We start from the raw sequence: 61,781 nt of genomic DNA on the forward strand, positions 1-61,781 counted from the left end.
TGATTGAGATTTATTTGGGTTACCTTCATTCTTGCTGGCCCACCATCGTCTTCTTGAACTCAGGGCACCTGAAACTTCCCGTCACATGGCCGTTTCCGTCCTCCTTTTTGCAGAGCATGCACCTCGGTTGCTTTGTACAGTCTTTTGCAACGTGCCCCTTCTCTCCGCATTTCCTGCACAGATCAGATCTGTCAGGGCCTTTGCAGTGTCTCGCCTGGTGACCGAAGCCCATGCATTTGTAGCATCTCTCCATTTTCTTAGATACCCGAGGAATAGCTTTCAACGGGCACACTGACCACCCAACCTTGATTCGGCCAGTCTTCAGCAGCTCGTTAGCTGCGTCCGAAGAAAGTCGTATCGATGCCGTCTGCGTGCCACCATACGCCTTTCTCAACCGAATTGCCATCGGTACGTCTCCCAGGTTGCATTGCACCTTCAGCGCACTTTTCAACTCGTCTTCTGTTGTGATCTCGTCCAGATCCCTGCACTCGACCACTGACTCCTGGGATAAGGCTCTTACGTTCGCCGTCTTGCCAAGAGATTTTTCGACGAGCTCTTTAAAAGCTGAGCTCTTAACCGTAGGGTCCCTTTTCAGCTCGAATAGCATCTCGCCTTTCTGGGTTCGCCTGGTTTTCACCACATTCTCGCCTAGTTGTTTCAACTCCGGATCCTCTCTCACTTTCCGGAGGAGTGCTGCGTAGGACGTTTTGTCCTTCGCCTCAACAACCAGAGCGTCACCCTTGCTTCTCTCCCTACGAGGCCTAGGCTTCTCCTTATTCTTCCTGTCTTCCTTCTTCTTCTCTTCCTTCTTCCTCGCTTCATCTTCCTTCTTCCTCGCTTCCTCTTCCTTCTTCCTCACTTCATCTTCCTTCTGTTTTTTCTTCCTCTCCTTCTGGTTCTCGACTTTACACCACGCACCATTTTCTCCCATCTCCTTGATGCCTTCCTCGTCGTCCCTGCGTTTTTTGGGCTCCTCCTCATCTCCTGGCGTGTCCCTATCTCTCTTTTCAGGACGTGGATTTGTGGGTCCCTTCGGAGTCTCATGTGCTTGAGCCAGTCTTATGTTCTCCTTGGCCTCCAGCAGAGCCTTTTCGGCATTTTCGGCCCTTTTTCTCCACTCTTGACATTCCCGATCTGCCACTGTTATGCCGGATTTGATACCGGTCACAAGTTGCTTGATCTCTTTGTGTACGTTGTTTTTATCCTTCACGAACACATAGAGATCATCGATCTTCCTCCTGACCTCCGTCATTTTGGTTCTCCCGAGCTGCAGTTCTTGAGATTTGCTACTGCTGGATATCGGTGTGAATATCTGGCTTAGCTCAACGCCTGGCTGCTCTTCTTGAAGCTTACTGCTGCTGCTGGAACTCGCAGTGACCCCCAGGTTCGACACTGGTGATCTCTGCAATATCCCACTCCTTGTGAACACGTTCGCTCCTCCGTTTTCACTGTCTAGCGTATTGCCGTCGTTCTTCATATTTTTTTTGGTTTTTTCTTTTTCTTCATTTTTATTTTTTTCTCCAATTTTATCCATTCTGATGGGTCCCCCCTTCGGGCCGCTATCTCCACTCGTTGTATGTAGTCTCCTATCGTGATCCCATGGTTATCTATGCAAGCAGGGAGGCCATGCTAGGGTTGACACGGTCCTTCATGGGGGCCGTGTTCAGAGCCAGATCGGCGTAAGTCAGGAATGTTACATCTGAGCCTACTACTCACCAATCACCAATTGGTGACGAGTTTTGAACGTATCCGGAGGCCTGCCAAGGTTTTACCGGGACGGGGGCAGCCGCACTATTAGCCCACTCGCCATTTCAAGAAGGTGTCACCCTTCTTTACTTAGGGAGCAGAATAGCACGACTGTCAGCCCTGTAGCGTGGTATCCAATCCATTGTACCGTGTCGTGTCCATAGTTCCATGCCGTATCCAGTATGCCGTAATAAGGATCTTACTGGCGTCGATCCTAATGTGCCGGTTGGCACTCCTGCGGGTTGACGAAGCATTTCCTCTATCGCCGTGTTATGGTTACCGCGCCAGTGTTCGCGTCGCACCCCCTCACTTTGCTATTGTCAGAAGGACAACATTGCCCAGGCTACACCACGGGGAGGCGTGAGGTAGGAACTTGTGAGAACCATAGCTAGGTTGTCAACTCACCATTTGTAGCCCTGACTGACTGACTGACTGACTGACTGACTGACTGACTGACTGACTGACTGACTGACTGACTGACTGACTGACTGACTGACTGACTGACTGACTGACTGACTGACTGACTGACTGACTGACTGACTGACTGACTGACTGACTGACTGACTGACTGACTGACTGACTGACTGACTGACTGACTGACTGACTGACTGACTGACTGACTGACTGACTGACTGACTGACTGACTGACTGACTGACTGACTGACTGACTGACTGACTGACTGACTGACTGACTGACTGACTGACTGACTGACTGACTGACTGACTGACTGACTGACTGACTGACTGACTGACTGACTGACTGACTGACTGACTGACTGACTGACTGACTGACTGACTGACTGACTGACTGACTGACTGACTGACTGACTGACTGACTGACTGACTGACTGACTGACTGACTGACTGACTGACTGACTGACTGACTGACTGACTGACTGACTGACTGACTGACTGACTGACTGACTGACTGACTGACTGACTGACTGACTGACTGACTGACTGACTGACTGACTGACTGACTGACTGACTGACTGACTGACTGACTGACTGACTGACTGACTGACTGACTGACTGACTGACTGACTGACTGACTGACTGACTGACTGACTGACTGACTGACTGACTGACTGACTGACTGACTGACTGACTGACTGACTGACTGACTGACTGACTGACTGACTGACTGACTGACTGACTGACTGACTGACTGACTGACTGACTGACTGACTGACTGACTGACTGACTGACTGACTGACTGACTGACTGACTGACTGACTGACTGACTGACTGACTGACTGACTGACTGACTGACTGACTGACTGACTGACTGACTGACTGACTGACTGACTGACTGACTGACTGACTGACTGACTGACTGACTGACTGACTGACTGACTGACTGACTGACTGACTGACTGACTGACTGACTGACTGACTGACTGACTGACTGACTGACTGACTGACTGACTGACTGACTGACTGACTGACTGACTGACTGACTGACTGACTGACTGACTGACTGACTGACTGACTGACTGACTGACTGACTGACTGACTGACTGACTGACTGACTGACTGACTGACTGACTGACTGACTGACTGACTGACTGACTGACTGACTGACTGACTGACTGACTGACTGACTGACTGACTGACTGACTGACTGACTGACTGACTGACTGACTGACTGACTGACTGACTGACTGACTGACTGACTGACTGACTGACTGACTGACTGACTGACTGACTGACTGACTGACTGACTGACTGACTGACTGACTGACTGACTGACTGACTGACTGACTGACTGACTGACTGACTGACTGACTGACTGACTGACTGACTGACTGACTGACTGACTGACTGACTGACTGACTGACTGACTGACTGACTGACTGACTGACTGACTGACTGACTGACTGACTGACTGACTGACTGACTGACTGACTGACTGACTGACTGACTGACTGACTGACTGACTGACTGACTGACTGACTGACTGACTGACTGACTGACTGACTGACTGACTGACTGACTGACTGACTGACTGACTGACTGACTGACTGACTGACTGACTGACTGACTGACTGACTGACTGACTGACTGACTGACTGACTGACTGACTGACTGACTGACTGACTGACTGACTGACTGACTGACTGACTGACTGACTGACTGACTGACTGACTGACTGACTGACTGACTGACTGACTGACTGACTGACTGACTGACTGACTGACTGACTGACTGACTGACTGACTGACTGACTGACTGACTGACTGACTGACTGACTGACTGACTGACTGACTGACTGACTGACTGACTGACTGACTGACTGACTGACTGACTGACTGACTGACTGACTGACTGACTGACTGACTGACTGACTGACTGACTGACTGACTGACTGACTGACTGACTGACTGACTGACTGACTGACTGACTGACTGACTGACTGACTGACTGACTGACTGACTGACTGACTGACTGACTGACTGACTGACTGACTGACTGACTGACTGACTGACTGACTGACTGACTGACTGACTGACTGACTGACTGACTGACTGACTGACTGACTGACTGACTGACTGACTGACTGACTGACTGACTGACTGACTGACTGACTGACTGACTGACTGACTGACTGACTGACTGACTGACTGACTGACTGACTGACTGACTGACTGACTGACTGACTGACTGACTGACTGACTGACTGACTGACTGACTGACTGACTGACTGACTGACTGACTGACTGACTGACTGACTGACTGACTGACTGACTGACTGACTGACTGACTGACTGACTGACTGACTGACTGACTGACTGACTGACTGACTGACTGACTGACTGACTGACTGACTGACTGACTGACTGACTGACTGACTGACTGACTGACTGACTGACTGACTGACTGACTGACTGACTGACTGACTGACTGACTGACTGACTGACTGACTGACTGACTGACTGACTGACTGACTGACTGACTGACTGACTGACTGACTGACTGACTGACTGACTGACTGACTGACTGACTGACTGACTGACTGACTGACTGACTGACTGACTGACTGACTGACTGACTGACTGACTGACTGACTGACTGACTGACTGACTGACTGACTGACTGACTGACTGACTGACTGACTGACTGACTGACTGACTGACTGACTGACTTGCATACACCATTTAATTGTTGATTTTTTATCTATTTATTGATTTATTGATTTATTGATATTGATTTATTGATTTATTGATTTATTGATTTATTGATGTATTGATTTATTTATTTATTGATTTATTGATTTATTGATTCATTGATTTATTGCATAGTAAAGCGATATAGTGGTTCTCGAAATTTCGTAAAAAAAATATAGGACGGACAGGAGCAAAGTAGCACCAACGAAAAGGAAATTCGAATTGTAAAGGAGCTGAAAAGTAAAGCAGTATACTATGTGAAAGCAGACAAGGGCAACGCGGTCGTTATCATGAGCAAGGACGATTACGACAATCAGATGACAACGAAGATCAACAACGGACCGTATAGACAGCTTCGAGTAGACCCCTTACGGAACGTAGTGAAACGCGTGGAGAAAGCACTGAAGAAGTGCATATCAATATTAGGAGATGAAATATGTAGTTTACGGAAATCCAATCCCATTCTACCCAGGATCAAAGTTCTCCCCAAAGTCCACAAACCGGGGAATGAAATGCGAGAGATCGTGTCTCTGCAGTTGTTTCTACCACCCACAAACTAGCGAAGTGGCTATAGCCACAGAGTTCCAGAGTATGCTGAATCAGTTTCAGAGTAAAGCAATTAGTAACATCCAGCTTTCCCCCGAAGAACACGTTACCCACTGAGTTGCACCGACCGCTTTGTCTCGCTTTGTTTCTATAACAATACTTCCCACACAACAGAATCACTTTGTCTACTATCGAAGACAACAAATCAAGAAGACTGGCAGCTCTACCATTTTCTCATACGAACGCTATGAGACAGGTACAATCGCGTCATCTGCCGCTCAAAGGTAAATGCTTCGAACGAATTTGTTAGCAAAGATTACATCCTCAGACGAAGGGTTTGAATATTTGCTCATTTAACTATGCGTTGCTTCCACCTTCACTCAAAGTTGCCAGTCTTCTTGATTTGCTGTCTTCGCTTATACCTTATCCTACCTTACCTCTTGATATATTGCCTAGCAAAACGATATAGTGGTTCTCGAAATTTCGTAAAAATTGATAGTTTTGTTCCTTGACTTTTTTCTAAAATTAATAACTTTTGATTTCAAAAATCAAAATATTAAATGAAAGGTAATTTTTAGTAAAAATATATTAATATTAAAAATAATTTAGATTTTGTTTTGAAAAACATTGATTGATTATATTTGTTTTTTTTTATAGTTTCGATAGTCTGTAGATAGAGGCCGCAATATGCACTCCCGATCATAAGTTTAAGGACACCCAAAAAAAATGACAAATTTGTTATATATCTCTGTCATGTTACGTTCAATTTTTGTTCTCTTTAGATCATTCGAAGGGTATTGAATTGAACTTTCCAAATTGTTCAATATAATTTTCAAATTTTGTGTGCTAAATGTTCACCCAAGTTACAATATTTTTCAAAATTTACTCTGAAGAATCGTGACTGATTTTCTCAGAATTGGGTTGACCAACTTTTGAAATAAAAGTAGCAGTAGAACACTTATGCTATACCATTCATACCATTCAAATAACCTTTGGAGATCGAAAATTGAACGTAAAACGAGAGATCATTGAACAAAACATATTTGCATGGTTTTTTGGGGGTGTCCTTAAACTTATGATCGGTAGTGTATTTTAATATTGAAAATTTAGGCTTTTTTCCACATAATATCACAAAATCAGTGATGTGTGCTTGAAGGAACTTTCGTTGCTTCTTATTTCTGCCTCCAACAAACGCTGCTGCCTTGTCTTCGCTCGAATCTTCCATCCTATCAGACCGCTTGGATTCTTCAGCCAGTAATCGCTGTTTCACAGTCTCTAATGTGAGGTCGTTCTCGTTGATATTCTCTAGAGCCGTTACAACCGAGTCGTAGCTATCAGGAAGGGTGAGAAATAATTGCGATACCATGTCGTTCTCTTCGAGCTTCGCGCCTGCCGATTTGAGTTGGCGTATGATATCGTCGAACTGTTGAAAATGATGCCGCATCGAAGTTCCTTCCTTCATACGGAGCCTGGTCAACTGCATACCTGCTATCAGTAGATCATCGACATGCAGGACGATGGAAATAACGTCTTGCCCGAGGTCTTGCCCCCTCTTATCGATACGGGTCAATAGTCGTGCTTGGAACGTGTGAAACCTAGCTTCAGCAGCGCTTGATTGAATTTTTCATTCCAACAACGAGGAGACTGCTTCAGACCATGCAGCGATTTCTGTAGCTGGCACACCAGCCCAGGGTCTGCCTTGATGCCATCCGGAACAGCCATGAAGATTCTCTCTTGTAGCTCACCATGAAGGAACGCCGTCTTGACGTCCATCTGATGGAACTGGAATCCCCTTTGTACGCCTACGGCCAGCACAATTCGAATCGTCGTCAACTTCGCAACGAGCGCATATGTTTCATTGTAGGCCAGCCTTCTGCAAGAGACCTTTGACTACCAGTCTTGCCTTGCATCACATCACACATGGTTTCCTTCTTCATCCTCTTTCACGCAAAAGACCCACTTCGACTGCAAGGGCTTGACACCGGCAGGGCATTCCACCGTCGTCCACACCTTATTCTCCTCAAGAGATTTTAACTCGTCTCTAACTGCGGTCATCCAAAGCTGTCGATCTTCTCGATCTTCGATTTTGGAGTACGATATGCAGCTGACTACCATAATGAAGCTGAAACGCGAACTGTCGGCGATGTTTGAAATGACCGATTGTGGAGAGTTGACTCACTTTCTTGGGATGAAGATACGGTACGACCAACAAAATGGTAGAATGATGCTGTTTCAAGAAACCAGCCTGGAAAAGATCTTGTAGAAGTTCGGCATGACGGAGTGCAATGCAACAAGGACGCCAATGGAGAAAGGATTGAAATTTGATCGTCAAGTGGCCGAAGGTGTTCAAGAACCGTACCGTGAATTATTGTGAAGCCTGATGTACGTGATGATGTCCACAAGGCTGGACATTTGCTTTCCTATCGGATATCTGGGGAGATTCCAACTTCAACCTGGACAACAACATTGGACAGCTCTGAAACGGGTTGTACGATACTTAAAATGATCGATGGAGTGTTGTTTGACGTTTACTCGAGACAATCAAGCGGCGCCACTCATCGGGTTTGCTGATTCAGACTGGGCCACTGACGAATCACTAAGCGGTTTGGTTTTCCGTGTTTTCGGATGTACTGTTGCGTGGTCAAGCAAGAAGCAAACAACAGTTGCAACTTCTTCAAGCGAAGCTGAATATGTAGCTTTGAGTGCTGCAGCATCGGAAGTAATATGGCTAGTCGGTGTTAGGCGATCTCGGTGAGCTGAACATTGTACCAGTCAACATATACGAGGACAACCGTGGATGCATTGGTATGACCAAGAACTTGGAGAGTAAGAGAGCCGACATTAAACACCATTTTCTTCTTGATCATGTCACTGCTGGTAAGCTATTGGTGGAGCCGATTGCCAGCAACAACCAGTTGGTTGACTTCTTCACTAAATCGTTGGACGTCGGACGATTTGAGGTACTTCGGACGATGCTGGGACTATCCATGCGAGAGGGGATGAAATCAAAGTAGTCATTGGATTACCTGACCTGGTCACTCCTGTTATTTTTCGCTGTCATTCCAATTCAAGAGCCAGAGCTGAGCCAAAAAGTTGAGCACGTTTCTTCGGGACCTACTAGTCTTACAGTTACCTCTATGGTAATATCATAGAGGTAACTCTAAGACTAGTAGATTCCGAAGAAACGTGCTCAACTTTTTGGCTCAGCTCTGGTACGCTCTTCGGTCCCAAGCTAATCGATTCACGCCTCTAAACATAGGAAAATCCACTAACCCCTCATTTTATCTGTCAAACACGTTACGGGACAAGCCAGGCAGTATACTGCCAATAAAAGCATAATTGTCCCATCTTTGCTTGATTTCCTATTCATATGGGACAGTTATGCTTTTATGGGCAGTATTTAGGTACACCACTATTACTGGAACATCTACCCTATAAACCACAAATAAAAAGACTTGCAGATTTGTTTCGCCTTGTGCCGTTTTCTATATTTTATTTACATATAATTTCATCGCTATTTTCCTAACAACAAGTGCCAGCAGGCTAACAAAGGGAAAGCATACACAACAAGAAAAGGGAAAAAACGCTCTTATGTCGCTTAGATCACACGATTCCTCTTAGCTAAAAATATTATACATACGTGCCAGACTCTGACGCTTTTCTAAGAAGGACGAAATACATTCATCATTCTGCGCCTGCAAGAGTCCTTCTTCCTATGCTCTTTTTCTCCATCCAACCCACACCACCATATGCAGGTGCGTCATCATTACCTACTGCTGTGGCTGGGTGTCGTGCTGATTCGTATTTGCTTTGCGCCTCTCTGCCTCCTCGGTGCGATTCTTCAGAATGCTCGTAATGAAAAATTCACCTGCCTTGTACGAACTTCGCACCAGCGGGCCACTGGCGGTGTATAGGAAACCCATCTCGCCACCGCGGATCTCCCAGTGTTTAAATTTTTCGGGTGTAACGTATTCGATTACCTTCAGGTGCCGCTTGGTAGGCTGCATGTACTGACCCAGGGTGAGACAGTCGACACCGACTGAACGGAGGTCTGAACACACACCCACACACACAAAACAAGAAAATAAGATAAACGGAAATTAATATTTAATGAGTTGCCCACAAATTGCGTCTGCTTGACGCATGAACAAGGCATTGGATAGACGCTAATGAAATGGTAATTATATTTCCCTAGTTATGGCGGTTCCTACCTTTCATAGTCTGTTCAACTTGCTCGTCCGACTCCCCAAGGCCTAACATTATGGACGTCTTCGTTACCATATTGGGATTCATCTCCTTGATGCTTTGTAAAACTTTCAAACTCTGTCGATAATGTGCTCGGCGGTCCCTCACAAATGGCGTCAAAGCTTCCACCGTTTCAATGTTGTGGGCATAGACATCCAGTCCCGACAGGGCAACCGTTTTGACGCATTCTAAATCTCCGCGAAAATCGGGGGCCAAACATTCCACAAAAATGCGAGGATTCTGTCTCTTGATCTCCCGGATCGTAGCGGCAATGTGATGCGATCCTCCATCAGGCAAATCATCACGATCCACTGACGTCAGTACGATATAGTCCAGGCCCCAGGAAGCGATTGCCGATGCTGTGTTTCTTGGCTCCGCAGGATCCAGAGGCGGTGGTGCACGCGCCGTTTTTACACTGCAAAAACGACAACCTCGAGTACAAGTGTCGCCCATCAACTGCAAAACAGATTCGCAATTTTACTATGATAAGTCCTTGACCCTGAATTCATTCTTCGTTCAACAAACTAAACCATCACTGATAACCCTCGAGTGAAAATAAAAGCGCTTTCCCTTATCAACAAACACAAACAACCAAACTCACCATAATCGTCGCAGTTTGCGTTCCATGCTCTCCTCCGCCCCAGCATTCGCCGATGTTGGGACACTTGGCCTCCTCGCAGACGGTGGCCAACTTAAGCTCCCGCAGCTGGTCCTTGATACGGCTAAAATTCTTCCCCATCGGAATCTTCGTCTTCAGCCAGGGTGGCAACCGGAGCCGTTCATTTTCACCCTTCTCCCGTCTGAGTTTGCCCTCGTAAGTGGTCCATTCATCCCGATTGTACGACGGGTTCTGCACGAAGTCCTGGAAACTGGGTCCACTTTCCAGACGTTCACGGATCGTCTCCAACGGATTGGCTGCCGTGTGTTTGCACTGGATGGGATTCTAGATGGCGGAAGTGGGGTGATAAGAGACGGGAAAGTATTTCATAATCAATGCTAATGCGATTTCATGGGCGAAAAATTACTTGAAAACCGAATGTTAACGAAAAATGAAACCCGATCCAAAACTAATCATCAATTGCACTTACCTTCAAGCAGCTATATTTGCCATTTTGAAGAGTATTTCTTAGGAAATTTGATGATATTTGCGACATTATTGCGTATCACTGCGCGAACCCAACCAAAATAAAATAAATTCTGCTGCTTTAATTATTTTTGTTGACAACTTGACAGTTCACTTTTCCAATATTTTAGTACAGATGTACACTGCCGGTCGAAAGTTTTTGAACGGTACATATGATTTAGTACGTATACAGGAAAAAATGTAAAAGTTGATCAACGACGACCCTAATAAAATTTGTATGGTTATTTTGCTTAACGACGTGTTTGGGGTATCATCCAAACCATTTGTGGAAAAGTTCGACAATTTGGGTTATCGTTCGTTTATGGCATTTTTTATTAGGGGAGCTCGAGGTCAGAGAACACGCGATACGCGAAGCACAGAGTGCAACAGCTCGACTGACGAGAGTTCCATTTTGCATTTACTACTCAGAAACGAACAGCAGCTTGTGCGAGCCGCACTGATTTCGTTCGCATTCGCATTGCTTCTATTTTCTTCGATGAACGCAGAATTGAGAAAAATAGACAGCTAACCCTAATAAAAAATAACCATAAACGAACGATAACCCAAATCATTGAACTATTCCACAAATGGTTTGGATGATACCCAGAACACGTCGTTAAGCAAATTAACCATACAATTTTTATTAGGGTGAGCAGATCACTCTCGCTGCAAGGTAAACGATTCGTAGTATCCGAGGTGAGGCTCAAGGGGCGTGAACATGAACGTTATGTGTCCAATAAAATCTATATGATTTCTGATAAAGAATTTCTTATGCTATATGTGATATTCAGATAAAAATCATTATTTCTTGAGTAACATTTGAAATGGGCCTATGTCCAAAACATAAACAAATCGGGTTTTGATACCATTCTTTAGCACCGCTTGATAGCTACTAATCGTGTAGGAACGTTCTGCATAATCGAGAAAAATCATTAAAAATAACTCGATTTTCGAAACGTTTTTTTTTTTTTAATTCTTTATTAAAGAGATTTTTAGCCTTAGGCTAGTTCATCTCTAGATTTTCGAAACGGCCGATCAACGAAATTTTTCGATTCATTAATAGGCCCGCACGCTAAAACGGCTAACCATTCATTTATTTCATTTCATTGATAAGCCTGATGTAGAAGGGCCAATGATTGAAAAATTTCAAACCAAAGCTAGGCCCTACTGCTTGAGGCAGGGCCGATGATTTGTTTTGAATTTATTTGACGTTGCGAAAAGGCTTAGCAACGGGCGTACCATTTCTGATGACAAGCACAACGGCTTAACAAAAAGCGCCTATCCATTGAAAGATTCACAAAAAGGCTAATTAATGTATGAAATTAAATTGTTATCGATTTTCATATATTTTTGAAAGCTTTTCGCATATTTTTGATGTTGTATACTGAGATACAGTTATTATTGTTATAGTGAACAATATTAATGCCTAAAATACTTCAATTTTCTTAAATATGAATTGAATAGTGGCGGAAAAATATAAAATTCATGTTCTGGTTTGTTTCGTTTAGGACATAGGCCCATTTCAAATGTTACTCTAGATTTTTGTTATTGGAAAAATATTATGTGCGTGCCCTAATAAACAAATACCATAAACGAGCTGTATCCCGGATGGGTAAACTATCCCACAAATGGTTTGGATGATACCCAGAACACGTCGTTAAGCTCTCTTTTATGGTTATTTTTATTAGGGTTCCTAATAGGAACTAAGTGAAAAGTTTTTTTTTTCAGTATGAGGGATTATCTGATTGAATAGATGATCAGTAGAAGATATTCTGAATTCTTGTGAAAATATCCAAGGGGCTTTGAAATTCTCCAAAGTTCAGTGATCGTCTCTGAATTTGCATTAACTTCAAAAAAAATGGGAGCACTTTGAAGAAGTACCATGAAAATATCGAGAGCTTCGGAGAAGAGTAATGAATATCAGGAAAACTGCGGGAGCTTAAGGAAAGTTCCATTAATTTTGATGAAGTCCAGAGAACTCTAGTTTATTGAGAAGTTAAAAGAACTTCTGGGGAGTAAAGATATCTTTAGGGAAGTCCTGACTATCGGGAAAGTTTATCGATAGCCAAGAGGATATTCAGACAACTTCGTACAATGCAGGAAAATGTTGAAAATTTCATCGAAGATCTACACAGCAAAAAAAAATGTAATATTCATCAATGTAGTTCAAGCTGATGTATGAAATAATGATGTAATAGCAAAAAGCAGATACAATATTACATCAATGGATGTAATTTTATTCGCAAAATCGATGTACATCGTACAACGTTATATTACACAACCGATGGATTGACCTGGTTGCAGCAGTTTGGATGTAATATTCAACCACTTTTTTTTCTGTGTAGAGTAGTTTTTAGGAGAACTTCAGAGTAGTTCTTTGGAGAGCTTCAGAGTAGTTCTGAGGAGAACTTCAGAGTAGTTCTGAAGAGATTTTCAGGGAAGTTCTGAGAAACCCAAAGAAGTTTCATTGGACTGAGTACTGTGTACTTAATATGGGCACCAATGTTCTTATTTTTGAATTCTGTTGTAGTTTGATGTGTCACATTAGAATGACATTTTTCCAATAGAGATTATCACGTCCGGTTGTATTGGTGCAATAAAGCAGAGCGTTTTAATGAAAACCTGGAGAAAATGCATAAGAAATCTCTGTCAATCTCATTTTGACAGATCTAATATCATTCATTTTTTTTAGATTAGTCAGAAGAAAATAATAAGCAACTTTACACGGCAACAAGCATGGGAAAATTCATTCACTCGCGCGAGCACCACAGAATCAAAATAGCCATCCTCACCTACAAACAGATTGCCGAACGAGTGTAAAATCTTCCAACCAAGTGACTCTGCAGCTTGACTCAGTACTGACAGCAGTAGAAGGAAAGAAAGATAAACTGAAAGGCAGCCGAACAATTTTCTCTAGTGAGGGAGAACCAGATTGAATGCGTAAAATCCGAATGCTAACGATTTAAATAGCCGAGTCAGATAGTTTTTGGCTCACTGATTTAAATCAGTTGAATTGGCCACAGCAGTTTTATGTTATTTGCGTTACGTTTATGTTTATGTGTTACAGTATAACAGTTTTCTCGACATTAATAGCGATTTAAATGTGTCAATGTATGTTTAAAGCTAGACAATAAAAAGTGATTCTTTCTGCACAATTCGCATTCAGCTCACTCAGCAGAATTCAATCGTAAAAGGCTCAGCATGGAAAAAATAATAAGAGATTAAGCATCCACACTACTATACGCTCAGAATCATTCATGTTACGCTTAGCTGTCTATTTTTCTCAATTCTGCGTTCATCGAAGAAAATAGAAGCAATGCGAATACGAACGAAATCAGTGCGGCTCGCACAAGTTGCTGTTCGTTTCTGAGTAGTAAATGCAAAATGGAACTCCCGCTAGTGTGCATGTGTTAAATGTCACTAATCTCTATAACAAAATTATTAATTCATATCTTAAATTCACATAACATTGTAACATTGATATAATCTCATGAGTTCTATGTGATAATTCATATAAACTTCATTGTACACATAGGTTTCATCTCGATCTAGGTATTGTTCGATCAAAGTTGACTGAACCATTCTCATTATGGTTTTACAGGAAGATAAATCATTTTCAATGTGGTAATCGTATGGTTGTGATTTATGCGGGTATTTTCCATTGAAAATGTGATTTCTTTTATGAGTGTAGAATTAACAGGAATTAACATAAAATAAGTTGTGTACTAAAAAGGCCACCCTAAGCTTCACGCACACACTGCCACAAAGCGTCACGTTGAAATATTTTGGATTTCATTTCTGCTCTGATGATGAACGATCACACAGCAAACTCACAGCACACACACAGCACAGACGGTTTCAGAAAAGTGAGTGATGGCGAGTGCATTTCGTTTGTTTACGGTGAAAATTTCCTAATTTCCATTGTTTTATCAATGCATTTCTGAGAACATTTTCCATTAGATCACCATTTGTGTTCGGTTCTATACGGGGCAACAGAAATCCGCCGGATTCAGGTGCATTTCAGTGTGAATTTTTGAACATAAAAAAACGGTCTTGTCTGGAGTTTCATTGTTCCTTTTCCGCTGAGCGAGTAGCACGAAAGTTTCGCAGTGACTGGAGACTGAAAGGCATTTAAAGAGCCACTGAAGTGCGACGGAACCGAATCTAATTTCGATAAACAACGAACACACGAAATGGGTATGTATTATTTCCGATTTGTTATCAATTTCGTAAAACGAAAGAATGAGGGGAACCAGTGAATCGATAAGATAAGAAATTCGTCGAGGGACAGTTTCCATTCCAGCCTGGGCAGTCTCACTTCGAAGGGCAATCAAAATAGGTGGGGTCTCGTCTCACCCACTACCTCTGTGTATGGAGAATTAAATACATTAATAACCCGGGGGTAGGAGGAGGAAAGTTTCGTTCATACACGTTATTACTACGGCGCAAACCACGACTTGGTGGTTTTTGAGAAGGCTTGAATTAAAATACGAGAAGCAAAACATTGGAATTTGAAGCGGTGGTAGTGGTAGTGAACGTTGGTAGTAGACAAAGTTTAGTGTAAGCAACATCCCACTGATCATCGTGCAGAGCAGTCTGCAGTGCTGCATCTCATTTCTCACCAACAAACGGTTACGTAGCGCATAGTATGTAGGGTAGATATAAGGCGTAGACGACGAGAAGGGCTGGAATCCGGTTAATTAAATATTTAGAAAATATGTCTCCAGTGTTAATTGTGTCGTGGCAGAATGAATGAACGAACATGGAGTGCAAGCTGATGGTAAAATTGCATTTTGTTTTGTTACGGATGGGAGACGGAAGTAGGTATCGGAAACAGGCGCGGCAAAATGTACCAAAGTAGCAAACGATAGAAGGCTATAATTACTTTGCTAATGAACCTTCGTGAGGTTTTACTTTTCGCCAGAAATGTGGAGTAAAATGAGATTACAATAATGCATTTATGGCGCAGACATTGTTGTTAAAAGCACGTCATCATTTCATGGTCGAATTGGAACGAAAACTTAACTAATAAAGTATTACTGTTGTATTTACGGAAAAGTTTGCGAACTACTGCTATAAACTTTGGCCAAATTAACTTCTGTTCCAAAAATAAATTAAAATACGAATCAGTTTTGCAGAAATGTTACAGTGAAAATATTTGCGTTTTAAAAGTGATATATTCATCAATTTGTTAAATTTAACCATAATGTGCGTGGAGCAGGCATGGAAAATCATTTACATTGATTTCATGCATTCTACATTCATTTGCCTCTAACTTTTGTCAACAACAGAATTCCATTAAACTTTTGTCAACAATTCAAATCTGTATATCTTATCCATAACGAACTAGAGTGGGCAGAAATTGTTATTGTTTTCAGTGAATATTGAATTTCTCGAACGGATCCTGAGCAAATTTCCAATCTCTGAATTACCTATGTAGATAATTTCTACATTTCTAGAAATCATTTGATATCTTTGTAATTTTGTTTGAGAATTTCCTTAGAATCATCCCAAGTTGTCTTCAAAAATGCTTTCCCCTTGATTCCACTGAATAATTTTATTATTCTCTTTAGCATTCCATTGAAATGTTTATACCTAAGAGCTATCGAAATTCTCTTTATACCACTTTTAGAAACCCCTCTAGGAAATTATTAGAATTCAATGTACAATAAATTGTCTTAGTATTATTAATAATTCTCCCGAGGTTTCCCTTAAATTTATCTAAATAATTCCCTTTGAAAGTTACCGTTTGGAAATTAATCCTTTGAATATTGCTTAGAATTTCCTTGGAGTTCACCTCAGATATATTCAAGTAGTTTAAAAATACGTTTCCTCACTTCGCTCGCCATTTTGTTTTCGAACGGATCGTGTTTTTCTTGCGGCACCGTAAAAAAGCGAATAATTTGGCAGTTAAATGTGTTTTTCAAACAATTAAGATAGTGAAATAACATAAATTAAACATAGAGACCAAGTGAAGATGATTCTGTACGAACCAAAACAAGAAATTAGAAGAAAAGTGATCAAATTAAGTTGCGGGCTGAGAAGGAGAAGACGAATAGTATTAAGAAGAAGAAGAAGAGAAAAACAGTAATAGGTTAAGCGAAAAAAAACAGTGTTAGGTTAAGTGAAGAATACAAAACAAGTCATTACAATTAGAAATTAGAGAGCAATAAAAGAAGATACAAAATGAAATCAAACATCGTGACCAGAAAGCAGTATAAAATCGGAGAAACGCAGCAAGCAGTGAAACCAGGAGGACAAAATGTGGAGAAAACGAAAAAATCAACATCGAACAGAACCAGCACTCAACAGGACAATCAAACTGCAGAAACCTCAACCAGGACAAACACGAATGGTGTGATGGACGTGGTATTTATGGAACCAGCTGACTTCGAGAAACAAACGGCAAGATTCCCGATTGAAGTGGCACGAGTACTAAATTCAAGAAAGATCAACTATCTGGACATTGTCAGGGTAGGAAGACTAAGATTCAAAGTCACGTTTGAGTCAGAAGCTGCTGCCAACGTTCTGAGAGGCGAGAAGCTGGAGCAGCAAAATCTTAAATGTTTCGTACCGTTCGTGCTGAGACAGACGATTGGATTGGTCAAGGGAATCCCAAGAGAATACAACGAAAACGAGTTGATGGAGAACATGGAATCGGACACAGAAGTATTGAAAGCGGAAAGAATGAAGAAAAGGAACAAAGAAGGGAAGCTGTTAGATACGAACAATGTAAAGATTACATTTAAAGGAAGCAAGCACCCAGACAACATCATGATCTTTGGATGCAAATTCAAAGTCGAACTGTACATATTTCCGGTAAAGCAATGTGCGAACTGCTGGGGATATGGACACAAGAAGGAGCAATGCAAAAGAGCTGAAAAATGTAAAAACTGCGGACAGGAGCATAATCAGGAGGACTGTGTAACGGTGAAGTATATAAATTGCGGAGGTAACCACAAAGCAACGGAGAGATTCTGTCCAATGCGACAGGAACAACGACAGATTTCGGAGATCATGCAAAGGGATAAGATAACGTTCAATGAAGCGAAGAAGAAATGCACACAAGAAAACACATTCGACATCCTACCGGACGATGAAGTGGAGTTTCCTAATCTGACACAACAGCGAAATTCAAATCCGGGATCGCAGTACAAGACTGTACTGGTTCAAAGGAATGGAACAAGATCCCAACAACGACGTCCAAACTATGCACAGGTGGTTATGAATGAAAATGTACCTCATCAATTCAACGAGAACCCATACAACGTGGACCAATGGGAAAGAACAATAACGGAAATGAAGCGATTTTGGAGGAATCTGGACGTAATCAGGAAATTAATGAGGCTGCACTTGGGAATCAATGCAGAAATCATTACCAAGGAGGCATCGGCAATTGCTTATGAGGAACTCATCATCAGAATCAGTACCACAATCCAAGAAATCATCGAAGACATCACTAATGAACTAGCATCTATAACAGAAGACAAAGAAGTTACACACGAGAATATGGAGAAAAATGGATAAGAACATAAAAATAATGCAGAATAACATACAATCTTTAAGGCCTGTAGAAACAAGAGAAGAGTTATCAATGTTTTTGAAAAAGGAGGAAATTATAATAGCTAGTTTACAAGAAACTTGGTTGAAACCAAATGAAAATTTCAGGATAAAAGGTTACAGATTGGTACAGAGGTGTAGAGATGAAGGATTCGGAGGAGTAGGAATTTTGATCAGGGAAGACATCAGTTACGAAGAGATAAAACTAGGCACCTACGAACCAGTAGAAGTAGTAGCAATACGAACAAAGAGCCTGTCGCTAAACTTTACAATATTCTCGATATACGTGCCACCGGATAGTAGGCTAGCCAAAAAGGAAATTGAGAGATTTGGAGAGATTTTCAGTCTAATCGAAAGAATGGACGGAGAAATAATGTTAACGGGAGATTTCAACGCAAGGCACCCCATGTGGGACGACGGGGTTAAACCATGCGCGAAAGGCACTGCTATGGCGAACGAACTGGCAAACTCAAAGCTGGTAATGTTGAACGACGGACAGAGTACTACGATTCCTAGGATCAACTCATCTCCCACGGCCATCGATCTGTCATTCGCGACAAGCCACCTAGCATCACTGACGAATTGGAATGTGCTACAAGAAGAGTTCGGTAGTATGCATCTCTGCATCAGCATGACAATACAATCTGAAGCACCGATATCGTGGGGCACACGAAAGAAAGTAAATGTACAACGAGCAATAGAAGGACTAAACTCACTAAGACCGCAATACCTATACTCCCCGGAAGAAATGCAACAAGTATTCGAGGAACAAATAGAGGCAGCTAGTTATGTAGTGAAGAATAAAAAGGCAGATTTTCTGAAAGCGTGGTGGAACAAAGATTTACAAAAAGCATACAATGAAAAGAGGAAAAGGCTAAGAAACTTCAACAAAGAAAAATCATTAAACAATCAAAAGGAGATGCAGAAAGCTAGAGCGGTGTTCAAGAAGCTAGTCAGGAAGGAAAAACGGAAATATGTACACGAACTACAGGAAAAAATAGAGGAATCAACCCCACCGAAGCAAATTTGGAACATAATTCGAGGATTGGACACGGCACTTACAGGATCAAAAAAAGGAGCGGACCATTCACCGTCCCTAAACACAGCGATGGAATTTATGAGAAGGAATTATGTCAAAAAAAAAACAAAATCTAACATGGAAACACGGAATACAACAAGAAAAAGCGTACATGGGAGAATCACTAAATTTCGAGGAAATTTTCAAGGTAATAAAAAGCAAGAAAGATCACTCTGCTGCAGGTGTAGACCATATATCATACAAGATGATAAAGGGATTAAATATCGGAATGATAAGCGAAATAAGTGTACAACTAAATGCAGTATGGCTAGCAATCGAAATTCCAGAACGATGGCGGATTAGCAAGATGGTATTAATACAAAAACCCAATAGAGACCCAAATGATATCACGGCTAAGAGAGGAATTGCGTTGATGAACGTGTTTCTAAAAACAATTAACACTGTAGTCAAAGACCGACTTGCGAAGTATACAGATGAGATGGAATTACTACCACCACTGTCGTTCGGATTCAGAAAGGGGTATTCGGCAATAAGCAGCGTAAACTATATAGTCAATTCCATCAAGGAACTAAAAGCACAGAAGAAAAACTGCGTAGTATTCTTCCTGGACGTGGACAAAGCGTTTGATTCAGTAAACTGCCAAATATTGCTGGACAAAATGGAAAAATTGCAAATTCCGTGGGAAATTAGAAGATGGATATATGAATATTTGAACGAGAGAATAATGAAAATAACAGCCCAAGAACGAGAGGTAACAGTAACAGTCAACAGAGGACTAGCCCAGGGTTGCCCATTATCACCAGTGTTATTCAATCTATACACGATTGATCTTCACGAAGAAATAGAAGAAGGAGTGTTCCTGACGCAGTTTGCAGACGACTTTGCGCTGATGATAGAAGGAGATAGCGAGGAAATAGTAGAAAAAGCGAATCGATGTATCGAGGTAGTCAGAACGAGACATCAGGGATTGGAATTGAAAATGAATCCAGCTAAGTGTGCAGTTGTGAACTACAGCAAAATACCAGATCACAAGCTTAATATTAAGGTGCAGTGAGAAAGGATCGAAGTTAATAATACCCATAAGTACTTAGGATATACGCTAGATAAAGGCCTCATACACAAAAAGCACATAGAAGAGGTAACAACCAAAGCCAAGAAAAGCCTAAACCTTCTGAAAATGATTTCCTACAAAAAAAAGCCCTGCTAATCCGGAAACTGTGTTAAAAATAGGAAATGCTATTGTTAGGTCCAAGTTAGAATATGGAGCAATCGTATACGGCAATGCTGCAAAAACGAATCTACAAAAAATAGAAACGGTCCAAAACGCATACATACGAGTTGCAATGAGATACCTTAACAGCACACCTATTAATGTAATGCTAGCAGATAGTGGGTTATTGTCGATGAATAAAAGAATAGAATGGTTAAGTTTGAAAGAAACCATAAAAATCAAACACGGAAGTAATCCAAACAAAAAATTCATATACAAAGCACTTGACAATGAGTCCACAAATGGCACGTATATGACGGAGTTAGCAGAAAAACACATAGATATCATGTATGTACTAACTGAGAGACCAGAAAACTGCATTCAGGAGTTAAACAACTGCGATGAAATAACTGAACGGATACAGGACGGTATACCAAACAATAAGGAGAAAAAGGAAAACTTAAATCAGGAGCAATGGAGAGCAATAGTTGCAGAAATGATGAACACCAAATACAGTATGTTTTGGAAAATTTTTACGGATGCGTCAAAAAACCATAACGGAACAGCAATAGCAGCAGTAGACCTAGTAAGTGGACATAGAATAGCAGAGAAGATCAATCCGAAAACTAATATAATGAATGCAGAGTTGATGGCAATCCGAGAAGCGATAAACATGGCAATAGAGGAACAGTTACAATGGGTCGTAATTGTCACAGACTCAAAAAGCTCTTGTTCAACACTTAAAACTACGAACAATGGAATAAACAACCAATTCGTTCTAGAAATTATCCAGTTATTGCACAAAGCACGTAATAACAAGTGGGAATATAGAATTCAATGGGTTCCTAGTCATGTCGGCGTGTCAGGGAACGAAGTCGCGGATAAAATAGCGGTTGAAACTACGAAGAGAGAGCAGTCAAACTTTGGAAAACTAACACTACAGGATACCATCAACGTAGCAAAAGAGGATATATGGAACAGCTGGATAGAAGAGTATCAAAAATTGTCCCAGGAAAAAGGAGTAAAGCACTACGAATTTGCAGAGGTACCAGGGTCGAAGGTTTGGTTCAAGGACATGGCACTGGCCACGAAAGAAAAAATAATGCTTACCAGGATAAGATCAAATCACTGCTTAACGAAGGACAGGAAACATAAATGGCGTTGGGAGGCAAATAGCAACTGTGAAATATGTCAAGAAGAAGAAAATATTGAACATCTACTATTCCACTGCACCAAGTGGAACATGATAAGATCGAATTACAAATTACTGCAAGATAGAAAACCGCTGACACAAATACTTAAAGAGGGGGACGAAAAGGAATTAAAAGCAGTAGTAAAGTTTCTCGAGGAGGCGAAAATAACGGTATAAAGCCGAACATCAAGGACCATCATACACAACACCACCATGGAAAGCAACAACTATACGAACAAATAAAGAGACTACCTAATTGGCGAGTCACACGGTCTAAGCCAGGGAAAAGAGGAGCAGCAAAAAAAAAATACGTTTCCTACCAGTCGAACTTGGCCATGGGATAATATTTTGAATTTTCTTCTTATAGTACAGGAACTTCCCTTGAAATTTTGCTAAGCATTCTCAAGTCATCCTCTTGGAATTCCGTAAAAATTCTTTTAAGAATATTTCAAAAATCCTCATCGGAATTTTCTTGCATTTCTCTTCTCAATTGAGAATAACATATTTCGACTTTGACTATACTGTAGGTATTCTTTAGGGTCAAAAGTTAAGCGAAATAATAATCTATGCTTCAAGTAAGGATTTGGATTGTATCATGTAAAGACCTATGGAAAATTAATAAAGCTCTTCGGTGGTTATAAATTCTGTCAGTGATCCTGCACTTCCTACCTGAAGATAGGAGGAGCTTTCAAGTGTCCGTGAATGGCAGTTATTCCCTACGATGTCCCTCAAGGTTCTCTACTAAGTCCAATAAAGGCGTGGAATACTATTTCTTTGCTGACGATACTGGGTACGTGGCGTCAGATGGTTCGCCGGGAGTGATAGTGGATAGCTTGCAACACTATGGTGACATGTTTTCCCATGTGGAAAATGATTATTTGGACTAATTAAGTAACATCATTTTTTCGTTGACATTTAGAGGTGGTGCAAGGTCTAATTTGGTCTTCCTTGCAGAGTATCGGTGACGGTTAAGGCTCTGAAAACATCTTTTCGGATACGTAAGGGACGCTTTGTCGACGACATACGATATATGGTGTGAGTATGTCAGCTTTGAGTCTAGAAAAACGCCTAAGTCTTTCACGCAATGCACCCGTTCGATAGTCGGGCCAAGTAGTTTGTAGTTGAAAATAATAGGTTGTTTCTTGCGTGAGAAAGTAATGATTGTACACTTAGCTGGGTTGACCACCAGTCGGCTTAGACTACACCAGTCAGCAAAGATGTCAATCTGATTTTGGAGAGAACGGCAGTCGGCGAGTGAGCGGATGCGCAGAAAAACTTTCAGATCGTCTGCAAACGATAATCGTGGCCCAATCGTGGAGAAATACCAATGGTCCCAGATGGCGACCCTGAGGTATACCGGACTTTGCGCAGAAACTTTCTGAGCGACAAGTACTCAAATTTTCTGTCAGTTGGCGCTTCGTAAGGTATGAACGAAACCATCTCAAAGATTTCCACCGATCCCTAGCCTATCAAGCTTAGCGATCGCAATTTCGTGGTTCAGCAATGCGCATTTAGGGACTCTATGACAACCAATTCAAAAAGTTTTGATACAGCACTCAGCGACGTAATTCCCCGGTAGTTGTTTACGTCGCGTTTGCTTCCCTTTTTATGAACAGAAAACATATCCGCAGTCTTCCAGCAAGACGGAAAGATGCATCTGAAAAGAGAGAGCTGGAATATGCGGCGCAGTGGATCTAAAAGACTAGTGATGTTCTTTTTAAGAATAATCGACAGAACACCATCGGGTCCAGCCTTAGCTGAAGTCTTAAGTTCAGATGCTGCTCTGGAAATCGTATCTGTAGTGGCATCGACAACGCTGAGCGTTTGGTTGACCAAAGGAACATTACTGGCCGCGGATGTGATGAGATTAGCGGAGAGTTGCTCGTCTTCAAACACATTAGCAAATTTGGCTGAGAACAGGTTGCAAATGTCTTGTTGATTGCCAGCAGTTTCACCATTAAAAATCGTGGAAGAGGGTAAGCCGACTTCCCTGCGTTGCTCATTTACGAAGTTCTAGAAGGATTTCGGGTGTGATTTTAGCCGCCGTTGAATCCTCCTTTGATAGCGTTGAAAACAGAGACGACTTAACCGCTTATACTCGTGGTTGAGTCTGACATAGTAGCATTTCAGCGGCAGTGTACGGGATATAGTAAATCTTCTGAGAGCAGCCTTCTTAGTTCTTTTCAACGAGCGAAGATTTTTCGTCATCCACGAGACGCGAGACTCGATATGGATGATCTTTTTGGAAACGTGTCTGTCAATGACATATGCCGAGACGTGAGAAAAAGTTTGTGCAGCAATGTTGACGTCTACAGGATCAAGAATATGCTCCTAATCTAGGTTAGGCAGAACATGGACAGTACTGCGATGGTCAGCTCTAAGGAAGTCATATGACTTACTTAGAGCTGACCATCGCAGTACTGTCCATGTTCTGTCTAACCTAGATTGGGAGCATATTCTTGATCCTGTAGACGTCAACATTGCTGCAGAAACTTTTTCTCACGTCTTGTCACAAATTGTGACAGAATTGCGGTACTATAACTGTCCAGCAGCTGGATGGTTCCTACGTGGAAAGATGAACGCTCGTGATCTGGACAAAAGAAACCACTATGGGTTGGAGTCCATGCAATGTCCGGTAGGTTAAAACCGCCAAGAACAATAACTTCGTCGGAAGGCCCTGCTTTGTTTGAAGCGACCAAGACGGATCGATAATGTGCGTCAATAAGCTCCAAGTCACGGATGCGATCAGGAGGGGTGTACACTGCACAGAGAAGCAATTGACGATCACCAAGTCCACCCACACTTGTTCAACCGTGTTCCAGGAATCGTCCTCGATAATCTCTGCTTTCAGCTTGGAATTGACTGCGATAAAGACGCCTCCCCCAGTAGTTTTCCTACTATTATTCGTGTTTCGATCGCAGCGAAATATTTCGTAGCCAGCACCAAAGACATAGTTTGAAATGGTTCGACAATTGAGCCATGTTTCGGTCAAAACTAAAATGTCGTAACAGTGATCCACGACAGCCAGATGATAATCTTCCACGAGACCGTTCATGGAAGTATCGCTCCCTCACATCAGCAGACGGTTCCACTAGTTTTCATTCTGATGACATGCCTAATGGGGTACACTCGCTGGATCCTCCCATTTGCCCGTGTCTTCTTTGATTTTTCTGATGAAGAGGTCGCGGGAGTTAATCCAGTCCCTATTCCAGGCTTCCTTCTTCTTCTTCTTCTTCTTCTTCTTCGCATTTCAAGCTTAATGCTTATCGCATTTTAGCTTATTGCGTGCTCTTAACTTAGTGTTCTAGATGCACTTCCACAGTTATTAATTGAGAGCTTTCGATGCCTGTACCATTTTTGCACTAGTATAGTTGTGTGGCAAGTACAATCATACTCTATGCCGAGGGAAGCCGAGAAATTTTCCAACCCGAAAAATTCCTAGACCGGACCAGGAATCGAACCCAGTCACCTCCTCCAGCACCTTTACCGATTGAGCTAAGTGAGGCCCCAAGCGATGCTAAAAATCCACTTTACGCGTGTATAGGCACATTTTTCTACCAGCGGAGGCGAGGCGATCAGCTTCCACATTGCCCTGGATTCCGCAGTGGCCGGGTATCGAGGCGACAGTAGTTCCAGATGGGGCACTCGAGAGGATGTCCTGCAACACTGGCTGAGTCGGTGAAAAGGACGATTGGTTTGCTTGACGCAGTGGAGGTGGCCTCAACCGAGAACACGCTGCACTGGTCTGGGAGGCGGTAACAAATCCTAACTTCGGGGCTGGAGATCCCAATGCCGACTTTACGCTGGGAAAGTGATTCGTCAGAGTAACGTAAGCTATATCCTTTGTATTGGTGTTCGATTAGGTTACGGTAGGTCTGGGTAACGGCAAGGGGGTTGGAACCGGCCTTGAACGTCTGTTTTATTGTCTGATCGATGGCAATTTTAGGCAGGTTCATACACAAGTGGACCCTGGACATGTCAGATGGTCATTTCGATAAGTTGATCAAAGGGGAGTATGCCGCCCTCAACGCAGGCAGTTAAACCAGGGGTGGATGGAAGCAGACCGGTGGTGATGCGGATGGCCCTTTGATAGACAGTAGCAGTAATGGCATGATCATTAGCAAATTGATATTTTCCCACTCTCATATGCTCTCAATATCACGCATGATATTGGAGCAAAATATAATGCTTGATATTGATTTTACAAGCTCCTTTGATATTGCGAGACTATTCACAACGTGTAAAGTTGCGGCCTCGCCTCGATTGAAGCTGAGAGTTGAATCGACGCAAAAATGATTCCGTTGCACCTCGTTTTCTTAGAAAGAGAAGGTATAATAATGCTATCTCTTTTTGATCTTCACCGATGGCAGACACGAAGCGACTGCTGCTAGCCGTTATGGAGGTTTCGGTTGCGTTCGGGAGTAAAGCAAAAATCAAGAAACTCAATCTCACCACAGTTTGGAGAGATTTTCAGCTTGTGCGTTTTGTTAGCTTGATATTCCGAGCTGCGACATCACAGCTAGCAATATCAACCGCAGTTGTGTGCTTGTTGATTTTTGTCTACGAAAATCAAGCGTGATCTTGGGCTTTGGTGAGATTTGATTTTTTGATATTTTACCTACACTGGACAGTAGATAGTTTTTCTACGAGGTTCGATCAAGCCATGCACGTAAACTGGGAGTTGATGATCGTCTTGGAGATACGGATTCGTAGGTGCCGGTTGCTGTCGGGATGGCGTTTGGTGAGGGAGCGGAGTAGCAGGGAATCAAAATCAACGATTCAGATAAAGATAATGACATTCTCATTTTGGTAACACTCATGATTAGTACAAATCCGTAAATCACAATGGATAGTTCAGGAAATGATAATGCGATTATCATTTGTGTAACAGATCATGATCATATATAAAATAGCGATAATTTCTGATCATCATCATCAGCTGTTGTCACTGAAAATTCCCCATGTAACAAGGCTAATCAAATACCCTATAATATGGGTATTTTCGGGATTGGGATGACGTAGAGAGATCGAAAATCTATGTTTGCTGTCATTTTGAGATCTAAGATGGTGGCCATCGATTTAAGAAAAACTGTAGAAAATTGATGTCTGGCGCCATTTGGAAATCCAAGATGGTGGCCATCGATTTAAGACAACGAGCTGCTAGGCCAGTATTGTTCTGTTGTCTGCTATTTTTCCCCCACACACTTGCAACCAACGCAAAACAAACACATGCGGTGTAAGCGACAGCTGTTAAATATGCAATACAGCCGCAAAGTTCGTATGTGTTGTTCAAGTTTATTATGGGCCATACATAGACCTGTTAAGAGGGTACTGTCAAATTTGTGAAATCCCATAGTGGAATCATTTGATGTCAGTCCCGTCATTCCAGAAAAACTGTTAATTACCCTGCAATATGGGTATTTTCGGAACAGGAATGACATGCAGAGGTAGAAAATTTGCTATCTGCCGCTATTTGGGAATCCAAGATGGTGGCTATTGGTTTTATAAACAACTGTGCCCTACAATATGGGTATTTTTGAAACCTGAATGACGTGTAGATGTCGAAAATCGATGTCGGCCGCGTCGATTTTCGACATCTACATGTTATTCAAGTTCCAGAATTACCCATATTGTAGGGTATTTGACAGTTTTTTTTTCCGAAACAAACGGCCGAGATGACGGATTTCAAAATGGCGGCCTACATTGATTTTCAACATATATGTGTCCTCCCGATTCCAAAAATATCCATTAGGGTTAACGCTCCTATACACACTAAGAAAAAATCATGTAAATTTAGGTGCTCTGAGACTGACATATACGAGCGTCAATTTTGACACAAAATTGAGTCATAATAGACGCAAAATTCAGCTCAATCAAACGTACTTTTGAACTTTTCAGTTTCGGAGCACTTAATTTTACATGACATGTTTGTTTACGTCTCATTCTTTATGTCAAAGATTGATTCCGTCACGTGTAAAATTAGCTATTTATAAGTGTGTAGTTGCGGTACATTAGAAGCGTTAGGTTCCTATAGTTGTGCATGGAGACTCAATACACAACTATAGGAACCTAACACTTCTAACGTACCGCAACTATAGGAGCGTTTACCCTATGTACGGTATTTGACCTCTAGAACAACTTTTCCGAAGACAGCAAGCTCCTAGATTTCGAGATACATTACAAAGTGATTGTTATCATATCAGTAGATTATCGTTTTTGTTGCTGATCATTATGTGTAACACAAATGATAATCCATGATCTTACTGTACATTGATCACGATTCCGTTTACTAGCATTTTCATCGTCGGTAAGCATCGGAAGATAGCATTTTCTTGACTCCCTGGAGTAGGTTCAGTCGAGTTTGGCAGTTGGTCTTAACCTCATCGAAGTGGGCCTTGAAAGAAAGGCTGCACTCTATGGATTTTGACTGTTTTTCGTTGTGATATAATCTGGGTCCCAATCATGATGGGTGTGGACAAAGACCGGTTGCCATGGGTGCAAACTTAACGGTCTGTGCCAGTTTCGTCCGGAGGATTTTGATAGTATTCCTGGCGGTCATAATGACGATATTGTCAGCGTAGACGAATAAAATGCCCACTGGGGGATTGCAGAATACACCATTCATACTGACAAGAAATAAGATAACCGCCAGTACCGATTCCTGAGGTACGCCGGTTTCCTCTCGGAAGGAAGCAGACCGATGGTTCCCGATAGAGGTGCGGTGCCGTAAGAAGTTCCGAGTGAAATGAAGAATATGTCCCTTGAGTCCCCATACAACGAGCTGTTATAGAACCGCCGGCATCGAGGTGTGGTTATAAGCTTTAGAGATGTCTAGTGCAGCTATCTCGACGTGTTGATCGCCCGCCATAGCGTCTTCGAGGGCCTACCGGGTCGAAACGCATTCTGCCAAGTTGTGCTCATTGAAGAAGCTGCAGAGATTGACGATTGACCATCCTCTTCATAACCTTGGAGAAGCAGCATTGGGCGGTAATCTCATGGTGATCGGCCTGGTTTGCCAGGTTTACAGATAGGGACAACCAGGCTGTAATTCCATAGCGACGGAAGGGAATCGCTAAACCATTCCCTGTTGAACAGATCCAACAGCTTGAGTTTTCCAGTCAGGGGCAGATGGTTTAGAAGTGGGTAAACGACCTCATCAGATCCAGCGGAAGTTGAACGGCTGATTGTAGTGGGCGTTAGAGTCGTCGTCGGGGATAGAGAAGTTGGTGCTGGAATTGACAGTTGCGTTTTGCTTACGTCGGAAGTCCGCCGAATAACTGTCGATTCCAAGCCTATCAGCGACGACGGCGGGATCCGTTGTCTTGAGGGCAATACCTTGGTTGCTTCTCCTTATCATGAAAAAAAAAACATTTTGTTGCTGGAAATCGCGACTAATATTTGAAAATGGTCTAAAATGTTTAAAATTCATAATTATTATTTTTTAAATTCGTATTAACTATAGATACTATAGATTCCATAGATATGCGGAGGCAAAGCATAATGAAGCCAAACGAGCATGACGGCATCATGGTGTTGTTTGAGGGAGAAGTATTGTAATATTATGAGCACAAAACGCTTTCCACACTCCACATTCCGATTTATTTCGCGGACAACGGAAGAAAGAAAGATAAAGCAAACCATTCCTCGATACATTGTTGCAAAGATTTGGTTTGCTCTTAATTTTCATCTTTTGCGCACGAAACAAAACAAAACTGCACAACGAAGAGCTCTATGATGGCATAAACTTTTTCACCGATGCCAGTAAGATCATTTATTTTCATATATTTTATTATGGTGTACCTCCACTTATCCGCTAAAAATTATAGAATTGTTTTAAAGTTAGTTAACAGCTTACACTCTTCACCAAATTTTAGGGCATTACTTCAGCTAAAGGGTGATACGGTCAAAATTTGGTCAATATCAACTTGACGTATTTCTTTCAATTTTGCATTTAAAAAACCTGAACACCCCTCATTTTGAAGGTGTGTGTGTGTAGAATGTTGCTCCTATTTTGATTTTGGAATTCACTCTTCAGTTGTCAAAATGCCGTCCAAGCAAGAAGAGCAGCGTATCAAAATTTTGCTCGCGCATCGCGAAAATCCGAGCTACTCGCACGCAAAGTTGGCAAAATCGCTGAAAGTTGCCAAATCAACCGTTACAAATGTAATTAAAGTGTTTGGGGAACGTTTGTCGACAGCCAGGAAGTCTGGATCGGGGGGAAATCGAAAACCGGAAGCCGCTGAGGCGACAAAGAGAGTTGCCGGTAGTTTCAAGCGAAACCCTAACCTCTCTCTCCGAGATGCCGCAAATAAGCTGGGTGTATCGTCTACAACCATGCATCGAGCCAAAAAACGAGCCGGACTATCGACTTACAAGAAGGTAGTGACTCCAAATCGCGATGATAAACAAAATACGACGGCCAAAGCGCGATCCCGGAGGCTGTACACGACGATGCTGACGAAGTTTGACTGCGTGGTAATGGACGACGAAACCTACGTCAAAGCCGACTACAAGCAGCTTCCGGGACAGGAGTTTTATACGGCAAAAGGAAGGGGAAAGGTAGCAGATGTTTTCAAGCACATGAAACTGTCAAAGTTCGCAAAGAAATATCTGGTTTGGCAAGCCATCTGTACCTGTGGCTTGAAAAGCAGCATTTTCATAGCTTCCGGGACTGTCAACCAAGAAATTTACGTGAAAGAGTGTTTGAATAAACGTCTGCTGCCTTTCCTGAAGAAACACGGTTGTTCCGTACTGTTTTGGCCGGATTTGGCATCTTGCCATTATGGCAAAAAGGCCATGGAGTGGTACGCCGCCAACAACGTGCAGGTGGTTCCCAAGGACAAGAACCCTCCCAACACGCCAGAGCTCCGCCCAATTGAGAAATACTGGGCTATTGTCAAGCGGAACCTAAAGAAGACCAAAAAACTGCTAAGGGCGAGCAGCAGTTCAAGGCAAACTGGCTTTCTGCGGCGAAGAAGGTGGACAAGGTGGCTGTACAAAATCTGATGGCAGGGGTCAAGCGTAAGGCCCGGCAATTCGGATTTGGAAAAGCGGAAGCCTAACTGAATATTTTTCCTGAATTTTATACTAATTGAACTTGAAAAAGAAATTTAATTTGATTTTTTAAATAAACGATTTCACCGATTTACACGCGTTTTCCCTTGACCAAATTTTGACCGTATCACCCTTTATCTCAACAAAAAAAAAATTAAAAATCGAAGGGGGGGTGTTTTGAGAAAATCAACGTTTTATGTTTTTTTTACTATGAATTAACTGACCTTTTTTCTTTCAGTGTATTTTTTTCTCAAAGAACATTCAATTACTAACAACTTCTTCTCAGATGTCATTTTGATCATCATTTTAATTTCAGATGTCATTTTGATCATACAATCAATTTTTGAATACGCCCTTTTCAAAAGTTACTCTTGAGAGAAAAAAAAAATATTCAGACGAAAAATGCAACCATTGGTAGCAAAGAACATCCCGCATAAACAATAACCATAAGAAGCGGCTAACCCCCACTTCGGGGTATCATCCCAACTTTATGTGGTATGGTATTACCATCTATGATATCGTTAGTGTATGGTACCCGTTTGTTAGGGATGTGACCAGTGTTTCATTCAAATCGGAAGGGGTCGAGGGAACCTTTCAAACTAAATTGATGCTGTCATGATTAGGGTTACCATATGGCATCCTGAAGGAGGACATGTCCTCCTTTTTCAATAATTTTTCTACATCCTCCTTTTGCCCGAAAATGTCCTCCTTTTTAATCCTTGTATTTTTGCCAGTAACAGATTCATAAAATTGTTTTCAAAGACCGTTGTTTGCAGAGCTTATTTGTTTAATTATGTCGCAACCTCATCTTATCTAGCAAATGCCATTAGATAGTAGGACTAAGAGTATACTGCAGCTGTCAACCCCCCTACATTTAGGCTGCGATCCATTTGGTGATTATTTTCGAGGTGTCAGTGAAAAATCATCAAATGGAACACAGTCTGTGTCCCATTTTTCTGAATGTTTACATAAATTTGATATTTCGAAAAAAAAGGTTCGAAAATCTCTCTGTTGTTGACCGTGTGATTTTCGAGGTGTTTGTCAAAATTGATTCCTAGGCTGCCAGAAATAATACCGGTACAATAGCATTCGAAGATTTTCTACCTGTAAAATTTAAGCTAAAATTCATCAAATGGAACACAGCCACACAGATTGAATTCAATTTGTGTTCGATTTTGACGTTCTGGTACTATGGTATTTTAGGTATTTTTTTGTTTAGGCCGCTACCATACTGAGAGCGAAGAGGCACGCGAATCGTGAAATCGAATGTAAGGAATAATATCAATAATAGGAACTCTTTTGTATAGAACGCTAAGCGCGCCTTTTCGCTCCTACTATGGCAGTGGCCTTTGAGTCCTATGCTGAATCAATTGTAAAATTAGCAGGTTGCTTAGATGTTCCATGAACATGGTAAAAATTGGGATGATTCTATGGCTGTAAAGCTGTAGTTTTCATGCAAATCAGTTAGACTAGATCATTTACAAGTATCAAAAATTTATTATGAAGGCATTTTTCAAAAATATAATGAGAAGATGAATTGAATTGGTAAATGCTACCATTTATGAACAATCTCAATTGAACCTTTGCAAATCATGAATTTTGAGATAGTGCACATATTATTAAAACGATTGATAAAAACTCAGTGTCCTCCTTTAATGTTAATAATGGGAATCATTGTCCTCCTTAATCTCCAAGCTTCAAATGAAATGTCCTCCTTTTCAAGTTTTTGATATGGTAACCCTAGTCATGATGCTTTCGGTTACTTCATAATGCTCCTCTGAAGACTTGCACTAGTTCATCGTCTAAATGTCATAAACTGTATTCGTTTTGCTTCACATTCCTGCGACAATGACGCGACATGACACCCTGAAATCAATGAAAACCCCGACTATACCCAATTGTGTAGACATCTCTCGTCGTGACTTACCGCTACCACCGAAACCGAAATTATTTCCAATGGGGAGAAAACGCTTTACACCTTTACAGCAATAATTTATCAACGAAGATCAGCTCCAAAACAAAAGAAAGCCCAAAAGAGATGCTATCAATTATAAAACCGAATCTCCAAATCTAGGTTAAAACTTAGGCCTATTTCTGCGCTCTCCCATGCAAGCAAGTCGTCGATTGATGATGATACGCTTTCTCGGTGTGCTGTTCATTTTTGCTTCCGTTCGTTTCGTTCATTCACATAACCTACCTGGCTGTCTGCGGGCGGGATTAATCACGACAACCACCGCACCACGTGCACGCGAACACTCTGTGACCACGACGACGAACAACACCATCGCATCGCATAACGGTCGTCGTCGTCGTCATCGTATACGGCATTGCTGAATGGAACTACCCCCAACGACACGACGACGAACACAGTCCGAACAGTGAGTGAATATTTATCGAAGAAGCAACAGGCTGCTGCTGGTGCTATTGGTGCTATTGCATTGGATAGTAATCGCCACCACGAAAACAGACCCACCGTAACGATGGGTTCGCGAAATCGAGTGCCTTCCCAGCAGATTCGGGACGACTTTCTGCTGGAGACCAACTTCGACGACGACGGAACACTAACCCGGGCCTACAATACGTTGAACAACGGAAACCAGAATGGGCAGAATAATGGTGCACGGGAATCCGGCCAGCCACTGCAGCAACGGGCACTTAGCCGAAGGAGCCTCACTTATCGGTCCAACTTATCAGTGGATCGCTACTCCGATAACACAATACACGGACGGCGTTCGAAAGGTTTGCATTTAGAATGTGTGTCTGTGTTTTGTGTTTTGACAGCGCATTAGTCACCTTTATTCTCGAGAAAGCACCCTAAACTTATACACTATCGATCGCCATATATTTGTCACATGCAACCAACTACTGCAGTTAGTAGTTTACTACATTATGCTTCGTTTGGCACACAATCCACCCGTGCATCATCATTCAGTGTCCTCTATCTATGTTATTATTTGCAACGCTCGGTGAAGCTTCATGTGATTTCAATTACATTCATCTGTATGTACTACTGTAATTAACCAGGGCTTGTTCGTCTTTTCTCTTCATGTGTTTTATCATCATATCCATGTTAACATAGAGGAACTGTTAGCTGTATAGCTGTTTGTATTCATGTTGTTGTTCACAGATCATTTGTTTTGTGATTGCATTTGGTTATTCGATTTCAGTTTCTTATCAAAGCGCTTCAGAAAATTGCAATCTTCAATTCGGTATTTTTTTTATCTAGCCTGATTGAATCTACTTAAGCAAGGTGTTAAAGGCTTTTGCTGGCATATTGTCAAATTTGCAACTCTTGCTGATTGTAGAGTGACAAAGTGATGCAAATGTAGTCGTTTTTAGTGCACCGAAAATATTTTCCATTTAGCTTCCATTGGATCAGCTCATGATTTTCATCCCATCACAAGATTGATGATGAAGAGCTTTTTGAGTGAGTTGATTTAGTTCCTTTTAATTCTGTTATAATTGCTTATTTTTTGACAGATGCTGGTAATGAGTACTTGGCACTGAAGAAGTCTGCAAGTAGTAGACGAAATACGCGTATCTGTTAAAAGATAAGCAATTATAACGGAATTTAAAGAAAATAAATCAACACACTCAAAAAGGGATTCCGTTAGGAGGTGTGTGCGTGTGTATTCCCTCTAACCCCCACTGGCCGGCAGTGTTATTAAGGAAGAACTCTCTCTACAATGTCATTGTAGACAGCTTTAGTCCGGGAGTTAGAAACTGATAGCTCTATTGCAGATCCAGCAACCCATTTCAGAATGTCTGGAGAGTCACGCCCATTCCGAGGTTGCTTTCACTTACAATAAGCCCGCATATATGGATTACCTTTATCAATTGCATATTAGTATTACGTACACACTTCCAGGTTCGAAATTTTTTTTTTTTTTTCAAACCTAGTGCATATTAAGTTTAATGTTGATGTTTAATTTATAAATAATAATAGGCTCGGTCTCACTATGTTCCGCTAATCTGCCGCCATTGATTGCTTCTTTTGGAATCCCTTGTACTTTTTCTCTAACGCTTCGTATTTCATTCCGCACTTCACCGGCAATTTCCTTCCGTAGATCGTCCTTGGTCGGTTCTGACATGATTCCGCCCGCCTTTTCCGGGTGTTTTCTTGTTTTCCTTGGGAGATAAATCCGCACTAATTTCCGTACCTGGTTCGATGTTGACTCTTCCTCGCAGGTTGGTGTGGTCGATCTCATGTCCACCATCTGTTACTGTATTGCCATCGTCATCTGGCATAAGGTTCGTGTCTTATAAGTCGTTGGTCCACCGAGCACTCGGAATGAGTTATTGAATCAATGTAGAGATTAGTATGAGGTGGAGTTATATCCAAAGTGCGAAAAGAGAATGAATGGAATACGAAAGGTATTAGTTTCAAGAAATGATAGTTTCATCAGATTTCCCAACTAAACATACTCAAGCAAAGTGAATAAATACAAGCTATATTGCGACTATATGGTTACTTGGGTACTCATATGGCCGTCAGAATGGTGCATCGGTTGCGAAGTGAAGTATTCCTGAACGTTACCTCAATGTTATATCACAGACAAACAGACACAACACATTGAACATTTATCATTGTAAACCCTATCGCTATCTGTCGTATACACAGGGCTGGTAGCGAGTCACTTTTTAGTGACTTGGTCACTTATTTCAATCCAGTCACTAAAAAGTCTCCTTTTTTAAGACCAAGTCACTTTTTCTTGTAATCAGTCACTATTTTCAACTTTTTTTAGCGTGAATTTATTTCAAGATTAGTCATTCTTTGCTTTGTGAAGTTTAAACGTCTTCCTCTGTCTACAGGATGTCTACTCAATTTTCTGAATAAAGTTATCTGAGTTTTCCAGGTTATTCCAGATTTTTTTTCCAGAACTTAACTTATCCAGACTTGTAATAAGAAAGCTATTTTTTAAATGCGTTCAAAATATGCCTTTTTTTGGTAGATCAAAAATAACAGCAATTGACCCAAACGTTTTTTAAGACATGGCAATCAGTTTTAAAGAAACAGATTTACAATCAAATCCATTGTAACGCTTACTTAATTTCTCACTTTAATAAAGTTATAAAAAAACCTACTTAATTTGAGTGAGTTCAAGATCTAAAAATATTTAATATCTTGAAGTTTCGTATTCCATGTACAAGTTCAAGATACTGCAAAACGATTTATGTCATGTTCATAATTAACTTTATGAAAGATTAAAGATCTTCATTGCAGTCCCGTTAGCTTTACAACAATTGTAGGAACTTTGGAGAAGTTCTGAGGAATGAAAGGAAATGCTGAGAATTTCAGTGAAGCTCTATAAACAAACTGCGGGAACATAAAGGAAGTTAACACGCTGAAAATATGGGAAACTTACTGTAAGGCTTAAGAACTTCAAAGCTGTTCTTTTAGCATCCGAAAATTTTCAGGAACTTTTATGAAGTTCCTAGAATGTCAGAAAACTACACAAGTGTCAAGCAAACTTGAAAAATATAGGAAACTTGGGGGGTACTTGTGCAATTTTTTAAGAAATTCTAAGCACCTCAGCAAACCTAGGTCTAGAGATCTTTGGGGAATTTCAGAACTTAAGAGCAGTTAACGTAACTTCAGTCCAGACTTTTGAAGCAGTTTAAAGATCTACTTATAATCGTATTTTTTTTTATATCTTTATTAAGGAAACTTTCAGCCCTGGGCTGGTTCGTCTCCGATCGTAAATTTAGAAAAATTCAGGATAGTTCCATGATATGCTGAAGAAAAAATCGAGAACCCTTAAGATGTTCCGAGAATTTCAGGTAAGGACAGAGACCTTCAGAGAATTTATGAAAACTTCAGAAATATTTCAGAGAATTTGAGGGAGAGAGGCATTTACGGAAATTCCATTTGTTGCCGATCAGAACCGAGATCTTTAATAGAATTGAGAGCTTAAGGGAAGCTTCGAGAATATCAAGAAAGATCATAGAATCATAGGGCAGTCCAAATAAATTCAAGGAAATTGTAAAAACCTTAAAGAAGTTTCGAGAAACTCAGGGAATTTCCGGAAACTTTAGCAAAGCTCCGAGAGAATTTCTGGAACGTGATAAAAATTACATGAATATCCAGAAAACGTGAGAGTATTTTAAGGGTATTATATCATGCAGATTTCAAGAACTTAAAAAATGCGAACATTGTGCTTAGTTGATTAGAGAACATCAATAAAGTTCCATTAATTAAAAAAATAGAAGGGTCTGTGCCAAGGGGCACGAACGAAAGCTTGACGTAGGACCACTAGTGGACGGAACAAATGTGAACATTTAGTTCTTTTAATTGATCAATCATCAATTATCTTTACTCTTTCCGTTTTTTATTTGTAAGCGTATCAAATTTATAGTATTTATTTCAAAGAGAAAGTTGATCCAAGAGACTGTAAACTTGAGTATTTCCGATTCATCTACCCGACTTTAAAAGGTGTAGGGGAATTTACGTATTCTCGTCAATCTAAGCAGCGTCTGCACTTCTACTAGCATTTTCTCAGCGTCACGCACATATATGATGTGTCTGTTTGTTTACATTCATCTGCTGCTTGCTTCTCTATCCATTCCAATCGACAGAATTTTTCAAAACGTTTTGAAAGCGTTTTTACAATGCTCCAAACTTCTCAGGTGAGTGTGACTATTGTCGGCAGTCTCTTTTTCTTCGGCAACCTTCCCATTAGAACTGCGTGTTAACCAGCTGTTCTATTATCGGCAACTCGAAATCAACCTCATTTTGTAGTGCGTATGCTTTATTTGAAGAAAAATGTAGCATTACTGGATTGCTCGATCGTTCAAATATAATCAGATTGAAGCTGAAAGGCTAAACAATCGTTTGGACACATTCAGGAAAGTGCGTTGATGGGAAAACATAGTGAAATTAACGTTTAAATTTTGGTTGCCGAAAACAGTCAATGGGTGCCGAAGACAACATTTACCCTATTTTGATTTTTTTTTTGTTATTTCAGAATTTTTAAGTTTTGTGCATTTTGGTATTCAAGAGTATTCAATTAATCCCTCACAGGATTTCCTTCCGAATTATATGGATGGGGCGGGGCCGAAAGTATCGTTTGTGCAGAATATGTAAAAAAGGAGGGACTTCGAGAGATTGAACTCCTGAGAGCTAATTTTCTCACAAATTTGATTTTATTGGCTTTCTGGGGACTGAATATACACCCAAAGCGAATTATTCCCACTTCTCTCAAATTCTACAACACTTCCTACCAGCGTGTTCTGGAAAATGGTCGGACGATGATTAATCTCACCAATACATTCGGGCCTACAATTCCACACCTTCTATAGAGACCAGGTTGAGCCTAGATAGCTAGCTGCTTGCGGGAACTGATGACCTTGACAAATGTCCAAATAATACTCTTAATAAATTTATGGTGGTCCTGAAAAGGACTGTTGTGTAGTGATGGTTGAGTAATGCTGAGCTGAGCACGACGAGCTACTGATTCCGATCCTAGCCTAGCGGTGGGACTTCTTTCTCCTTCTCTATGGTTGCTCATATGAGCTCTGCTGATCGCTGCTTGCAGGCAGCCTTTCGTTGTTGTTGTTGTTGTTGTTGTTGTTGTTGTTGTTGTTGTTGTTGTTGTTGTTGTTGTTGTTGTTGTTGTTGTTGTTGTTGTTGTTGTTGTTGTTGTTGTTGTTGTTGTTGTTGTTGTTGTTGTTGTTGTTGTTGTTGTTGTTGTTGTTGTTGTTGTTGTTGTTGTTGTTGTTGTTGTTGTTGTTGTTGTTGTTGTTGTTGTTGTTGTTGTTGTTGTTGTTGTTGTTGTTGTTGTTGTTGTTGTTGTTGTTGTTGTTGTTGTTGTTGTTGTTGTTGTTGTTGTTGTTGTTGTTGTTGTTGTTGTTGTTGTTGTTGTTGTTGTTGTTGTTGTTGTTGTTGTTGTTGTTGTTGTTGTTGTTGTTGTTGTTGTTGTTGTTGTTGTTGTTGTTGTTGTTGTTGTTGTTGTTGTTGTTGTTGTTGTTGTTGTTGTTGTTGTTGTTGTTGTTGTTGTTGTTGTTGTTGTTGTTGTTGTTGTTGTTGTTGTTGTTGTTGTTGTTGTTGTTGTTGTTGTTGTTGTTGTTGTTGTTGTTGTTGTTGTTGTTGTTGTTGTTGTTGTTGTTGTTGTTGTTGTTGTTGTTGTTGTTGTTGTTGTTGTTGTTGTTGTTGTTGTTGTTGTTGTTGTTGTTGTTGTTGTTGTTGTTGTTGTTGTTGTTGTTGTTGTTGTTGTTGTTGTTGTTGTTGTTGTTGTTGTTGTTGTTGTTGTTGTTGTTGTTGTTGTTGTTGTTGTTGTTGTTGTTGTTGTTGTTGTTGTTGTTGTTGTTGTTGTTGTTGTTGTTGTTGTTGTTGTTGTTGTTGTTGTTGTTGTTGTTGTTGTTGTTGTTGTTGTTGTTGTTGTTGTTGTTGTTGTTGTTGTTGTTGTTGTTGTTGTTGTTGTTGTTGTTGTTGTTGTTGTTGTTGTTGTTGTTGTTGTTGTTGTTGTTGTTGTTGTTGTTGTTGTTGTTGTTGTTGTTGTTGTTGTTGTTGTTGTTGTTGTTGTTGTTGTTGTTGTTGTTGTTGTTGTTGTTGTTGTTGTTGTTGTTGTTGTTGTTGTTGTTGTTGTTGTTGTTGTTGTTGTTGTTGTTGTTGTTGTTGTTGTTGTTGTTGTTGTTGTTGTTGTTGTTGTTGTTGTTGTTGTTGTTGTTGTTGTTGTTGTTGTTGAAAGCACTCCTGCTGCTGCTGCTGCTGGACTGGAAACCACCACTTACGGTGATTGGATGAGCACCGTTCAGTGGGACCGCATCAAATTCGATTTTTAAGTCTGTGTTAGGGAATGCGCTGTTTTCAGACATCTCACCATTGCAACAGTTGGACATTTGATATTTTTCAATAGTGACCTATTGATAATTAACTTAGTATTCATTTTAGCAGATTGGTAGATAAATTTCCAATCGTTTGGCTTGTTTAGAATTAAAATCTGTCTGATATTGGTCGAAACCTGACCTCTTTTCGTAATGCTGTGCATTTTGGTTTTTTTGAAATTGCGTGGATTCTATAGATCCTGTAGAGATCTATCTAGCCCTGATGTATGTGTTGGTAGAGGGGAAAAATGTAAACTTTGCGGGAGACGATGTCTTTTTCATTGTATACAGTGTGATAATTCAATAATCAATAAATTATCTCAACATTTAGTGGCAAACCATTCATAAATTTTGGTAACATACAAAAAATTCTATAATCCACATTAAATTTCATATGTAAGCGCCGATTGAAACAATCTTTTCGACGTCACTACAAGGGTGATTGATTAAACAACGAAAGAAACGAATCGTGCGGAATGAAAGCCGATGAAAAACTAATTGCACTAATATATTCAGGCCTACAATTCCACACTTTCTATAGACAGGTTGAGCCTTGATAGCTAGCTGCTTGCGGGAACTGATGACCTTGACCAATGTCCAAATAATACTCTTTAACAAATTTTTGGTGGCCCTGAAAAGGACCGTTGTGTAGTGATGGTTGAGTAATTCTGAGCTGGGTGTTCAACACGGATGAGGCTGTCGAGCTGTATGTCGTTTGGAGCGAGGGTGACATGCATGGCATAGATGACCGACCAGCAGCGACTCACGAAGAGCTGCTGATTCCGATCCATATGCATGTAGGTAATTGGTGGATTTGTTAGTTAATTCGACGCTTTTGGACAATGCTTAACATTTACCACTTTTTGAATAGCTTCTTGTTTAAAAAAAATCAACAGTCGGAAGCATTGTTATCGATGCGTAGCCTTATTTCTGATCGATTGGTGATAAAATTATTGAAATTGGACCAGGGGCAGCTGAGTTATTAACGTTCAAAATCATTCTTAATTTGTTACATGTTCCATTTTCGGTTTTCACAAAATGTACCCCCATATAGAAATCAAAGACGTAGTCCTACGTCAAAAAAAAATATGCGAGAACTTTTAGCAAGAAGCGATATCTTCAAATAACTCCTGAGAACGTCTAATTAATTTAGATATTTTTAGATAGTTCCATGATATTCAGCGAAGTTCCGAGTACTTCGAGGACGATCAGATAGCTTCAGTAATATAGTGACGATAATTTAAGCGCTGTTCCATGAACTTCAGAAAATTCTTGAGAACTTCAGTGAATATCATAGAACTAAGAGAAATGGCTCTAATGTTGGCCTATGGATCTAAGATTGGGCCCATCACTAAAAATCTGCTATTTATCGATTTTATCTAGATGAACGCGTCATTGGGACGGTACTAATGGATATGTTTGGTCACTATTGAAAATTTATTCGATTCCTAAATTTATGTATGGGCCCAAATTAGGGGCATTTAGGCCGACATTACATCCATTTTCCCTGTATTAATTATTTCGTTTTAATTCCATGAAAATTTCGGGAGCACAAACGTTCCAGAAATTTTGAAAAACTTCGAAAACTTCACAGAAGAACAGTGGTCTTCAGAAACATTTCGAGAACTTCTTAGAAATCTATGGAGCTTAAGGGGAGATCAGCGAACTTTTTTTATGAACCTTGGAAAAATGCGGGAGCTTTTGAAAGAAGTTTAGTAAGCTCCACAAATTGGAGGAATCTCAGGGGGAGTAGTTCCATTAGTTTCAGACAATTAGTGAGAAATTTAAAGCAGTTCAAAGATTTTCAGATAACTTCAGAGACGTTAAATTGAGTTAATTAAATTCAGCGCAGTACAACAAGCTTCATTAAAACTGCAAAAACTTTAGAGAAGTTTTGAGAATTTCAGAAAAGAACAGAAAACCTCCGAGCAGTTCTGTTAACATTAGAGAAGTCACATAAATTTTAAAGAAGTTTAGAGAACTTCAGCGAATTTTTAAACCTTTATAGGAGATCCATGATCATTAGAAAAATTTAGGAAACTTTATGAAGTTCTAAAATTTCAGGAAAGTTTAAGAATTTGATGAGAAGTATTTTGAGTATCAGACTAGTTTCTCAAACTACAAAAGAACTTGAAGGTAGTTTCATTAACTTCAGGAAAAAATTAGAAACTTTCAAATAGTTCTGAAGAATTCAGAATAGTTCATTCCATATTCAACGGAGATTTCCATTGAAATATTCCCAAAAAATTTGATGAAGCTATCCTCTGAATTCATTTTTTTTTAAGTTTTCCTCGGAATAACCTTGAAATTATCCACAATAAGAAACCCTCCGAATTTTCATTGAATTGAATTCATTTTAGATTTCCTTTTGAATCTCACTCCTTCCCTTGGCATTCTACTCACATTGAAAGTCTCATAAGAATTCATTGGCATTTCTCCTCACAAATTCCTTAGATTTCTTCTCATAATTTGTTTGGCAAGCTCTCCTGAATTTATTTTCCAAATTCCTTTGAAGATGTCCTGGAGTTATTTTCATATTTAATTGTATTGATATTTTCAAAAAAAATCCAAGGACTTGTGTTCCGGATTCATTTTCTCTCCTAATATTTATGAAATTATCCTCAGAATGCCATTGGATTTTTCCTCTGAAGTTCACAGGAGTTGTGCTCCTCAGAAATGCCTAAGAGTTTTCATTAAAATTTACTTTTAACTCAATTCAGGGTTTCTCGAAATTCTACTCAAAACTATCAGGATTCACATAAAATTTAAAATTCCTCAGAACTACCTTGAAAGCAGATTGCATTTGATGTTTTTATGAAAGATTTTTTTCCTTAGAACTCCCTTGGAATGAGGTTCTTAGAAATTATAATAAAATTCCACGAGCCTTTAAAACTGTGCATGGAATTTGACTCCAGATTCTTGAAAATTTCTTGAAGTATTATAGCTTTTGAGTCCAGAACTAGTTCAAATTTAAAATTTCTAGGAAATATGCATGTTCCAAAACCCAAAAAAAAAACATTTCAAGCCTTTGTTCTTATTTTTCTTCTTCTTTAAAATATCCTTAGTAAGAAAATTATTAAATTCTCTGAGACTTACAATTTCCCGAGGATTCCCGGTTTCCTTAGTAGACACCCTGCCATCATAACGACTACTTTTTTTTCTCTTAGGTCACTTTTTAGTCACTATTTTAACAACTATAAATCAATATTTGGTCACTTATTTCTTCAACATGGTCACTAAAAACACTATTTTTGACAGCAGTGATCGCTACCAGCCCTGTATACGCTGTGATGGGCAATACACTCAACAGATGGCTGTAGTGTGTAAACTAAACGTCAACTACTATCAACAAAGAAACATTCAAATTGACCGTTAAAGCGATTTCGATGAACATCTGAAGCATGTTATGTCTGCTTGTCTGTGACCTTCACTATCGCAACTCCGCATTCTCTCATACTCGAAATGTGCCACGACCAAATTGGCACAACGACGCCCTACGCTCTCTGACCAAAAAAAAGAACCATTTGTATGCTTTTATTTTTTTAACTGACTTTTTTATAAAAAAAAACTTAGCATTTGTTTACAATCATTACACGAAATACCAAACGATACAGCTATTATACTCCGCACACCATTATCATTCTGCTCCTGCTATTTCGTAGCTCATGTTGAATAAGACGTTCTTCCATTAATACTTTACAACCACTCTGCAATTCAACCAGCACTTGGTCTCACTTGTCGATCGGAAAACCCGCCATTTTCGTAGCACTTCAAATTAGCTTGCCGGATAGCATCGAACTAATTCCCACATCTCTTCACCCCGTTCTATTTCAACAGGAGACTGCTGTAAGTCATGCATGACCCGGATACCGTACGCTACGCTGATAGCGACGGTCATGTGCCTTATCGGAGTGGCCATCTTCTGCGGGACGATGTACCGCGGTACCTCGCTTGCCATCATCATGCTCGATCAGGTCTTTCATCTGCGACTTTTGTGGTAAGTCTCCTTCTCTGTGGCGATGCATCCGTCAATTGTGATTAATTTGTGTGTGTTTTTTTTTTCCACCAGGATTGAGGCAGTTCAAATGATCTTCGTGGTGATCGGTGCATCGATGGCCGCTCTGGGGTTAATGATTCTGTTTGTTGGCTTCCTGGCGACAGGAGCCACCCGGTACAAGGTCTACCGGGCTTGGGGTTCCCGCGTCGGTGGACGTATCTCCTGTGCAGTGTTCATGGGAATCACGTACCTGCTGAAGATCGTGTGGATTGTGATTCTGTGCTTCCTTAGCATTGTGACGTTTGTATTTACAGTCTTTTGGAACATGTGCGAGAATCCAAACGTGCAGTCGCATCGGAACTGTATCGATTTGACGCAATTTTGTAAGTTCTATGAAACAGTGTATTTAGCTCAGAATGGGGGTGTTAATGAGTTCGATAATATTTGCAGATTTCATGTTCCCAGCCGGGGTTAAACAAGAGGACATGAACATTTGCGAGCAGAGTAAGGTGAAGGCCTTCTGCAAGGATGGCGTGGAAAAGTGCGAAATCATGTTCATCCTGGCCACCGTCAGCTGCCTGCTGATCATTCTGAGCTTTGTGCACTATCTGATGTGCCTTGCGGCCAACTATGCGCACATTCGGGACCACGAAAAGTTCCAGGAACTGCAGGAGATCCAGAATCTGACCGAGATGGAGTACACGGCTTCGTCCAAGGATCGGTTCTAGGATACGGCCCAGGAGATTTATATTGAGCACAGCGCCTGATGTCGATTTGGCGCTGCTTCACGACCAGCTTACGTTTAAGTTTACGTAAAACCAGCTTCCTTTCCCGGGAGCTGGTAGCCTTTAAGTTGATCTTATCTGTTTACCGCCTCCGTGGTAAGTCTTTCTATAGATTTAATTTGTTTTCGGATCGCCTGTTTTCTCAAACGAAATTTTGAGACTATTGATTTGTCGCTGACCAACCTGCATAAGTTTATCCGTCCGTTTGGGAGGTACAATAGGGTACCTTCTTTTATCATCGCAATCATTCCATACTTTATTACTGGCCCCTGCTCAATATAGGTACTCCTGGATTCATAATTAAGTGTACGACGTTACAATTTCCTAATACATGAGTGGTTTGATATCTCGAGAACTCCCAGTGATTGCGCGAAGTTCTTAAATTTCCAATTTGTTCGCTCATTTGGTTGTTTCTAAATGTAAGATTCATTAAATATTATGTAAATTATCCTTAATCAATTGGACATGGTAAGCAAAGCATGTTGAGAACTTTGTAAATTTGAAATAATTATTAATCTAAAAATTCAGCAGAACGCATTTTTTTCGATTCGTTTATTTGCTCAAATGCTTTTCCCTACGAAGTAAATCTATTACATACTAACGATGGAAATTTAAGAATCTCGTTCAATAGGGTAGTTCAGACCAAAACCATTCACATACGTTAAAACGAACAATCAAAGAGCATAAAAAGAGACATCATACGAAGAGCACAAATAATATTCGCGCATACTATAAATGCTGACTTTCCGCTAGAGAAAAAAAAGACCAATAAGGCTGACAATAAAACAACATTTTTCATCATAACCGTTTTGCATCCTGGTTACCAGAACAAGCCCTCAAAGAAAAAATATGTTTACGAAATGGTTGTCGTAGAACGAAACGGAACACGACTTTTTTAACTGACAACCCCGCATCCTGTAGAAACAGATATAGTACATCCGACACAACTGGAAACATATCTTCTTAAAATCAGAACAAACGACCCATACAAAGCCCTACATACCCGAATACAATTTGCCCGACCTCTCTGACACCGTGTGATATCGTAGAAACCGCAGAAGATAGTGAAATGGAAAGGACTATATTTTTGTAGTTTGATCATGCGTGAAAAGCGAGTACAAGTTATAGAGCAGTATTTTTGCTAGAGATCCATCCCGTGAACCCGCGCCCCCGGAACCGAAGTGAATCTATTTATAGAAAAGCACAACAATATGATTGTATGAATGAGCACACTAGAGCAACAGTAGATAGTGGAATCAGAACCGGCATGGCAAACATTTAGTAATAATCATCCATACCGTACTAAGGACGTGCGTAGTTTTTGCCTGTATATTTACAGCTTTTTGAACGTAATTTTAAGTCACCCAATCGTAGATGTGTACAATCCCCCGGAAACAATCATCCAACTCTCTCCATCATGATCATTGTCTATAATCGCATTTATCGTTCGTATGCACATTCGTATTTAGTCGACTGAATCGTATTATCATTAATCGACTCAAATATTCTATCAGTATTCGTTAGACCTTTTGAAACCATTCGCCATTCCAGATATTCATATTCATTACTATCATTAACATCACGCTATTATTCCAACAAAACTCACTGTCAGATACCTGTGAATTGTGCTGCTTTCAACCTAACTTACATTTAAGCAATACGTTTGTGAATCGTTCGTTCTTTCAATCGTGTCTGTTAGATGTTAACCCCCTTCCCCTCTCCCTCCCTCGCCATTTGACGCGTAATTCAAAAGCATTTACCTTCTACGAATGCCAATATTTTTTAACTAGAAGTTCGCTCTTGATAACCACAAACATGCTTATTTGTCTCCTCTTCTATATTCTCAACATACACTAAAATCACCCATCTCTCAATATATTCTGACGTAACGCGATGAATTAGGGTTAATTTATTTGAGATCGATCAAATTTCGAAAAGAATCAAATTCAAGACAAAAAAAAACAAAGTAACACAAAAATCATGCAAATAGTTTCGGGACAGAAGAACTCGCCGATGACGTTTGATATAGATATAGGATAGTTTTTGGTCCTTGTATTTGGGGCGATAAGTATTGAAAATAAATGCATAACCTTTCAAGGATCGTTCGGTAACCTTTTGGTGCCAGTAAAATGAGGATCCACGTGTTGTTTAACGGAGTAGACCGAAAGAAAACCTTCACTCTGCCAATTAAGCTGGGTTTAGACAGGGCAAGCTAATTGATCAAGTCAGTTGAATTCAGCTGACTTGAACACGAATTGAACGTGTAAACCATGCCATTCAACTGACTTTATCAACCCACTTGAATTGAAAAAAAATTGAACCAGGCTCAACTTTTCAAGCCAATTGAATATTCTGAGCTGATCATTTGACTTGCCTAGTCTAAACCCAGCTTTAAGTTTTCCACGTCCGGTTGTATTGGTGCGATATGTGAGAGCGTGTTAGTGAAATTCCGAGGAAAATACATAACAAATCGCTGTCAATCTTATTTTGTGATCTATCACATATGGAAAAAGTAGGCGTTGAGAAAATGGCAGTCGAAGTTACGATGTGTAATTCCCATGTATTGATTTGGAAAATCATATTGATAAATTTTTCAAGTTTTAATCAGTGATAATGTATTTTGCATGTTTTGTTATATCAGTGAAAAATATAACAATTCAAAAAGCAGAACAGTAACTTGACCTCTGGACGATTTAATTTCAGGATGGGACTGATATGCGATTGCTTTGCTTGATGGGACAAACTGACTTGATGGTGTTTTCACATGAGTAGTTCCACACAGATTCGCAAATCGTTTCGAATCGATGTTTATAGAATTACTTGTTATTTTACACAGTTGTTTATTACTGTCCAAAATGTCATTTTACATATTTGGTTCCCTAGTTTTGTACACGAATAACACTTGAAAAGGGCTTATGCAAAAATGATACGCATCAATAGAAAAAGTAGAAGGGTCTGTGCCTAGGGGCACGAACGGAAGCTTGATGTAGGAACGCTAGTGACGGAATAAATGTGAAGAGCATTAAGTTCTTTTAATTGATCAATTATCTATTATCTCAACTCTTTCCGTTTTTGAATTGTAGGCGTACCAAATTTGTAGTAATCTTTTTCAAAGAGATAGTTGATTAAGAGAATCAATCAAAATCACCTGCGCCCCTGCTTCCAAGTTTGAGTGGTCGTTGGGGGCTTGTGGTTCTGAATATGGACAAACAAATAAATTCACAGATAAATTCTATTCCAACTCTTTACTGATGTAAGCTTGATGGCCCTGAAAAGGGCCGTTTTATTGAAGAGGACATCCATGGCCACATACGCTTGGCGTGTTTAGTGTAAGTGACAGCATCACGGACCTCATTTTCCAGGAACACCTTCAGTACACCTCGTAGATCAGACCGGAGATACGTCAGACACCGCCACGGCGAGCCAGACGACGGATGGTGGTTATCTCGAAGAATTTGCGATGACGATTGGCACCTCCTTTGCCACGACCAGTCAATTGTTGCTTGTTGTGTTATAGCACCACCTTCCTACTGTTGCTATTGCTGACCACGCCGTCCGAAGTGAAAATGAGCTGATACCTTTTTACTGACTGACTTAAATGATCTATATTTCTTGAATTTGTGTGGTTTACATGTATAACTTATCAAGTGACACAGATGCGTCTTTTCAACTTTAGTTCCTGTGAAATTTCAATTATTATTAATTACAGTTCCTAGTCCTATCAGGCCTGTTTTAGAGAATGACCACCTTGGTGGGATTGGTTTGTTTGAAAATTTGAAAAAGGAGACTACTTATAACTACTATTTACAACTACAACTAACCTACAACTACTATGTACACCTAACCTACTATATACAAATTGCTTATCAAAGCATGTTCTGATAAATTACATTTTTGTGCAAATTTAGTCTTAATTTCGTTAATTTTGGGATCTATTTTGGCAATGCCTGCCTCTTCATGTAAATTTGTTATTCTAGTGTCGAAAGGACGATCAAGAACCATCCTCAGCACTCTATTCTGAGCGACCTGAATTTTGTTCCTGTGAGTCTGTGCACATGATTCCCACACCGGAGCTGCGTAGAGGATCGCAGGTGCTATGATTTGTTTGTAGACGGCCAGTTTGTTCACCCTTGAGAGGCGGGATCTGCGGCAAATCAGCGGAAACAGACACCTAACCAAGGTAGAACACTTGACTACTGTTTTCTCTACATGCGAACGGAAGAGGAGCTTTTCATCGAACAACATCCCGAGATAGGTAACTTCGGTAGACCACTCAACCCTTGTGCCATCCATGATTACAGTACAAGATGGAGCCGGTTTCAGTTTGGGCGATTGCCGATGGAGGAACATGATCGCTTGTGTTTTGGTGGCATTGATTTTGATTTTCCACGTGGTGGCATAATCAGCAAAGGCGTTAAGGCATCGTTGAAGTTTGTTCGTTATTTCGCGAGGCATCCTTCCTTTGACGGCTATTGCGGTATCATCTGCGAACAGGAAAAACACGCAACCGTCTCCAAGGGGAGGAATGTCGGAAGTGTAAATGCTGTAAAGCAAGGGGCCCAGCAGACTACCTTGCGGGACTCCTGCTGGGATCGAAAACGTGTCTGAGAGACAACCATTCAACGATACCTTAAACGACCTTTGCTGGAGGTAGTTACGGGTGATTTTAATAAGATGTAAAGGAAAGTTGAAGTTACAAAGCTTGTACACAAGTCCAGCTTTGTTACTTCGGATGTTATTCATCACCCGTACTAGCTGATGATTGGTGGAGTGCCCCTTTCTGAATCCAAACTGTTCCGGAAGGAGAATGTTGTTTTCCTCGACAAACTTGAGCAAACGATTGAGAATGAGTTTCTCGAACAATTTGCTCAGCGCTGAAAGGAGGCTGATTGGTCTGTAGCTTGAAGACAATGTTGGATCCTTACCGGGTTTGCGGATCGGTATGATTTTTGCTACTTTCCAGATGCTTGGAAAGTAGTGCAGTTCCAAACATCTGTTGAAGATAGCGGTTAGAAGAGACTGCACTTTCATGCTGAGTCTCTTCAAGATCAAGTTGAATATACCGTCAAACCCGGGAGCCTTCATGTTCTTGGTGCATTTCAGCGCTGAGCAAATTTGTTGTACTGTAATCATATCCGCCGGAGGCACGACACAAGGGGAGGTATCTAGGTTTTGAACGCATTGCGCAACCTGATCATCGAGCGGACTTTGGATAGTCGAGCCAAGCAAATGCGATGAAGCGACATGCTTGCCGATCGCATTTGCTTTCTCCTGTGGGGTAATTAAAAGCCGATCGTCATCATTTTCGACTTTGAGAGGTGGAACGGGTTTGGGATGATTTTTAAGGACCTTGGCTACCTTCCAGAATGGTCTGGAGCGGTCATCCAGATTCTGGACAACACGCCCGAAACTTTCATTTCGGAGTGAGTCCATTCTGGAAGCAATCTGCCTATTCAGATCGGCCATTTCACGTTTTTTGCCCAGATCTCCAGTCCTCTGAAACTGGCGTCTACGAACATTTCTCAACCGAATCAGTAATTGGGTGTGGGAATCAATAGCAACAAACTTACCCCTCACAGGAACTTGTCGAACGTATGCCTCGTCAGCCATGGATATGGCCTGTTGGAGCCCTTCCAACGTCCGGTCGATGTCATCTACGGTGTTGAGTAGTGGATTTTCATCGATGTTGCTGTCCACCATTCGTCCGTACTCTGCACCCAGTTGACATGGTGGTAGTCTTTACGCAGGTAGCTTCTAGCAGGAACCACATTGACACCGACTTCAGTCACCACCGGTTGGTGGTCGGAGCTGAGATCGTTGTGCGCCTCCGGCTTGGATAGTCCGATGTTTGACAGGAAAAAGTCCAGCGTGGAGGGATTTCCCGCCGGAGAGATGAAAGTTGGTTCGTCCGGAAATTGCACAGTGTACAGACCATGTTGTGCGTGGTCGAACAATAGACATCCGTTCCGGTTCCTCTGATAGTTCCTCCAAGCTTCATGGCGGGCGTTCAGGTCGCCCCCAACGATGAATCGGGAGCTAGTACGGGTGATGGCGGTCAGGTCCTTCTTGAATTGGATTCCTAATCCGTTGCTTGCGGTACACTGGCGTGGGCAGTAAACAGCGATGAACCGGATGTTTCCAGTTGGTGATTCCACCTCCACACTAATGGCCTCGATGATAGAAGTGCGGATGTGGGGCAGAGTGCAAAACTTGATTCCCTTTCTGACGATGACCGCTACACCACCCCCCCTGGAGCTGGTGCGATCAAGCCGGATAATGTTGTGGTCAGGCAACCAGAAGCTGTCACCGGACTTTAGGTGGGTCTCGGTTAGAATAACCACGTCGATGCTATGCTTGCGGAGGAAGTCGGCAAGCTCAATCTGTTTTGCTCTTACAGAGCAAGCGTTCCAAGTAGCGATGGTTAGCGGTTTAGACGCCATACTGGATGATGAACTTACCGAGCACTTGGATCTGTTCGGGCTTATTGCGGCACTTACGTAGAGCACCGGTCATGTTGACGAAAATGTCCACCAGTTCATCCGCTGAAAACAGATCGGGGTTGTTGTTTTGCGCTGGTGGTTGTCTCCAGAATCCAGGGGGGGATGGAGAGCTTTGGCCAGCAGAATCACCAGAAGTTGCTTGAGCGGAATGCACCCGCGAATTTGCTTGCCTTTGCTGAGGAGCACGAAGAGGCGGGAAATCCTCCGTCCGAAATGCCGGGACTTTGTCCTTCTTGCGTCCTGGTTGGTTGTTAACTGCCGCCTGTTTTCGGATGCGTTTGAAGTCCTCGCGTTTGGAGCACTGTCTGTCGGAACCTTGGTGAGCACCACCACAGTTGGCGCATTTTAACGCCACGGCTTCATCCGCAGGGCAGTCGGAAGTGGCGTGGTCTTGAGCGCAATTGCCGCAGCGTGGCTTAATGTTACAGTTGCGGGTGCCGTGTCCAAAGTTCAGACACCGTTGGCACTGAGTCACATCGCGATGGCCGCCACGGTATGGCTCCCAGCGGACGATGATGCAATTAATGGAGCGGATGGCTTTCAGCGCGTTGAGCGTCACCGTTCCCTTCTGGAAGTGTACCAGGAAAAGGCAATCCGGATACGCCTTCACATTCTCGTCTCTTCTTGTCATCCGATAGACGGCACTTGGGGCTAGCTTGTACCGGTCCCTGATTTCAGCTTCGATAAACTTCGGGTCGAAGTTTGGTAGGCCCCTGATGACGACCTTGAATGGTTTCTCACCGGGAATGTCGTGGGTGAAGAATTCCACCTTGGAAGTCCTCAGGTGGGCGACGACCAAGTCATACTCCGCTTTGGTACGGAGCACTACCTTGGTGCCGACTCTGCCCAACTTGTATTCGGCTTTAACGCCCAGCGTCGCTAGATCCGCGATGAGCTCATTAAGATGAGCATTTTTTACTACCAATGGAGGTAGCTTCACTTTTGCCGCACTCGGGCCGGCAGAATTTTCGTTGTCGATGATGTCGCCGAAATCACCGATGTCGCTGGCGTTCGTTGCTGTGACGTCATCACGTCCACTCGCACCATCGGACTGGCCTTGGTTTTTCTTCCTCTTCTTGGATCGCTTCACCGTGGCGGAGGTGGTATTTCCAACATCGGTGGGAAGAGTAGCGTACCTATTTGAAATAGGTACACTCGTGCTACACTCACCACTGTTCTTTTCCGCTTTCTCACGGAGCCTGCTCCGGGAGCGCTGTCTTCCCATCACACGATGCGACCGACACTACTGACGACGCGAATAAACGTTTGGAATAACTATCGAACAACTCGTCAGAGCGAGCAAATACCGGACTGTACTGCTTGACGAACAAGCAGAGAATGATGACTCTGATGAGCTGATACCAGACAGCAGCGCTGCTTTATATCTTTTCAGGTTAAAGCAGAATGATGTGCAACCAAGTGGTATAAAAGCTACAAAGACTCCTCCCATTATGAGTAGTTTGCTATCAAGTAGCGATACTGGCTCTTATCTTTTTGCATACACGGCGAATGAGAACGAGCCACATTTGAGTTTAGTTCACTCATAATCGCCAAAAGTGTAGGAACTCAGCGATGAGTAAATTTGTCTCATGATTTCGTGTGGAAAACCAAAAAATTTTGCCAGAAAATGAGGAAATTGATCAAAATATTATTCAGTCTCGGAGTAGTACCAATAGACAGTGAATCCAATCTTTACTTTTCTCAAATTCGGGAATTTTTCCCTGGAAAATCTTGGAAAAACCTGGGAAAACATGAGGCAAATTTACTCATCGCTGAGTTTCTGCACTTTATTTCTTATTTCGGAGATAACTAAACTCAAATTTGGGTCGTTCTCATTCGCCGTGATAGATATCGGCACCGGTGGTTAGCGTGATTACCTCTCATCCCAGCAGACCTGGGTCCAATCTCAGTCAGCGCCACCGGCATGTTCTAAGGCATAACATCTCTGGGAGCTGCCTTTCTGGCGTCGGTAGCATTACTCAGTATGGAAAACAAATCTCGTGTCACTTTTCAATAGGTCCTATCTACATTGATCGATTCTCTTCATCGATACTCTCTTTCGTAAATAACTCGGCTTCACAAATGTTTCCTGCCGTCTTCGTCGAATTAGATGCTAGATTGTTGCTTCTTCCATCGAAAATATCCGGCCGTGGCGATTCAAAGTTGATCAAGGGTGATCAAAATAATGTGTACCCCTGCTTCCAGTTTGATTACATGAGCATTTTGTGTAATCATTGGTTCTGAATATGGACAAACGAGCAGATGAATTCTATTCCTACTCTTTACTGTAATAAGCTTGGTGACCCTGAAAAGAGCCGTTTTGTTGCCAAAGTTGGTGATGATTTAACCTCCGAAACCAAACAGAGTGCGTCTCTGTCACTTCAAAACGTAGATGACATCCATGGCCGCTTACGCTTGGCGTGTTTAGTGTAGGTGACAGCATCACGGATCTCATTTTTCAGGAACACCTTCAGCACACCTCGTAAATCAGACCGGAGATATGTCGATGTCCACGGCGAGCCAGACGACGGATGGTGGTTATCTCGATGAATTTGCGTTTGCACACTTAATCTAGCTCGGTAAAATCTCCAACAGCCGATTACCTCAGCATTTGCTTTTGCTGATATCTCTGCAACATATCTGTTTGTTAGCTGATATCTCAGCAAAATGTTATTTGTTAGCTGAGTCTCGGCAATTGTTTTACTGAATCTCAGCAACATAAATTGCAGAAATACTCGGCTGTTGGAATCTCGGCGAAAAAATTTAAGTGTGTGGTTCTGAATATGGCGATGAGTGTGCAAAATATTACGCAATTCCATCCTCCCTATTCGCACGCGCCCGAGGATCGGAGGCGAATGCCACTTCGACTTGTTTCGTCTACTTACTACTTTCTGACGACTGTGCTGGGGAAGCAGCATATGCATGTAGGTAATTGGTGGATTTGTTAGTTAATTCGACGCTTTTGGACAATGCTGGACACTTACCAGTTTTTCAATAGTTTCTTGTTGGAAATCAACATTCGGAAGCATTCCCAACAAACAATTCAAAGTCACAAGTAAGCATACACATTGAATAAATGTTGTATAACAGTGTACAATGCTGAATAAAACAGGATGTCGAATTAGGTGCTGAAAAAAGGTCATTGAGATCGATAGATGCGTCTTTATTCCGCCGTTTGCTCTGATATGATTAATTTCCTTATTAAAAGCTTTATAAACGTTGACTGTCTTCCTTATTCAGAATCAGAAGCTTGATCTAATAACAAACTGAATAAGTGTAATTTGCACATACATTGAGACTTTAATTCGACTGTTTTAAATTGATTTAATAATATGCTTTATTAGACGTCTAATAAATGTTTTCTAGCTCCATTATTAGATTTTATTGCATTGCTTTACAATATTGCTGTATAAAGGTGAATACACTCAGCAAAATAGCTCTTATACCACCCAACAAACAATTCAAAGTCACAAATAAGCATATATATTGAATAAATTTTGTATAACAGTGTACAATGCTGAATAAAAAGAGTTGTCGAATTATGTGCTGAAAAAGCTCATTGAGATCGATAGATGCACATTTATTCCACTGTTTGCAATGATCTGATTAATTTACTTATTAAAAGCTGTAAAAGTGTTAAATGTCTTCCCAATTCAACGCCAGAAGTTCGATCTAATAACAAACTGAATAAGTGTAATTTGTACATACATTGACACTTTAATTCGACTGTTTTCAATTGATTTAATAACATGCTTTATTAGACGTCTAATAAATGTTCTCCAGCTCCTTTATAAGATTGCATTGCATTACTTTACAATATTGTTGAATAAAGGTGAATACAGTCAGCATAATAGCTCTTATACCACTATGCGTCCATGTTGTAATCACATGATTTGTAAATGCTTTATAAACGACGTATTAGATTCATTATTCGACAACACTGATTCAGTCTTACAACAAGGCAAAATCAGTAGAGTATTGGTTACCGTTTCCGCTTTCCAATTAGAAGGTCATGAGTTCAATCCCAAGCTCAAACCTTTTTTTTTTACAATAATTAATTTAAATAGTAATCATCGATCACATGACTCACGATAATGAATGCATTGATCTAGTTTAAAATATAACCGAGCATCCTTTCTTTCGACTTGAAGATGTGAAGAAGCAACATTGTTCTCATTCAAAACAACGATGAATGAATTAATCATTCCCACAGGGCCTTCAAGGAGCTAGAGTTGCGATCGGGAGTGCTGATAGGTATTTACTTTCATGCAAGCTTTTATATATTATTGAGTTGCCCATATGATGAATTCTAGGATAGCTCAGATGACAAGGCAAGCGGCTGGTGATCGGAAGGTACATGGTTCGAATCCCATACCATACAACGACATGTATAAGTATTTAATAAATTTTCTAATATCTGTGTGGTGCGAGCCACGTCAGAAATAATGAAATACAATACACTTAAGAAAAACACACCACACACCCCCTTCCCTGTCCCCGTTCATCTTATTTTCGGGTTAATTTTCCCACAGTTGAATAATCGTTTAATAAATGTATAATAATGTCTAATTAAACGTTACTTCACATGAGAATCAAGCGTATACAGAGCATCACTGTTTTAAGGAGAAGCAGTGATGTCTAATAAACGCTGAACAATCATTAATTTTATCGTATAAACTCTGTTACAACTCAATATAAGTCGAATAAAAGCTTCTCGACATACCTTATTCTCAACACCAAATATTTCGATGTTGTGGTTGAATAAATTCTCCAGATTTGTGTGAACAAAGCCTGAACAGAAGTTATTATTAAAAATAGTACAAGTACTATTAAGCATGCAGTTGAATAAAATGGCCAAGAAGTCGTTTCTTCAATAGACGATTGTTTGTTGGGTTGTTATCGATGCGTAGCCATATTTCTGATCGATTGGTGATAAAATTATTGAAATTGGACCAGGGACAGCTGAGTTATTAACGTCAAAATCTTTCTTAATTTGTTACATGTTCCATTTTCGGTTTTCACAAAGTGTACCCCCATATAGAAATCAAAGACGTAGTCCTACGTCAAAAAATATATCTCGCGAACGATTTGTTTGATTGAGATGGTGTCTTGCGCGAAGTTGCGGACAAGTATTGTGCCTTTCAAGAAAAAATATACACTATAAAAAAATATTTTGTTATTTACAAATAAATTTTTTTTTAAATTACTCAAATAGCATATTTTCTTTTATTTTTTTTATATTTATATTGTAGTTTAGATAAAGTGCTACTTATTGACAATGTGCGTTTGCTGGGCAACTCGTAAACAAAAAAGTTATTTTTTTTGTTTATTATAGAGGTTTTAAACCAACGGGTTCATTCGCCTCTTACAAAAAAAAGTTATGAATTATTGAAAAAGTACTATTTTCCAAAATACTACTTACAGTTATCGAATATCTTTGATATGGTGTTATTATTATAACACATTAAATTTACAACAACAACAAAAAAGCTCATAATGCTTAAATTGCCCAAAGTTATTATTTTCGAGATAGGTTAAAATTCACTTATCGCCTAATTTGAGCAATTTTCACCCTTTTGAGATGTTGCGTGAGTGTTTAACCTTTAAAATATTTTTAACAAAAAGCCCAATCCTTTAACGAAAAGCCCAAACTTTGCAGTTCACAGTTTTTCAATCAGACGCACAAGTCTCTATACAACAAGCGTTGAAAATCAAGCCACTGAATGTCTGGTACCTAATTGCATACTTAGGTACCATCTAATTCTTCATTGATACCTACCCACTTGGTAAGAATATTTATTTCGCTAGCAAAAACTGATATTTAAAGAGCTACTCAAGCATATCTTCATCAGTCACTAACAGTAAGCAGTCTAAGTCGTTATCTGTGGAAAATAGAAATAGTTTGAAGGACGGCGATTCAGTGCTGTTATACAAAGTTTCGTTTCTTTTAAGGTAAGCTTGTTATTCAATATAAATGTTATACGAACATAAGTTAAATGTATATAGTATATTTATATTTTTACGTTTTTTTTACAGCGTTCACCAGTACAAAGATATGAATAACCGATTTGTTATGACCCAATGTATTCAACCTACAAAAAAGATGATGTAAGGTGTAAATACCAAACAGAACTTGAACACGATTGGATATTCCGGAGATACAATGAATTCAAATTTACGCATCTGCGGATCTTGCCGTCAAGAAGTTGAAAGACAGGCTAGAAGAGGTGAGAAACAAATCATCGCTGAAAACTCGGAAACTGTTGTTGGAAGGGTTTTGCCTGAAGTACCCAGCCTGTCAACGATACCATCAACAATATCAGTGGCCACAACTGCAACAACTGATGATGAATTTTCGCGATCTGTCAACATCGAAATATTTAACCAAGGAATTGCTGGGATTCAAGTTTCACCGATTGATGCAAAGAAGTCAAACAACGTTTACTATCCTGAACATAAAATTAAGGAAATCAATCAAGGAGTGAGGAAGCATATTTTCCAACTAGGACCGCAGGAGGACCAAACAAGTGCAACACAGGATTTTGTAGAAATAATTCTTCAATTGAAAGAAAAATTTGGCAGACAAGATACCACAAGGAGTGAAAAACTACAGATTTTAACTGTGTTGCCAAGTCATGGACAATACAAAAAATAATGGAAGAATTTAGCACCACAAGGTACTTCGCAACAGCAGCTAAAGAATTATTTGAAACTGATGGAGCACATTCAACAGTTCACATGGCTTAAATGATGCAACGAAGGAACTTGTTGTTTAATTTTTTGAGGACGATGAAACAAGTCGTGTACGTGTCAGTGAAAAACGATGGAAAACGAAAAGCAATACAGAAAAGGTTATTGATGACGACACTTAAAGAAGCATACAAAAGATTTAAGGAAATTAATAGTGAGGTAAAAATAGGAATTTCTTCATTCACGAAACTTCGTCCTAAATACTGCAAAATTTTAACCAGTTCAGGATTCTGGTGGCCGAAAACCAGACAACAAACGGCACAAGTTAAATTGAACAAGTTACAAAGACTTGCTACTCTTTCCATTACTGGAGCAATGCGTAGTACTCCTTCGAAGGCATTAGATGCTCTACTCAATATTCTTCCTTTACATCAATTTATTCAAATGGATGCAATGAAAAGTGCTCTGAGGCTCAAACGGTCCATGAATTTCTTTGATGGAGATCTTATTGGACATCTGAGCATTTTAAAAGAGTTTCAAATAAGTCCACTAATTTTAATGAATAAAGACTGGATGTTAAAGCGTAACAACTTCAATCACCAATTCAAAGTTCCTGAAGTGACTCGTTATGATTGGAATACAGGAGGGCCATCTTTTCGTCCTGGGTCAATAGTATTCTATACGGATGGATCGAAACAAGATAATATGGTTGGGGCTGGAATAAGTGGTCCTGGGATCAGCCTATCGGTGCCGATGGGAAAATGGCCAACAGTATTTCAAGCTGAAATATATGCCATCCTAGAATGTGCCACGATTTGCTTAAAAAGAAATTATAAAAATGCAACATATGTATTTGTTCAGATAGCCAAGCAGCGTTGAATGCTCTAAGTCCAAAACTTGCACTTCAAAACTGGTTTGGGAATGCACTAAGCTATTGCAGCATTTGTCCTACTGTAATAAGGTTAACCTATACTGGGTTCCTGGTCATTGCAGAATCGAAGGGAACGAAAAAGCTGATCAATTGGCTAAGGTGGGATCATCAATGCAATTTATTGGACCAGAACCATTTTTAGGATTATCTTTTTGTGCTCTTAAAATGGAGTTCAATAACTGGGAAAGAATAAAGGTACAGTGCAACTGGAATAATACCTTAAATGCCCGGCAATCAAACCGTTTCATAGAGCCTAACGCTTTGCACACACAATAACTGCTGACGTTATCGAAACACGATTTGAGTACATATACTGGTTTGATTACAGGACACTGTCCTAGTAAATATCACCTTAAACTTATCGGAAAAATTGATGAAGACAGATGCCGTTTTTGTAAACTAGAGAGTGAGAGCTTTAAACATTTGTTGTGTGACTGCGTTGCACTATTTCACAAACGACGTATATATCTAGATAAGGGGCTTATGGAACCCTGGGAAATCTGGGCTGCTTCTCCCAATCAAGTTATACATTTCATAAGGAATGCATTACCTGTTTGGGATAATTGCCAACAACAGTAGTGGTGGTTGCTCATATAAATAGCATCTTGCCATTGCGTTACGGCAAAATCAAAAGAGGATACACCACAATAGATCAAAGTTATGGTCGCGGTGGTATCAACAATCAATACGAAACTAACGATTTTAAATTGGCTCACCACTTTAGTAGCCTATTGGTCCCAAGCAAACGATTAACGTACCCTATTCTAGTTGAAATTCTATTACTACACTATGTTTGTTTTGATTCGCTATGAAAGTTTGACAGATAACATCAGGGGTGTGTGGATTCATGCAGAACATGCAGGGGTGAGTGAAATAGCTTGGGACTGCTTGGGACCGTTGTTCTGGTACTGAGTGAGCCAAAAATAATAATGATTTTCTTCGGGACCCAGTGGTCTTAGAGTTACCTCTATGGTGGTATTATGTCCCCAACACAGGGAAAAAAAAACAAGTTCAGGATCGCACAATGTTTGCGTTTGTACAAATCATGAAAATTTTTATCTTATAACACATAGTTTAAAAAAGTACAATATTTTGTATGACTTAAAGTCCTTGACTGATAGTTTAATTTGTGAAAGAAAAACAGCATATTGTTATGTTAGATGTTGTGAGGATTGTCCAGACGAGAGTCGAGTTTCGAACGCCTTTGGATACGGTTGTGTGTTAAGTTCGTTCTCTGTTTTGTGCGTGCATTAGCTTTCATAGTTTTCGGCTGCATTTGCCGGATTAGCGCTGGCACTCTGCCTCCCGGACGGTTATACGTGTGTGAGTGGTGGTTTTCTCGCTTTCCGAGAAGTTTTAGAATCGAGAAAGAAAACATGATTCATCATGTTTGCAAAATTGCAAGCATCAGAAGATTTGGCGCTGCGTGGTTTGAATGTTTCTCCCGGACCAGAAATTTGTGGCATCGCGAGTGAAAATTTTAATTTCTGTTTATTTACGCGGTGATGAGAACGGCGCTGATCTATTGTTAGGGTTTTGCGATGTGCATAGCTTTTGTGCACGGAGTGACTTGAAAAAGAAAAGTGATATTTGGTTTTGTGTGGAGAGAAAAATATGCGTGGAAGCATCGGGAATGCGCTCCCGGGTGAAGTGATTTGGTGAGTACGTTCCAGTTGAAGATTGTTGACAAGTGTATTTGTGGTGATGCAAATTATGGTTTAGATGACGCATGGCTTCAAACGTGTATCCAAATAAAACATATTACATACTAAATACGTACAGGGAATCGTCTGCTGACCATTGCCGCGGGTATATCGTGGGAGTCCCAGGTACCCGGTTCAAGCTTTAGTTGGCGGCGGTGGCTCTTCTTGACCTTCTACCCCCTGAGTAGTTAGATTGAATAAGGGCGTCTATGTGATGTTTTGCTGTACCTGTTGTGGACATCTAGTGCATCCTGTTCCCTTAACTTGTTGAGGACACCCTGTCTTGCCTCAAAAGTTACCCTTTTTGAAGTACTAGTTTTCACAACATAAAGGGCACCATTACGGAGCATGAGATTTGATCAAATTATTCGCAGTTCTACTTGTCCAACGCCCCCGGCTGGGTGAGGGATAGAGGATGACACACACACACACACACACACACACACACACACACACACACACACACACACACACACACACACACACACACACACATGTTGTGAGGATTGTCAATTGGGTTCTTTAATTTTGAAAAATGTATCGTTTTTTATACTGGAAGAGCTTCGTTTTCTGAGCACAGCGATATTTTTTTCGAACTAACACACTTTCATCTCGATTTTTAAATCAAGATTTAAAGCAAAATAATAACTTCACTGTTTGACACTAAACTAACAAACTGACAGCTCGCTCCCATACAAAGTGACACAGAGGGGCGCTAATAAGGTGATTTTTGCAAATGTAATTGTACATATTTAAAATAGTTCCAGTGTATCAAAATTGATGAAATTTTGGGTTTGGGTTCCATTTTTAATGCAGATTACGAATATGCATTTACCCCAATACCCTTAAAGAACCCAATTGAGGATTTTTTAAACAGCAATTAGAAGAAAAAATGATTGATCAACTGTCATTCGAACAGTGGGTAACTACTGATAGATGTGATATACCAACTATTGTTAAAGAGCCTGAAGATTTTGTTATATATTTTTGTGAAAAATTACTCAAATTGATACCGCATGATTTCATTAAAACAGAACAATATAAATTCTTAAAAACAACGAAAAACAATTTGCAAGTAGGGAATTTTTTAGTCATTTGTGATTTTTCTGAAAATACTCCTTTATACTGCAGGATGAAGTACAATCTCTTCATTGGAATGTACAACAAGCTACTATCCATCCATTCGTTATATACTGTAAAGAAAACTCGCAAGTGCTTCATTTTAGTTTCATAGTTATCTCAGAAGAGTTGACACATGATGCAGTAGCTGTTAACCTGTTTTTTTTTCCAAAAATGATAACTTTTTTACGTACAGTTGAATGAAAAATAGTGAAGAAGATTTATTTTACGTCTGACGGAGCTGCTTCACAGTACAAAAACCGTAAGAATTTTTCTAGTCTCTGCAAGTTCAAGTCTATGTATGAAATTGAAGTTGAATGGCATTTCTTTGCGACATCCCATGGCAAAGGA

The 61,781-nt window shown here is 40.6% G+C and overlaps 2 protein-coding genes across 3 annotated transcripts; one reads left to right on the plus strand and one right to left on the minus strand.

Moving 5' to 3' along the window:
* Positions 1 to 8,945: 8,945 nt before the first annotated feature.
* On the minus strand, positions 8,946 to 10,914 carry Las (lipoyl synthase, mitochondrial). Its single transcript, XM_065217411.1, has 4 exons — positions 10,793 to 10,914; positions 10,306 to 10,647; positions 9,671 to 10,160; positions 8,946 to 9,510 (listed from the first exon to the last, which is right to left on the minus strand). The coding sequence occupies exons 1-4, from the start codon at positions 10,856 to 10,858 to the stop codon at positions 9,230 to 9,232; spliced, it is 1,179 nt and encodes a 392-aa protein (XP_065073483.1). The 5' UTR covers positions 10,859 to 10,914; the 3' UTR covers positions 8,946 to 9,229.
* Positions 10,915 to 14,666: 3,752 nt separating this feature from the next.
* Positions 14,667 to 45,605, plus strand: M6 (neuronal membrane glycoprotein M6). 2 transcript variants are annotated; one of them, XM_065217566.1, is made up of 4 exons: positions 14,667 to 15,024; positions 43,543 to 43,702; positions 43,775 to 44,085; positions 44,153 to 45,605. In XM_065217566.1, the coding sequence occupies exons 1-4, from the start codon at positions 15,021 to 15,023 to the stop codon at positions 44,428 to 44,430; spliced, it is 753 nt and encodes a 250-aa protein (XP_065073638.1). In that variant the 5' UTR covers positions 14,667 to 15,020; the 3' UTR covers positions 44,431 to 45,605. The 2 variants fall into 2 exon arrangements, with proteins under 2 accessions (XP_065073638.1, XP_065073637.1); XM_065217565.1 differs by lacking the exon at positions 14,667 to 15,024 and adding an exon at positions 33,277 to 33,621.
* The last annotated feature ends 16,176 nt before the right edge of the window (positions 45,606 to 61,781 follow it).

The sequence above is a fragment of the Ochlerotatus camptorhynchus genome, unplaced genomic scaffold (genome assembly GCF_037179485.1).
Source record: "Ochlerotatus camptorhynchus isolate MF236.1 unplaced genomic scaffold, CSIRO-AGI_Acam_v1.1 ptg000077l, whole genome shotgun sequence".
Classification (NCBI taxonomy): domain Eukaryota; kingdom Metazoa; phylum Arthropoda; class Insecta; order Diptera; family Culicidae; genus Ochlerotatus; species Ochlerotatus camptorhynchus.

Bases quoted from the DNA above. Each gene is read 5' to 3' on its own strand.
- Las (XM_065217411.1), bottom strand. From the start codon at position 10,858: ATGTCGCAAATATCATCAAATTTCCTAAGAAATACTCTTCAAAATGGC. The intron at 10,161-10,305 runs GTGAGTTTGGTT...TCTGTTTTGCAG, and splicing joins CGCAAACTGCGACGATTATG to TTGATGGGCGACACTTGTAC. The intron at 9,511-9,670 runs GTAGGAACCGCC...GTGTGTGTTCAG, and splicing joins AGTTGAACAGACTATGAAAG to ACCTCCGTTCAGTCGGTGTC.
- M6 (XM_065217565.1), top strand. From the start codon at position 33,363: ATGGGTTCGCGAAATCGAGTGCCTTCCCAGCAGATTCGGGACGACTTT. The intron at 33,622-43,542 runs GTTTGCATTTAG...CTATTTCAACAG, and splicing joins ACACGGACGGCGTTCGAAAG to GAGACTGCTGTAAGTCATGC. The intron at 44,086-44,152 runs GTAAGTTCTATG...TAATATTTGCAG, and splicing joins TATCGATTTGACGCAATTTT to ATTTCATGTTCCCAGCCGGG.